The sequence below is a fragment of the Hippopotamus amphibius genome, chromosome 15 (genome assembly GCF_030028045.1).
Source record: "Hippopotamus amphibius kiboko isolate mHipAmp2 chromosome 15, mHipAmp2.hap2, whole genome shotgun sequence".
Taxonomy (NCBI): domain Eukaryota; kingdom Metazoa; phylum Chordata; class Mammalia; order Artiodactyla; family Hippopotamidae; genus Hippopotamus; species Hippopotamus amphibius.
Window position 1 is genome coordinate 13,044,677 of NC_080200.1, and position 54,133 is coordinate 13,098,809.

General features: G+C 51.3%; 3 protein-coding genes across 7 annotated transcripts in view; 2 read left to right on the plus strand and 1 right to left on the minus strand.

Moving 5' to 3' along the window:
- The first annotated feature begins 1,767 nt into the window (after window positions 1-1,767).
- TECR (trans-2,3-enoyl-CoA reductase) lies at window positions 1,768-26,753 on the plus strand. Of its 5 annotated transcripts, XM_057709327.1 has the most exons (14): window positions 1,773-1,976; window positions 8,504-8,707; window positions 23,650-23,700; window positions 24,376-24,427; window positions 24,765-24,809; window positions 24,905-25,008; window positions 25,085-25,200; window positions 25,288-25,393; window positions 25,513-25,585; window positions 25,684-25,727; window positions 25,801-25,858; window positions 25,944-26,032; window positions 26,366-26,411; window positions 26,500-26,753. In XM_057709327.1, exons 1-14 carry the CDS (start codon window positions 1,962-1,964, stop codon window positions 26,625-26,627), a joined length of 1,131 nt encoding a protein of 376 aa, XP_057565310.1. In that variant the 5' UTR covers window positions 1,773-1,961; the 3' UTR covers window positions 26,628-26,753. The 5 variants fall into 5 exon arrangements, 3 of the variants coding, with proteins under 3 accessions (XP_057565311.1, XP_057565310.1, XP_057565312.1); XM_057709328.1 differs by lacking the exon at window positions 26,366-26,411 and having other exon boundaries at window positions 1,770-1,976; XM_057709329.1 differs by lacking the exon at window positions 8,504-8,707 and having other exon boundaries at window positions 1,779-1,976.
- A 68-nt stretch (window positions 26,754-26,821) lies between these two features.
- NDUFB7 (NADH:ubiquinone oxidoreductase subunit B7) lies at window positions 26,822-31,318 on the minus strand. The gene is made up of 3 exons (XM_057708029.1): window positions 31,144-31,318; window positions 27,388-27,556; window positions 26,822-27,017 (listed from the first exon to the last, which is right to left on the minus strand). The coding sequence occupies exons 1-3, from the start codon at window positions 31,253-31,255 to the stop codon at window positions 26,885-26,887; spliced, it is 414 nt and encodes a 137-aa protein (XP_057564012.1). The 5' UTR covers window positions 31,256-31,318; the 3' UTR covers window positions 26,822-26,884.
- Window positions 31,319-45,310: 13,992 nt separating this feature from the next.
- Window positions 45,311-54,133, plus strand: part of CLEC17A (C-type lectin domain containing 17A) — a 14,075-nt gene continuing 5,252 nt past the window's right edge. The window contains exons 1-10 of the mRNA XM_057709360.1: window positions 45,311-45,395; window positions 45,533-45,607; window positions 47,605-47,637; window positions 47,720-47,770; window positions 47,854-47,895; window positions 48,070-48,111; window positions 48,711-48,848; window positions 48,934-48,996; window positions 52,308-52,403; window positions 52,623-52,774. Of these exons, the coding sequence (XP_057565343.1) occupies window positions 45,356-45,395; window positions 45,533-45,607; window positions 47,605-47,637; window positions 47,720-47,770; window positions 47,854-47,895; window positions 48,070-48,111; window positions 48,711-48,848; window positions 48,934-48,996; window positions 52,308-52,403; window positions 52,623-52,774 (732 nt within the window). The 5' untranslated portion in view covers window positions 45,311-45,355. The remainder of the gene's footprint in view (window positions 45,396-45,532; window positions 45,608-47,604; window positions 47,638-47,719; window positions 47,771-47,853; window positions 47,896-48,069; window positions 48,112-48,710; window positions 48,849-48,933; window positions 48,997-52,307; window positions 52,404-52,622; window positions 52,775-54,133) is intronic.

A 54,133-nucleotide genomic window follows, 5' to 3' on the forward strand; every position in this document is an offset into this window, starting at 1 on the left:
ACTCAACTTGGTAGGATTTAAACTTGTGGCCTCTGAGTGAGGAGTCCCCCATCCTCCTCCATGAGGCCAGGGAATGAGGCCTGTCAGTACACAAAGGATCTCAAGATACTGTGAGCCCAACAGCCAACAGGAAAAGATCTGTGCTTTGGAAAGTACAAATATAAAGCAGTTTACGTTTTCACCTGTTTTTCCCGGATAGGCCTGATGAAAAAGGTAATGAATTTCTGAAGACCACAGCCTTAGCTTCCTTTACTCGGAGACAGGGGTCCCCCAAAGCTGTAGCTTTAGAAGTTTCTAGAGCCTAACCTGGATGACTAAGTGTTGAGCACTGACTCACCTTCTCCCCGCCCTGCTCTCCTGTAAATCAGCCATGTATCTTTGAGGACTTCTCACCATGTCTCTGATGCCAGGCCCCTGAGTTCCGGAGGGTTCAGCAGCTGGTGAAGGCTCAGGGGCAGGGTATGGAACCAGGAGAAAGGGGATAAGGTGAGGGAATGTGCCAGGTCCTAAGTGTGTGCATGAGTGTGTGTGTGTGTGTGGTGGCAACCAACCTCCCTATGAGGTTGACAATCAATGGAGCAAAAGCATTGCAGGACCCCAAACCAGCACTGTCCAGCAGAGCTAGTGTGAGAGGCACAAATGCCAGCCTCATGCAAACTGTGTCTAATTTTAAATGTTCCAATAGGCACATTAAAAAAGTAAAAAAAAGGGGGAATTTAATTTTAATATATTTTAATTGAGTATATCCAAAATATTATTTCAACATGTAATCACATAAAAGGTTAAGACCTTGTTTTTCTTTTTTTAAATTTTATTTATTTTTTTTTGGGGGTACACCAAGTTCAATCATCTGTTTTTATACACATATCTCCATATTCCCTCCCTCCCTCGACTCTCCCCCCACCCTCTCTTGAGTCCCCCCCACCCTCCCCACCCCAGTCCTCTAAGGCTTCTTCCATCCTCGAGTTGAACTCCCTTTGTTATACAACAACTTCCCACTGGCTATCTGTTTTACAGTTGGTAGTATATATATGTCTGTGCTACTCAAGACCTTGTTTTTTTTTTTACATTTTCCTTTTCGTACTCTTTGAAATCGGTGTGTGTTTTATGTTTACAGCACCTCTCAATTTTGACCAGCCACATTTCAAGGGCTCACGAGGCACATGTAGCCCTGGACAGTGCAGGTAGAGACAAATGTGGGCTCCCTACCCATCTGGTCGAGCAAGGTGGGGCGGGGCTTGCATTGAATGGGAAGTGAAGACACCCCCAGAATGGTGTGAGAGCTCAGGTTACAGGTTGGGGTGGGGGTTCCGGAGGGCTTTTCACCACCCATTTCCCCTTTCCATTCCTCCCATTCATGACTGATAGGGGTCCCCTCGCCGGAGAGGCCTCTCCATCCAGGTATCCCAGTCCATGCCTCCAACCCCTACCCCTCTCCCGTTGCTCCCCGGTAACCCCGCGGCCGCCCACCTCGGAAATCACCCAGTCAAGCTGCCAGCCATGTGGATGCTGCCTTCCCTGTCACTCAACAGCTAGCTCCCTCCCCCCGCCCCGCAGTAACAACCATCGTTTCCCTTGGTTTCCACAGCGACGCCACCAAAGGGCGGGGCCAGGGGGCTCGCGTCGCGGAGTCCCCTTTTGATTGGTGCGTAGCCAAGCTCCTTCTTTTCCCCCGTCCCCCTCGCTCTTGCCCGCGCTCCGCCCCCTCGGTGGGTCTCGCAAGCTGATTGGCTAGCCTTGTGGCGAAAGCGGCTAGTTCTCCCTCAGAGCGGCCCTGCGGGGCGGGGGCGAAGGTGGGCGCCCCACGCGTTGATTGGCTGGCGGGGCACGCGCGGCAGGGAGGGGCAGGGCGGACGCGGAGCCGCGGTTAGTCTCGCGTGGCGGTCGTGAGCGCGTGAGGTATCCTGTGCGGTGTTGCGCGCAGGTAGCAGCAGCAGCAGTAGCCGCCGTGTGAGGGAGCCATGAAGCACTGCGAGGTAAGAAACGAGGAAAGGGGGACCGAGCAACCGCCGCAGACCCATTTCTTTTCTTTGTGAGACGACGTGACCCCCGCTTTTCACCCTGTGCCCCGAAGGGAGAGCCGGACGGCGCAGGCGCAATAGGCGCGCGTTGTGTCCCGGGGGGCCACTCGTAAATCGCAGTGCGCATGTGCGGGCGAGGTATTTATAATTCTGCAACCCAGGCTGTTTTGGGGTTGCCTTTTCTTGGGGTCCCTGCAAGACCTGGGAAGCTTGCAGGTTCCTTGCTCCCCCTGCGGAATGAGTTGCAGACGTTGACTGGGGAGGAACTTGCAGAATCCTTGCACCATGCCTCCGCCTCGGGCTTAGGGGCTTTGCAATCAGCTCTCTCTGGCATGACCTTTGGACCCCTTCCCTCGCACGGGACGTCTCCCTGAGCAGCTTAGGCGGTGAAGGAGGTGTAGCTCCAGTGCTGGCTCCCGTCGAGCAGCAAAGCTGATCTTTGCTTTCTGTTAATCTAAGAGATCATCTTAGTCAACCCCTGCGTGTCACCGAGGAAAAATCTCACACCCACAGCCACTCTTGAAGTCTGGATCTTCTGATTCCTAACTTGAGCCTCTTTTTCCCTTAAAACGAAGTGTTCTGATGCACTTGTCGACCTAGCTGATAATATAATGTTAATAATTTAATTATTATTGCTGACTTGTAAGTAACATTAAATAATAAACTAATGTATTATTAAAGTTCATAATAAGAATAATTTAGAGAGTGCTTATTTTTGTGCTAGTGAGATTATTACCTTGTTTTCTTACCCTCACAGCCCTGCGGGGTAGGGGACTGTTAGTTATTATTCTCATTTTCTAGACGAAGGAACAGCCTCAGAGATGTCAAATGACTTGCTCAAAGGTCCCCAGCTAGTAAATGCAGAACAGAGAGAGAAACTCAGGGCTCCAGAGTCTCAGTTGCCAACCACTGTGCCATGCTGGTCCCCAAATGGAAATTAGCAGATTGAGGGATTTCTTGTTTTTTTTTGCTTCCCCAATTTAAAAAATTATGATGAAGTATACATAAAACTTACTGTCTTTGACATTTTTCTTTTTTTTTTTTCTTGGTGCACAGGCTTAGTTGCTCCGCAGCATGTGGGATCTCCCTGGAGCAGGGCTTGAACCCGTGTCCCCTGCATTGGCAGGCGGATTCTTAACCACTGCACCACCTAGGAAGCCTACTGTCTTTAACATTTTTAAGAGTACAATTCTCGGGCATGAAGTGCATTCACATTTTTGTGCAGCCATAACTACCTTCCATCTCCAGAACTCTAATCTTTTTATCTTGTGTAACTGAAACTCTGTACCCATTAAACACTAACCTCCCTTCCCTCCTCTGCCCAGCCCCTGGCAACTGTCATCCTACTTTCTGACTCTATGAATTTGATCATGTTAGGTGGCTTATGTAAGTGTCAGGAGAGATTTCTTGTTTTTATTCATGAGTGGAATACCACTGCTTCTGCCCACCCCCTTTAACTACTACTACTGTTATTACTTTTGGCAGTCATTGACTCAGAATCTCTTGAAACCTTTAACCTGGAAGTCCTTAATCATTTTTGACATGGCACAAAAATGAGGCAGTAGGATTTAATAATCTCCTATGCCTCATTAAACTTTATGATTGTAGAATGAAGTTTTCCTAATAAAGTTCTTCTAATATAGTTTTCCCTCTCAAAGCCTCTGTGTAACCCTGGAGAAAAAGCCACATTCAGTTTGAAAGATGCAGGATGGAAGATATACGTGGCCTTTTACAAAATGGAATTAGTTTTGCTAGTTGGCAGGCAGATAAGGTAGGCCCCCGAGGACCCTTTGGTGGGCACTTTTGTTCCAGGAAGCTGGGCACAGCCAGAGGCCCATGGCTTAGACTGGAGAACATGCTCTACCTTACTCAAACCCTTTCCCTCCCGGAAGGAGGGAGAAGCTTCAAACCCAGTATTCAAAATGACCTTGGAGAAGAGAAAAATAAAATTGTCAATTTGCTGTGTTCTCTGTTATCATTCTCTACTAACAATTGCCAAGTAAGCACTGAGATGATAGCTACAGAGTTTCTGTACAGGAGGAGCAGTTGTCTCCCAGCCCAGTTTGCACAGCAGGCTGATCAGCTTTATCCCAGGTGTTTGTTACAGGTCAATAAAAATAGCAGAGATTCTTTCCCTCACATTTAACAGTTTGAGAAGCAGTTGCAGTTATCCATAGCAAAGAATGTATTTCGATTTGGGACCAAGTCCATCCTTCCACCCCCAAGTGACCCCTGATCCACTGAGTGATTAACACTCACCAAAAAAACCTTTTGGACTGCAAGAGAGACCTTGGAGATTATGAAGTGTAATTTACAAGCAATAGAGATGATGCTCAGAAAGGTGCAGGACTGGCTCAGTGACATAATGAGTTAATGAGGGTTGATATCTGATGTTTTAGGCAGGTAGGATTCCAGCTGGAGGGGAGATTTGCTGCTATTTCTATAACAGTTTGCTGACACTGCCATTCTCCCTTGTATAGTCTGAGAGGACAATGTATCCCTTCAGTGGCCTAATTGAGAAGAAGCAGGTAGAACAGGGTCTTGGCCGAAGCAGCTCCATGGAAGGCAGAGCAGGCCTTGGGATTGTCTTGGTCAGAGCAAGGTTGATAAAGGAACTGCTTATCTGAAGCTATAGGAATTTTTATTTTTTTATTTTGTTTTGCCATTGCAGATGAGAGGTCAAAGTAATGATCCCAGTAGTAGCTCAAAAATAGCGACTGTATCTTGTAAGTGAGTCTGTTAATTTCTGGGAGGATCGGTCCCTCTCAGCTTCCTTGAGTCCAGGTCACTGCCCATTTCCTACAGCCTGGTACCTGGAGGCAAGGCCGCCTCATCCTCATGGGGTCCCCACTGCCCCATTTAGGATCTTCATGTAGGATCTTCCAAGACCCGCCCCCCCCCCCCCCCCCCCCCACACACACACAAAGGGCTTCTTGTGAATAATCCTGGACCAGTACAGTTCTTGCTTCAGCTTCCTCCACGGCAGTAAGTATGTGACAGTTCTGGAAGTAGAGGTCTGGTCAAGAGGCAATTGTTTCGATCCCGAAAACTGGATAGGACAGTGAAAGTTAAGGAGAACATAGACTTATGTGTAATGGTATCATAGGTGCGTGGGCTTTGGACGGGTCTGCCTCTGCCACTGTGACCCAGGGCAGGTTACTTAGTCTCTCTGAGCTCCTTGGAGCAAAATCTATTTAATTGTGACAGTAAAGGCCAGCAGTAAAAAACATATGAAATTGCTGGAAATACATCATCAAGCGGTTTGTGTAAAAGGGGAGGTGCTACATGTAGCTCTGATTCATTCATTTTAACTGTTGTGCACAATTCCATTATATGAAAAACAATCTAGTTTGATTTACCTGGTCCTTTAATAAATTTTCAAACATCCTGTTAAGTGGAAAAAAGCAAATAGAAGATTTTATAAATTTAAAAAACATACCAAATGGGACTCATATGTGTTGTTTATGGATATATACCTAATTAAAGGATAAATTGTAATATGAGATGAGAAATGTATGGGAATTACACAGTTAGAGGAACCATTGCTTGGGGAGAGATGGAGGGGGAGGAGAAGGTGTAGGCAAGGCTTTGGCTGTGTCTTTTTTTTTCTTTTAGAGGAATCTGATGTAAATAGAGTAAAATATAAATATCTGTTTAATCTGGGAGTTGGCATCCTAAGTGTGTGCTGTTTCCTATAGTTTTTTCTTCTGAATTCTTGTGTCCTTAAGTAGAAGGTGAGGGATAATTTGGGTTTCTTTTGACCATCAAGTGCTGTTTTAACATGCCGGTCTCTGACTCTTGCACGTTAAATTTGGTGCCTGTTTGCAGGAGGGTGTTGTACTCTGAGATGGGGCTTGCCTTCACTCACACCCTCCTGCATGCTGTATCTAGCAGGCCTTCAGAAAACACTGTGGGGATCGATTTTGCATTTGCAGACAGGATTGGAGCCCGGTTATGATCCCCCTCTTTCTGGGTTCCTTTTTGTTGCCAGATAATAATACCGGTGACAGGTCACATTTCTTGTGTCCTTCCAAAAGTCCCGAGAGGTGGGTACTCCTTGTCCCTCTGTTTTGTGGATAAATAACCGGAGGCTCAGAAAGGTGAAGGAACTTGTCCAAGGTCACATCGTAGTGGAGACAGGATCCAGACCCAGGCCTGTATGATTCCTCACCCGTGGAAGGGCCAGAGCCACGGTAGTGCTGTGATGCTGGCAGTGCTGGTGATAACCGCGGTCAGTGTGCATGGAGCCCTGTGAGCACCTGATCAGCTGTTGGAGCCCACTGGTGGGGGACAGGGGTGGGGGTGGGTAGCCCTGAGCCCAGCTGAGCCTCTTGAGTAAGCTCCTGAGGAGTGAGAAAGAGAGTTGATAGCCCTGAGCGGGGGCTGTGTTTCCAGATGACTTGCCACCTCCCTTGTTAACGCAATTGACTTTGGTTGGGAAACCCTGTACTTTGACAAGCTTGGCTGGATGAGAAGGGCCAGAGGCCTTGGCCTGGTTGGTCAAGTTCAGGCTAGATCTTAACACCCTCTTGCTGATATTGACAGTGGCAGCTGGAATGCTTTAATACCTGGGCAGAGCCAGAGCATCGTAAGGAAAGCCAGTACTGATACAGCGGTCACTCTCAGTGCTTGTTATCTATTAACTCATTTACCCCTCACAGTAAACCTGTGAAGTTCGTGCTATTCTTATCTCTGTTTGACAGATGGGGAAACTAGGGCCCAGGGGAGCAAAGCGATGTACCCAAGGTCACACAGCTAGTGAGTGGCAGAGCCCGGATTCTGCTAGGCCCAAAGTGAGCTTCACTGTGGGTGGGCCCAGGCAATCATGCACTGAGGAAGGAATGAAGTGTGGCCGAGTGGCCGTGGCCTTTGGAAGCCACTGGGTCTGCTCTCGGGACAGCTACTTAACTGTCTCGGGACAGTTCAGTTTTCTTATCCATGCAGCCAGGATAAAGACCCCTGTCTCGGAGGGCCGCTGGGGAGTGTGAAGTGCCCAGCACACTTCCTGGCCTGTAGTCAAGGTACAAGGACAAGTGGTTTTGTGGATAAAGACAGATCTGCGTCAGTGATGCCATCTGCAATGCTTTCTGCATGTGGCCTCTTTTGAACACATCAAAACTTGTCAGTGAACAAGGCCTGTGGAAGTGGATTCAAGATAAACAATATGCCCAGAAGTTGGAGGAAGAAGCCCAGACGCCAAAGATCATTTCTGATATAACGTCACATACATTGAAGTCAAATTTTGGGATGATCTGCTCTGTCCTTCTCTATGGAATGGTCCTCAGTGAAGTCAAAGCACAGTCAGAACCCACTTTTTTTTTTGTATTTTGCTGTGCTGTGCAGCGTGTGAGATAGTTCCCCGACCAGGGCTCGAACCTGGGCCTCCACAGCCAAAGCGCTGAATCCTAATCACTAGGCCACCAGGGAACTTCCCAGAACCCAGTTTTTAACTTACTGCGACAAAGAACTCTTCTGGGAAGCAGGTCCGCAACGGGGGCCTGGTCGTTCTGCTGCCTGTCACAACTGCCTTACTCACAAGTGCACCGCTTCTGTTCTTGCCTGGCTCGGCTGTGTTCCCCACCCAGCAGCAGCCAGAGGGTCTCTTCCCATGTAGAGAGGAGGATCTTGTCAGGTGGACTCCACACCTGAAAACACTCCCCTCAGAGGCTTCTGGTCTTCTCTCCCCTGCTCTCCTCACTCATTGCTGCGCTGCTTTCGTCTCAAACATCCACAGCCGCGTTCCTGCCCTGTGTGTAGGCTGTTCCCTCTGCCAGAAATGCTCTTCCGTCTGTTTTTCCCATGCCTGCTCCCTTCTTGTTGAGAGCTCAGCTTCAGCGTCATCCAGAGAGGCTTTCCTTGACCATCCTGTCTGGGAGTGTGACCCCTGCACCCTGTTCCTCTTCTCTGGCTCTCCTTGGGCTGTGGTTGCGTTTTCCTTTGGGAACTTTGATGGTCTTTCTACCTGGACAGATTGTGAGCTCCGTGAGGGCAGGGGTTCTTGCTGTCTTGTTCCTGCAGCTTCCCCAGTATCTGGGCAGTGCCTCCTCGTTGAGTGAGATTCACGAACGGGGAGATGAATGCATCTTCTCTCTGTGGTCAAGCTCATGGGGAGTGGGGACCTGCTGCAGGGACCCCAGTGAGTCCAGTATCACATGTGTTGGACTGAGGTGGCCCTGTGCGACCCATCCTTAGTGGTCCCGACCTAGGGAAGTTGGTTTTATGGGGTGGTCCTAAGCCCTGGGTCCACCCTGGCCACCAGTGGCCTGTTCCCTGTCATCCCTCTCCTCCTGGGCACGCTGAGATGGGAGCCGCCAGGACCACCCGTGGGCCTGCCTGTCGTCCTCGCACAGGTTGCTGGCAGGTTCTGCTGGTCTGGGTGCTCTCCCATGGTTGGCTTCGCTAACCTGTTTTCCAGTCTGTCGCCTGTTAGTTTATTCGTTCCAACATATATATATTTTTTCTCTTTACCTGTCTTACGCTAGGAATACTGGGCTGAACAAACCACAGCCTCTGCCCTCAGGGTCTCTTCATCCAAGCCGAGGCCTGAAAGAGGAGGTCTTCCAGGAAGGGAGGAGAGCAGCTTGTGCAGAGGCCTGGAGGCCAGACTCCACAGTTGTCCTATGGCAAGAGATGAGGCCAGGCAAGGCTTTGTAGCCACCCAGACACCTGTGGACTTCATCCCAAGGGTGATGGAAGTGTCTTTTTTCCTGTTGATTTTACCTAAAAGTTTAACTTTTAGGGAGCAGTTTATTGTTAAGTCCTTGGAGGGGGGCCCTCCCCGCTGTGGTGTGTGTTATGTAAACATGAGGGAGTACTTGTTCTTATTACTGACAAGTGTGCTGTGGGTGGTGTTTGGGGCTCCCCCGCTCCCAGTCCCGTGGTTAGTTAGAGATGGGCCACGAGCCTCTGCCAGCCCTCTAGGGGATAAAGGGCCTCTCAGTAGCTTGTGGTGACTGGCAGGCTGGCACAGCCCTGTCCCTGTCCCTGCTCGAACCAGGCTCTTATGTAAGCAGAGCTCATGGGCCGTTCAGGCAGCCCGGGAGAGAGGGCTTGTACCATCTCCTGGGGCCTTCTGAATTCTATTTTCTCCTCTTTAAAAGGACCAGAGGGCACTGGCTGGGGACCATGCCAGTTGTGTGTAGGGCCGAGGGAACCTGTCCTCGGAGCAGGAGTGGGTCTCTCGAGTTGGGGGGGGCTGGGCAGTTTAACCCTAGCATTTGGGGCTTCATAGAGCAACAGGAAGCAGGCTGAACTTGAGGGGGTCCAAGAGCTGCAGCTTCTAGTCTTGTGAGGAGACCCTGTCTCCCAGGACACCTCAAGAAGCTAACTCAGAAGGAGAAAGGTGGGTCGGGGGAGTTGCCAAATTGATGCTTTTCAGGAGGTGGGGTAGGGATGTCTCTTCGTGTGTGAGGGTAATAGCAGAATTCTTGGGGAGATGTGTGTAGTCTGAAATGGTGTATTGTTGAATCCTCTCCACTCCAGAGAATCAAGTCTCACGGCATCTCCTGGCTGGGGGTGGGATCCACAGAGGGTGGGCTGGGGTTGAGCTGGGGAAACCCCAGTGCTGGGACGGTTTCTCGAGAGGTAGCTCTGCTCACCGCGTCTGTGAATCCTGTCATTCCATCTCAGCTTGAATGTCACCTCCTCCGAAAGGCTCCTTCTGACACCCCCAGGCCACACTTGTCACCCTGTCACCTCTCCTGTTTTGGTTCTCCACATAGCACTTAGCACCTTTTGATAGCTGTTTGTGTGAGGTTCTCCTCTGTCACCCTGATGTGGATCGGGTGGTTGTGTGCTCGCCTGGTAGAGACCTGCACACACAGGCAGGGCGGGCTGAGGCAGTTCCAGCCGCATTGTCCACGCCCCAACAAAAGGCACTGCAGCCCAGTGAGTGGGAGGGTCTCTCGTGCTTGTGGGGTTCCTGGCCGTTTCCTGGAGCTGGTGGATTTGGCTGTGAACACATGTAGCTCTGGTGCATTAGTGCATTAGTGTGGGCTCCTGCTTATCTTTTTTTTTTTTTAGAGATTTACTTATTTATTTATTTTATTTTTGGCTGCGTTAGGTCTTCGTTGCTGCGCATGGGCTTTCTGTAGTTGTGGCGAGCGGGGGCTGTTCTTTGTTGCGGTGTGTGGGTTTCTCATTGCAGTGGCTTCTCTTGTTGCGGAGTACAGCCTCTAGGCATGCAGGCTACAGTAGTTGCAGTGCGTGTGTTCAGTAGTTGTGGCTCGTGGGCTCTAGAGCACAGGCTCAGTAGTTGTGGTGCACGGGCTTAGTTGCTCCATGGCGTGTGGGATCTTCCTGGTCCAGGGCTTGAACCTATGTCCCCTGCATTGGCTGGCGGATTCTTAACCACTGTGCCACCAGGGGAAGCCCTGCTGCTCATCTTTTTTTTTTTTTTAATTTAATTTTATTTATTGATTGATTGGCTGCATTGGGTCTTCATTGCTGCACACGGGCTTTCTTTAGTTGTGGCGAGCAGGGGCTGCTCTTCATTGTGGTGCACGGTCTCATTGCCGTGGCTTCTCTTGTTGCGGAGCTCGGGCTCTAGGCGCGTGGGCTTCAGTAGTTGCAGCACATGGGCTCAATAGTTGTGGCTCACAGGCTTAGTTGCTCCACGGCATGTGGGATCTTCCTGGAGCAGAGCTTGAACCTGTGTCCCCTGCATTGGCAGGTGGATTCTTAACCACTGCACCACCTAGGAAGCCCTGCTTATCTTTTGATACTTTGGAATTTGTCCATTTTGCCCCTGTTTTTGACCTAAAGTTACTTGAACTCTGAGTTTTCACGTAAGGATGAGATGGGGATCTGGTAGGAAGTGCTGACCATGACCGACAGGCCCCAGTGATATTTCCTGTCAGGCTCATCCAGGCGCCATCTGAGAAGCGGGCCAAGAACTGTGCACATTCTGAACACCTCATCCTGGCTCACCTGGGGCCTCAGTGGATGGCACCATTTCCAGTCTCTCCAGCTGTGCCTGGGAACCTGCACCATCCGGGAGAAAGCACGGGGAAGGGTGTCTTTGTGAAGACTCTGGGGCTCATTTCGTCTTACTTAATTTCACTGTCTGCCAGAGCCAGCAGAGCCGAGCCAGCTGAGACCTGTGGGGTGGGAGGGGTTCCGAGGGCCTGGAGAGCTGCTCGCAGGTAACACTGCAGCGGGGAGAACACCAAGGGTAGCTTCCCGTACCCCTGTCTCAACACCTGCAGCTGAGTATTTTCTCTTAAACTACCTTTCCCTTTATAGATGTGTCTAGGCCTGTTGAATATTCCAGAAACCCTGCACTCCTGCCCAAATCCTCTTTGACTTGTTACTACTCTCCTCTTTTTGTCCTAAGATGTGCATTTTTTTCCCTTTGGCATTTTCAGGTTCCTTAAGTTGGGATGCATCTTACTATTTATCTTATGTTGATATGTGTGTCCCCGCCCTCTGAATGGCAGAGACGTGCATGGGGGAGAGCAAATGAGCAATGCCAGGCCCTGGGGACCGGGTCCTGTTGCCAGGCCCTGGGCCCAGTTCACAAGTCACTGCTTTCAGAAAAACAGTAGAGTGGTGCCTGATAGGTTAGTCAGCTGGAAGATCCTTACGGATATTTTTGATAGTAGATCATTGTGAGACTTTGGGCCAGTAACTCAGAAGGAGTTCACAGAATTGGGATTTTTTTTTTTTTTTGCTTTAACAAAACTCTGTCCATTTTCATCTGCTTGTTTATGTGAACACAGATTCTTAGTGTTTATTTTAAAAAAGAGAAGAATAAAGAAATGTCGGAATAAAAGCTCTGTCTCATTCTAGCAATAAGAGATATTCACCTTGGCTACATGAACTAATTGGGAAGAAAGGTGCATTCATCCCATTGAGAGAGGCAGTGTCAGTAACCTACTGTTTATGGTTAGTGGTTAGTAACAGTTGTTTATAATTTATGATTTATGTTTATGATGCATGTTCAGCTGATGTTGTGATGATAACTCATCCTGAAGGATGTTCTCTTTACACTTAGGGTCTTAGGTCATGAAAATGTTTTGAGGAAATTCAGTTTCAATTTGAGCAGTAGGTAGGATGCTCAGTAATAACCTTCAGTCACAAGTGTGTATTTGGGTAAAATTCCATGGGGGAGGGGAACAGAAAGAAAATTCAGCTTCAAGGTGAAAAAGGAGCAAATATTAAAGAGCTTGTTTGTAGCTTTTTCTTTTTGAAGGAATGATGGTAGGTATGATATTACTCAAGTATTTAGACTCGTGAGATTTAACAGAGCCCCGTAAATGTTTTTGTAAAATATCTACAGTAGGCCAGAAATGACATCTTTTGCAACTATTGAAGCTCAGGCTAAAAATATTAGCTGTCAACTTAAAAATGTTTGGTGGGGGGCGGTACATGCAATTTGCGGCATTGTTTTAGGGATACATGACTAAAACGTTCGAAGAGCACTGAGTTTGCGCGCTTGTAGATGTTTTGATGTGTTTCCAGGGAGGAGGAGTGGGGTTTCTTAGTGAGCTGGATCCCTTTGGGGATGTTCAGTGGGCATTTCAGACCTAACATGTCCAAAACTGAGCCTGGACTTACTCTTCCACCCCTGCCAGTTAACGGCAGTTCCAGTCTTCTCATCACCAGGCCCCAAGCTGTTTGACTCAGCTCTTTCCCTCACATCTCATGTCCAAAAGTCAGCACATCCTGTATCTCTGCCTTCAGAATACATGTGGAGTATGACCACTTGTCACCATTCCTGCTGCCATCACCAGGCCTAGGCCAGGGATTGGCAGGCTTTCCCTGTGAAGGGCCAGATGATAAATATCTTAGGCTTTGCAGGCCATACAGTCTCTGTGATAGCTTCTCAACTCTGCCACTGTCGCAAAAGCAGCCCTAGATAATACGTCAACTGGTGAGCATGGCCGTGTTCCAATGCAACTTTGTGGATGTTGAAGTTTGAGTTCCATATAATTCCCATGTGCCATGAAATAGGCTTCTGATTTTTTTCCAACTGTTTAAAAATGTAAAAAGCATCTTAGCTTGTACAGAAACAGGTGGTGGGCCAGAAATGGCCTGTGGGTCATAGTTTACAGACCCCTTGGTCTAAGCCATCCTTTATCTAGATAACCTCTTATTGGTGTTCCCTCCTTATAGTCCAGAGGGATCCTTTAAGAACCCAAGTCAGGTCACGTCCCTCCTCTGCCCAGAGCCCTCTGTGGCTCCCACCTCACTCAAAGTAGAACAGTCCTCACTTGGCCCAAGAGACCCTGCATGACTTGTCACCTCCCTGTGCTCACCTCCTTCTCTCTTCCTACCCAGCCTGCCCCCAACCTCGGCTCTGTTGCGTGAGCACACCAAGCGTGGTGCACCTCAGGGCCTTTGCACAGGCCATTCCTCTGCCTGGTTGCTCTCAGATCTCTCAACTGCCTTTTCCTTAACCGCCTTCAGGGCTTGGCTCAACATCCACTCAAGGGGAGGCCTGCCTTGACCACTTTGTGTGAAACTGCCAGCTCCCTTCACCTGCCACTTCCTGTCCCCTTTTCCTGATTTATTTTTCCCATGGCACATTTCTTGTGTAACTGTTTACTTTGTTGTCTTTGTTCCCTGCTAAAACGTCAGTTCAATACGGGCAAGGATTTCTTTCTCTCCTTCCAGGGTTGAACCCCCAGAGCCCTTCACAGTGCCTGGCATGTAGTAGGTATTCAGTCACTATTTATGTAGTGAATGAGTGAGCCTCAGGGTCCCCACCTGCAAAAAGGGATTAATAGTAAAGGCGGTAATTTGTGTCCAGGACTTGCCTCCCTGCCTGCACGTTGTGAGCACGCAGGAGGCGTTAGCTGCTGCTGCGGGTATAAGGCCGGCCACATGGGTCCCAGCCTGGGCTGTCGTTCAGGTGGCAGTCCCAGGGGTACACTGACCTGCCTGCTGCACCTGGGCTGGGTGTGCTGGGTGCAGGTTGGGGGGGTCGGCCTGGATGAGTGGGCTTCTGCTGCTCCGGTCAGCCTGTGGCAGCCTGTGTCTGCAGAGCTCAGCCTCTCCACCTCTTCCAGCTACCTGGCCCGACCGCGCCTTTCTGCCCAGAGATGCAGAGAGACCAGATGTGGTCACCCACCTTGACTTGGCCAGGGGGTGCGGGGGTGCAGATCTAGGCCATCCTCTGAGGGTCTGGGGCCCGGGACACCTCTGGGGGAAGAGCATTCAGTTCCAAGGAGCGAAAGCAGGTAGGGCCCTGGAGCTGCCCCAGGAGCTTATGACTCCTGTATCCTTGGGGCTCCAGAACCTTGGCTGCCTCACCTGGAAAGTGGGGTCACGATGCCAGTCTAACAGGCCACCATGAGCTGGCGGAGGCTGGGTAATGGCAGGGAGGGTGTAGGGAGCGATGGAGAGGGGTTGGCTGAGGCTTCGCTAGGAAGGTCTGGCAGGGCCACGTCAGTCAGTCAGTCTGGTAAGGGCTTTGGGCATCATCCAAAGGGCAGGAGCCTGTTGGAGGAGGGCAGCTCAGGTTGAGCTGGCTGCCTCCATCTGTCCCTGGGGGCATCTGAGGCTGTGCGTGCCTGACCCTTCATCAGAGACCCTCCATCAGAGATCCCTATTTCCTCGTCTGAGTTGTCCAGGCCAGGGCTCTTTAGGTGGGTTTCGTAGGCAGGCAGGGTTCAGGACCACTGGGCGGGGGCCGTCTGGCACATCTGCCACGGGAGTCATCTCTGTCAGGTCCTGTTACGAACATTCCCATTTACCAGATGGAGCTCAGGCAGGGAGGTTGGTCTGACGTCGGCCTCTGCAGTACTGCCTCTCGCCCCCACACCGCTCCCCCTTCCCCCCCGCCCCCCCGGCATTGGTTTTCCAGGCTGATTAGTGGCTTTAGCCTGTGGCAGGGAATTGTGCAGGAAGTGTCGACACAACTGCTGACCCTGCCCGAGCACCTCTGGGTGGTATCGGGATGGCAGGCCCTTTGCCCTTTATGGCCTGACTTTGCTGGGGCCAAGGGAGGCTGGGGCTGGGGGAGGAGCGGGCTCAGCCTCCCAAGGGTACTTGTTGTGGTGGTGACATGTTCTGCAGAGCCCGGACCTCCGGAGACTAGGTGTGCTGGGGTTGGAATGTCAGCATGGAGGGGGTGCCTTCCAGATGATTGGGTCCAGGGTTTGTTCCCCCTTTGTTTCTGTTAGCATTTAGCCCTGTTCTCTAGAGTGGAGGAGGTATTGCTTTGTGATGGTGAACAGGGGGATTCTTTGGGCCCAAGTAGGCTGGGTCAGCACTGGCTCTGGCACTTCCTTGGGCTGTGTGCCTTGGGCGAGGGCCCCCTCATTTCCGAGCCCTAGTTTTCTGAGCTGCGTAACTGGGGTCACGGTCCTTAGCTTACAGGCCCAGGTGAGGCTAGGTGAGTTGTACAGGTAAAGGTCTTAGCACAGTCCTTGGCACAAGGTAAGCATCTGATAGATGATGCTAGTGGCAGCACTTCCAATGGAATCTGCCCTCGCAGCGCCGCTCTGTTCAGAACAGCACCCCCTGGTGGCCTGGGAGGCATGGCCGGTAACTGCCCAGGGAGGTGCGTGGGCTGTGGGCACCAGTGAGCCGCTTGTCAAAGAGCGTGGCCCTCTCTGGCCCGAGACCCAGAGTCCCGCTGTGTTGGTCCAGTATCTCCTTCATCTTGGGCCTTCTGTGGTCACAGCAACCAGCCGGGGCACCCGAGCACCTGAAGAATGTCCTCCAAGGCTGGATGCTACAGGCTGTGTGGGGCTCTGCCTGCTTCTCCTCGTCCTGGATCCCAGAGCCTAGGGACGTTGGCATTCAGACCCTGGCACTTCTCTGGCCAGCAGGGGCGGGTGGCAGGATCTGGCTGGTTGAGAGCCTGGGAGTGGCTGGCCAGTCTCTCTGCCCTTCCTACCCTGGGTAGCATTCCCCGCCACTGCGGCATCTCAGGGAGGCTGTGCAATCCCCCCAGGCACCTTGGAGACATGGGGTCATGGGCTGAGGCCACTGGGGAAGGAGGTATTTCTGGCTGAGCAGGTGTGGCCTGTGCTGGCTTCCTGGCAGCTGAACCCAAGGTCTTCTCAGTTGCCCTGGCATGAGCAGTGTAACTTCGATATTTCTGGAAAGTAGAAGGGAGAGGGAGCCGAAAGTGCTGAGCTGCCGAGTCCAGGTGAACACGCTCAAGCCTCTGCATCTGTGACATGGGTGCGCCAGTTCGACACCCCCTGCTCAGGGCCAGGCCGCCATCCTCTGGGTGTGGCAGCCCTATTATGCCCCTTGTGGGGGCTGTCGGGGCTGAGAGTGCCCCAGCCAGCTGGCTGAAGGACCTGTCGGGTCCTCTGCATCTTCGTCCTAGTTGCACCGAGCAGGGCTTGCGCCCACAGCAGGCCTCTTGTGCCCCAGCCACGGGAGATGTCACCCACCAGGGCCTGCACTCCCCTGCAGGTGCTGTACAGGCACTGGCTGGGCTGTGCCAGGCTGTCCAGCACAAGGCAGGCTGGTCGAAGGGCACTTTTCTGGCAGGCAGACCCCTGTGAGGTCCCAGAGAGCCTGCTGTAAACAGGGTGTGCTGTACTGCACCATCGCTGAGTGGGGGCCTCTGCAGAGTGTGTGCTGGCTGGGGGTGCAGCCCCAGAGGCCTGTGCGTGGTGGGGACTCTGGGCTCAGGAGTTTCCTGCTGCATGAACTGGGTGCACTTCTTACCCCTTGGAACTTGGCTTCTTCATCTGTGAAATGGAGTTAATGGCTCCTGCTCCCTCGGTTGCCATGGGGATTGAAAGGACAGGATGCAGAGAGGTGTTTGGGAAGCCGATGTAGTTCTCACCCTTACCTATTGGGCAGGTTCCATCTTAGGATGCATGGAAGTGGGAGGTGATGAGGGTGACCAGGAGTCCAAGCTGACTCTCAGGCCTGTGCCTGCCCCTTGTCACAGGCCCTGGGATGTAGACTCTGCCATGAGGCCACTGCGTCTTGTTTACAGATGGGAGGGGCCTGAGGAACACTGGGCCCGGCTGTGTTTATGAAAATGGGGAAACTGAGGCTCGAGGGGGACCTGGGCTCCTAGCTCAGGAGGTCTGGGCACTGGTACCTGGGCCTTGTCTGCCCCATCTGTGCAGCAGCTCCCACAGGATAGAGCAGCAGTTGCAAACTCTTCTAGCCTGGGCTCAGGTGGTGCCTACCCTTCCTGCTGCCCTCCTACTTGGCGCTTCTCCCTTCTGAGGCTCAGCTCACAACCATAGCCCCACCCCCCCCATCCAAACCATCAGCGCATCTAGTCACTTCCATCTTCGTAGTCGGTCGACTTTTGACTCCCTCCACGGCCATCTCCCTGCACCTGCCCCCGTCACTGCCTCTGCCCTGGTCTGACACTTCCCACGGGGGTGCCTATGAACAACTGAGTCAGGTCACATCCTTCCTCTGCTCAAGAACCCTCCATGGCTCCCACCTCACTCAGCGTAAAATCCAGAATCCTCCCTGTGGCCCACAAGGCCCTGCATGATCTGCCCCATCACTTTCCTGTTCATGTCTTCCCTCTCTCCCCCTCCACACTGTGCTCCTGCCACACTGGTCTGCTGCTTAAACATGCCAGGCACAGTCCAGCCTCAGGGCCTTTGCACTTGCTGTTCCCTCTGCCTGGAACACTTTTGCTTCAGATGTGTGCATGATTTGTTCCCTTACTTCCACTGACCTTTGTTTAGATGCCCCTTCCTCAGGGAGGACTTCCTTGACCATTCTGTCTAAAATGGCCATCCTCCCCACTCCTGACTCCCCCACCCCACCACCTTTCTCTGTTTTTCTCCATAGCTCTTGGTGCAGAACATGCCACTATTTATTGTCCATCCCTGCCCGCCCCGCCCTCCCGAGCCCATTCCCCAGTACACAGCTGGAATGCAGCTTTTGTGAAGACTTGGGTTTGTTCACTGCAGTCCCCGGGGGAGGAGGGGAGGAAGGAAATGATGCATGAATGAAGGAATGAGTGTGAAGCAGTGGCTCCCCGAGGCCTCCTGGCTGGTGAGTGGTAGAGCCAAAGTTAGTGTTCACTCTCCTGATCCCATCCTGCACCGGATGTGCCCCGGTCATTCACCTGGGGCTCCGGCGGCTGCGCCCACCCTTCCAGCTGGTGGGAGCAGAGGCCGCGGCCACAAGAGGGCAGTGGAGAGCTGGGCAGTCTCCGCGGCTGCCGCCTTCGGTGTGGTGGTGATGAACTATCTTGCTGTGGCCCTGCCGCTGCCACCCACACGTGTCTTGCTATTGTTAGGGTTCAGGCTCCCTGTCACCAGCTCCTGGCACCACCTCTCTGACCTTGGTGTGGTTGGGCCCCTTCATGATCATGGTCAGGATTTGGGGAGAAGGGACTGGCTCCCCGTGCGTCTGCCACTTCTATTTTGTTAGTATTGGTCTGATAACGTTTATCCTTTGTAAGAATTATTCTAGGCTGGACATGTTTGTATACTTTCTCAGCGAGGCCTTCCACGACCACTCTGTCTAAAATGGCCATCCTCCCCACTCCTGACTCCGAATTCTCTGTTTTTCCCCACAATTCTTGGTGCAAAACATGCCACTGTTTTCTGCTTCTGCTCCCCCCCCCCCAGTGCACTCCTCCCACCCCCACCAGGCACAGTCCAGAGCGGTGGTGGTGAGCTGTAAATCTTACAGTAACTCTGAGAGAGAGCAGGTGGGAGCAGCCCACTTTGTAGATGAGGAAATGGAGGCTCAGAGAGGTTGCATAACTTGTCTAGGCCGACACAGCCAGGAACTAGGTGAGTTTGGCCTCAGAGCCTCCTTGTGAGGGGCTGCTGTGCCTGTGGTGCTGCCTCCAAGGGCCCAGGCTGTGTGGGTCCTGTCAGCGTGGAGCCCCTTCTGTGTCAGGGATGCTGCTGAAGATAGACAGGCTTCCCTTGTCACTGACCCTTTCCTGTGCTGAGCGGTGCCCCCGAACCCTGGAGGAGGGCCCGGCACCCAGAATGCGGGGCCCCACAGGGTCACTGGAGCCGGGCGGGTGCGTCTGCAGGCCTCACAGAGGCTTCCCTGGAGCGAGGCCCCCGGCCCAGGGTAGGGAAAGCCCGCAGCAGCAGCTCCTGCACTGGGGCGCACACCCTCTGCTCTGGGGTCACCCCCCCAGGTGTGGTGAAGGAGGAGTGAGGGAGAGGCCTTGGCTCGGAGCGGCGTGGGAGGGGGCTCTGAGGCGAGGTGACCTTGGGCAGGGTGCCTCGCGCACGTGTGTATGGAACATAGCTCCTCGCCAGGCTCTGTTCTGGGTGCTGGGAGATGACGGAGGTCAGGACAGTCCCCTCCCTCCGGAGCGGACCATCCAGGGGGAGGCGGACGGTAAACGTCTGGGTTGCTATTTTAAGTTGACGGTCAGGAAGGGCCTGGTGAGGAGGTGAGGGAGGAGCCCTGTGGGGTCTGGGGGAGAGCGGTTCAGGCAGTGAGAACGGCGTGTACAAAGGCCCCCAGCCTCTCCTGCTCTAGAGCCCTGGTTTTCTCATCTGCCACGGGGGGACCATCCCCAGGGCCTTGCCTCCCTGAGGCCTGGGCACCCGTGCTAGCCTGAAACAGGTGCTCAGAAGGTGGGCGCCCGTCTTTCTACTACGACTGTCTTCATCCGCGGCATCCTTATTCCCAGGAAGGCAGTGAAGGCTGTGGGCCCCGCTGTCCCGCAGTGGCTCCGGGAGCTCCCTTCTGGGTGGGGTAGGGCCTCAGCCTGCCCGTCCCCCACCCCTCCTGCAGGGTGGGCTGTGCCCTGCCCCTTGTCCTCCCCTCTCCCCCCAGCCCTGACCTCGTGCTGCCACGAGCTGCCCTTGGCTGGGCCCCAGAATCCGGGGCCTCTGGGTGAGAATCCTTCCCAGGCTGGGAAACTGTCACCGCAGAGCGAACCTCCTGTGCCCCAGGCCAGGGCTCCTGCCCTGTCCTTGTCCTCTGTCTGGCTATTGTGCCTGAGGCTGTGGGGCCACACCCCTGTCTGTGGCCAGCGCCCGGACTTCAGGTCAGTGACCCCCTCACAGCCTTTGCTTCATTCATCCTTCGAGCTTATCGACCCCCCCGCCCCCCACCCAGTCGCCCCAGCCCTTCCCTCAGTGGGCACAGGAGGAGCTGCCGCGGCTCCTTCTTCGGGAAGGCCCACCCCTCACTCCTGCCCGGCCCTTGTCTGCCTCCCCGTCTGTGCTCAGGACCCCTGCCTGGGGCTCTGCTTCGCAGCCTCCTGTGTCCCCTCACCCCAGTCCTGGGCCCCCACCCCACACTGGTCTCAGGCCTGGGCAGGCACAGGGGTGTGTGTGTGTGACAGGCACGGGGCTGGGAGTGTGCTGGGCACAGAGCAGGGGGTGGGGAGGGGCGCAGTAGGGGGTAGGCTCAGGGACTGAAGATTGGGGCGTGCGTGATGGGGTCGCCCATACGTAGGCCCTCAGTGTGGGCGGGGCGGGGGGAGGAGCCTCTGCTGCTCCCTGGCCCTCAGTGTGGGCGGGGCGGGGGGAGGAGCCTCTGCTGCTCCCTGGCCCTGGACTTTTTGTTCTTATGGGTGATTGGGAGACCGGCTTGTGAGCACCTCCCTTTAAAAAATAATTTCCTGACATAGAAGTCACATAATATACAATTAAGGATTGAAGAGCGAGTGGTTCAGTGGTATTTAGTACATTCACACTGTTGTGCAGCCACGGCCTCTGTCTCGTTCCACAACCTTCTCATCACCGTTAGGAGACCAGGTCCCCATCAGCCGATACGCCCATTTCCCCTCCCCCACCCCTGGCAACCACCAGTCTGCTGCGTCTCCTTCCACTTACCTGCTCTGGACATTTCACAAAAACACGTGACGCCTTTGTATCTGGCTTCTTTCACCATACATATATATGTATATATGTATGTATATATATATTTTTTGCCCCCCACCTGGCTTTTAAAATTTAACTTTTTTAAAGTAATTATAGAGCCACAGGCAGTTGCAAAATAGAGAGGTCCTGGGTGCCCCCCCCGCCCCCCCCATACCCTGCCCAGAACCTTTCAGACCTCTCTAGCGGTGATTTGGCGACAAGAAATGGGAAATGAGGACCAAACCTGCCACAGTGGCCTTGAGCTGGGGCATCCCCCTCCCCAGCGGCCCTGGGGCCTCGGGTGCTGCCTCGCAGGCCAGGCTCAGGGCCGGGCTTACCTTGGTGAGGGCGCCGCTGCTCCTCTCCGGCCCGGGGCTGGCCTGGGTGCGGCGGTGGCTGTGGTGGTGGTGGTGGTGGTGGTGGCGGTGGCGGTGGCGGTGGCGGTGGCGGCGGCAGCAGCTGCAGCGGCGGCTGCTGGGAGGGTGGCCTCTGTCCCAGCCGCCCCCTCCTGCCGCCCAGCTTCCTTTCCCAGCAGCCAGTCGGGGCCCCGACGGCCCATCCTCTCCTCCTGGGTCCTGGTCTGGTGCCCGGGTTGGGGGAGAGGGTAGGATTTCAGCCCTCCCCCAGCAGCTGGCCGGCAGGGAGAGGGGCTGGTTGTATTTTAAGCTGTTGAGTGGTTCAGCAGGAACGCAGAGGCCCGCTCTCCCAGTAGACGCCGTGCGGCCTTCCTGCGGACCACCCGGGCTCTGAAGATGTGGGCCCTCCCCCGCCTGGGACCCAGGACTATTAACATACCTGCAGCCACAGGGCAGCAGGCCCTCTGCCTGCCTGGGGAGCTGCTATCCTTGCCCTTCCTGGCACATTCCGCCTGTACCCCTTGCCTCTCTCGAGTCCCCTTGGGGCCAGAAACTTGGGGCAGTATAACTAGCGCTCTCTCTCTGGCCTTTCTCTCTGTCCTTGTTACCCCTGTGACTCAGAGGGGTTCACTAACCTGCCCCCAAGGCCACGTGGCCATGCAGAGCCCCCAGCTGACAGCAGGTGCCCTCTCTAGCGCGGTAACAGTAGCATCAGCCAGGACTTCTTGGGCTCCGGGCTCTCTCTTGCCCTCGTCCATGATGGAGGGCGGGCGGAGCATAGGCAAACAAGCCTGCACGCTGCAGCGACCCCCCTGGCTGGTAGGGGAGCCAGGATCTGAACCCAGGCCCATCCTCTTCCCTTCGTTGCAGGCCCTCAGGGTCTCACGCCTGTCCTCACAGCCGGAGGTTTTGGGGCACTTCCCATCTGTCAGGCACCATGCCAGCCCCTCAAGGTACACACCTTCCTATCTGCCTCTGGGCTGAGTCTCAGAGAGCGTGACAGCCCTGGAGTCACCCAGGGACAGTGTGGCAGGGCCGGATTCAGTCCCGTGTGCTGCCCACCACGCCCCCTGCCTCTCCCACTGGTGGTGGGCTGTGTGTGAAGGGAGCCCTTTCCTTGGGGGGGTGCCCTAGGTGGGTGGCCCTGTCCTGGGGTTCTGAGATCTCCTTTTCTCCGTGCTGCCTCTGACTGAGGGCCTACCAGGTGGGAAGGGTCCTCAGCACCTGCTGCCTGGTGGCTGACTCGGGGTCAGACCCAGCCCTGCCTGCCACATCCCCAAGTCTAATGAGCTCTGCATCAAGCCCTGCAGTGGGGCCCTCAGGCCTGCGTGATGGGCTCGGGCTCCGCTGGGCCTCACCCCAGCTCCCCCAGCAGTTCGCGCCATTCACGGCTGGCCCGGGTACCTTCTCGGACCCGCTTAGGTTGGGTGGGTCACATCCCCCAGGGCCTTCCTCCCTCCCAGCACTGCCCCTTTGCACCACCACTGTCCTGCCACTGCCTCGGGTTCAGGGAGAGTGGAGTGTCGGGGGTGCCCAGGCTGCCTGCCCTGGGCTTTTGGGGGCTTAGAGGCCTAGATGAGGGAGCTGTGTTGGGCTGACATGGTGGGAAGACTGCCCTGGAAGTGGCCTTGAACAGGGTGTGGGTGGACCTAGTGAGAACTGGATGGAGGCCAGGGAGGTGGGAGCCAAGGTCTCAGCCCAGGCTGGTGGTGCTTGCTGGAAACTTCCCGGTTTCCTGACTGTTTCCACACTTAGAGAGAGGCTCTCTGCACCAGTAACCCTGGAATCTGTCACCTCCCTGGGAACACAAATGCACAAGGAAAATAATCCAGAGTGTCTCTTACAGCTCAGAGGGGAAATGGATGATCTATCTCGCGGATTCTCAAAATAGCTGGGGTTTCTCCAAGCCCAGTGAACTCGGCGGGCCTGAGCCGGGGCCTGGGCTGTCCGCTGGCCTCACCCTCCTGCTGGTGACTGGCCCTTGCTCTGCGCTGGGCAGGGAGGCCGGGAGGCGCCTCCCCCCCTGTTCTAGGGATCTCCCTTCCCCCGTGCTGTTGGGGGTGGGTGGGTCCGTGTCCACTCGAAAGCCTTACAGTCAGGGCAACCCAGCCCTTGAGGGGCTGCCCCCAGGTTCCCCCTCCCCAGGAGGTCTGTGACATGGCTCCTGGGGGGCTCAGTGTGGGGCAGTTTTATATTTAGCTGGGCCATGGCTGTTGGGCCACTCGGGTTACATCTGCACAGAAGCCGGCGGTGCCAGGGCAGGCGCGGGCTCCCTTCCAGCACCGCGGCAGAATTTGATCGCGCTGGCCCGGCCCAGAGCGCTTCGCGTGGGGAGGTCTGTGGTGGGGACTGACGGCCGGCAGCTGGGGCCTCTGGCTGCGACGGGCAGAACGGGGTGGCATGGACCTGAGCGTGAGCGTGGTGTCCCGGGAGACCAGCCAGGGCCTTGGCCCTGGCTTTGGCCTCAATGGCCTCCCCCGGCCCGTGCCCCCCAAGACGACCAAGAAACCTAAAAAGGCCGTTCTCTTCTTCGAGGTGGAGATTCTGGACGCGAAGACCCGGGAGAAGCTGTGCTTCCTGGACAAGGTAGGACCGTGGTGCAGGCTCTGCTGGCCCGAGGGTGCTGGCCTGCGACCCAACCCTTCCTGGGCTTCTGGCCCCCAGGGAGATGGGAGTGCCCCTCCACCTGTGTCCTGACACCCACCCCTTGCCCTTCAGGGTGTGCAGGAGAGGTACTGACCCTGGGCCTGCCCCAGCCAGCTGGCCCCTCAGGGTAGAGTGCCCTGGAGCCTGGGTGTGGTCGGGAGCTGGCTTCCCAGTGTGAGAGGAGGCAACGCAGCCTGAGGGGACCCTGCATGGCTCTGGGGCCTGGGAAGGAGGTGGAGTCCTGAGAGCTGTCCCCGCTGAGGCCAGGCCAGGGGAAGGGGCTTGTCCCATCCCAGGGAGGTCTGGAACAGACGGAGGGCCTTTACTCCGGTGGGAGTTGCGGGTGCTGGTGGAGAGGAGAGGTGAAGTAGGCCTGGCTTCCCTTGCTCACACCATTTCCCGGCCAGTCTGGAGGGGTGTCCTGGCTGCCTGGTTAAAACGGCCCTCAGGCCCATGGCTGTCTTATTGGCTATGTGGGTTGGGAGCCCTGGTCCCTAACCCTCCCCTCTACCATAGCAGTTGCCTGGGACCCCAGTCCATCCCATCTCGCCAAGAGGGATCCTGGGTCCTGGGCTTCCCCCAGGCTGACTTGCCCCCGGCCTGTGCTTCCCCCAGGTGGAGCCCCAAGCCACCATTGCCGAGATCAAGAACCTTTTCACCAAGACCCGTAAGTCCAGGGCCCAGCCACACTGCCCCCGTGACCCCTTTGAGCATGGGCCTCTAGGTGGGACCCTGTCCTGCATGCCTCTCCCTCAAGGGCCTGCAAAGATGCCCCCAGTGTGGCCCAGGCTTCTCTGGGCTTGCCTGGGGCAGCCGCCCCCATGTGGCCATCAGCAGGAACGCCCTTGCTGAGCTTTGGGAAGGACAACATCCCACTTTGCCTGCTCTTCCGGTCTGTGTCCTGCAGCCACACAGGCTTCAGAGGTCTTTCCCGGGGGCTGGAGGAGCTGTAGGCTCCCTGGGGCCCACCAGGCTGTGCGCTGTGACACCCGCCTTCCCTACAGATCCACAGTGGTACCCTGCCCGCCAGTCCCTCCGCCTGGACCCCAGTGAGTACTGCTGTCTGCTTGACTGCCCCCGGGCTCCTGGGTGGCCGTGGGCGAAGGCCCAGGCAGGCCCTGAGCCCTGGCCCGACTCTCCGCAGAGGGCAAGTCCCTGAAGGATGAGGATGTTCTGCAGAAGCTGCCCGTGGGCACCACAGCCACACTTTACTTCCGGGACCTGGGGGCCCAGATCAGCTGGGTAACGGTGAGTGCAGACCCCTCTCCCAGAAGCCTTGTCTCCCATCTGCCACGTTGGGGTGACTCAGCCCTCCCCTCCGCAGGTCTTCCTGACAGAGTACGCTGGGCCGCTTTTCATCTATTTGCTCTTCTACTTCCGGGTGCCCTTCATCTATGGCCACAAATACGACTTCACGTCCAGTCGGCACACCGTGGTGCAGTGAGTGGGGCCAGGTGGGAGGGGGCGGCAGGGGGAGGGGAAGGCCTGCTGGACCTGCCCCCGCTGAACTGGCTCCCCCACCCCCAGCCTCGCCTGCATCTGCCACTCATTCCACTACATCAAGCGCCTGCTGGAGACGCTCTTCGTGCACCGCTTCTCCCACGGCACCATGCCCTTGCGCAACATCTTCAAGGTGAGCCCCCAGCTGCCCGTCCAGGCCTGTTCACCCCCGGCCCCACCCTCCCTGGTCCCCCTCACCTGGGTCCTGCCTTCCACCGGGCCAGGCTCCATCCCGGCCCTGCTCTCTTTCAGAACTGCACCTACTACTGGGGCTTTGCGGCGTGGATGGCCTATTACATCAACCACCCTCTCTACACACCCCCCAGTAAGTGGCCTCGGAGCCCGCTCCCCTGTGAACACCTCCCCCTGTCCCCCAGCCCGGGCTGTCCCCTCACGGGCCTCCCCTCTCTGCGTCCTCTTTAGCCTATGGAGCTCAGCAGGTTAAACTGGCCCTCGCTATCTTTGTGGTAAGCACGCTGGGATGGGTGAGGGGGTGAGGGGAGTCTGAGGGGTTCTGAGCTGACTCTGCTTCTCTGACAGATCTGCCAGCTTGGCAACTTCTCCATCCACATGGCCCTGCGGGACCTGCGGCCAGCTGGTGAGTGGCCTGCTCCGGGCAGGGGGGATGGCCATCTGGGGAGCCTGGGCCAGGGGGTCTCACTCCTCCTGTCCTGTCCTCCCAGGGTCTAAGGCCAGGAAGATCCCATACCCCACCAAGAACCCCTTCACCTGGCTCTTCCTGCTGGTGTCCTGCCCCAATTACACCTACGAGGTGAGGGTCTGCCCTGCTCTCCTCCCCCCTCCCTCCTGGCACTTGGAGTCCCCCGTCGACAGCTGGCTTCTAGGAGGGGACGATGCCTGGCTCCGTAGCTGCTTCTGCAGTTTGAACTTGGAACACTTGGAGATGGAGAGACTGTGACCTCTCTGGGGCCTGGGAGGTGTCTGGCTGGGCTTGCGACTGTTGGGGGCCGAGGGGCAGCTTCATCGTGTAGTCCCCCCTTTACTCCAGGCCCCTCCAACACTGGAGTGTGGTTCCCATCCTGTTACTGTGACAGCTGGGGCCGCCCAGCCCTGCCCACCCTCACCCTGCCCGCCCCGCCCACAGGTGGGGTCCTGGATTGGCTTTGCCATCATGACACAGTGTCTCCCAGGTGAGCCCACCACCGCTTCCCCGGGGGGCCCTGCCCGTCCCTGCTGTGAGCAGCCCTCCCTCCCTGACTCCCCTGCTCCACCCCACAGTGGCCCTCTTCTCCCTGGTGGGCTTCACCCAGATGACCATCTGGGCCAAGGGCAAGCACCGCAGCTACCTGAAGGAGTTCCGCGACTACCCGCCCCTGCGGATGCCCATCATCCCCTTCCTGCTCTGAACGGCTTCCCCCGACCCCGGCTCAGCCAAGCTGGGCTCACATCCCCCTGCCCCAGTGTCGTTCTGGGGGAGGAGTGGGCACCACTGCTCTCCAGCATCTGGAATAAAACCTGCCTGCGCAGCTGGACTCAGACTCAGTGGTGTTTCTTTTGGGGGTTGGTTCAGGGACCAGCACACCAAAGAAAGAGGCGGAGCTTGGGCCGAGGGGCCTGGAGGCTTTTATTTCTTGACTGGTCCACAGGGTGGTAGGCGGGCCCACTATAGGGCCACTTCAGGGCCCACCTCACCGGACCCCTGGCCTCTGGCCATGTCCGCCTCCCTCTGCTCCCGTCTCTTCTTCCGCTGCAGCAGCCGCCGCTCCCGCTCAAACTCCTTCATGCGCTTCACGTAGCTGCAGGCAGAACACAAGGAGGGGTGTCAGGACACGGCTGTCTTGTAGTCTGGGGAGCTGATGGCACTCTGGGGGGGTCCCGAGTAGTAAGACCTGTGTGCCTGTGGCGTAAATCTGGGGTCCGCCCCCTCCCCTGGGGTGGACACTAGTGAGCCCAGAGCAAGGGCTGGGGCTCCCACCTGAACTGGGCGTGGCTACTTCTCCAGGCACCTCAAAGCAGCCCGCCCCACCCCACAGTCCCTTTGGGATTCCTCTTTCTACTAAGGTGGGGCCTGGCTAGAGACTCAGTGTCAGTTCGGTGTCCTCTGCCTCTGGAGCCGCGGGCCCAGGGCCTGCCCAGGTGAGGATCTGGGGCGGGCGCGGGGCTCACTCGAGGTGCTCGCAGTAGTCCCAGTCGTGCTGCTCGTGCTTGCAGGCCAGGAAGTTGGGGAAGCTGTCACGCTTGCACTTGAGGAACCGCATGAGGTAGTGGGCGCAGTAGTCCCGCTGCTGGAGCACCAGCTGCGCGTCGTTCATCTCCTGCTGAGTGGCCACCATCTCTGCGGGGCATGGGTGGGGCTCAGCCAGGGCCGCGAGTATCTTTCTAGTTTACACAAAAGCAACCTCCAACACTGAGGCCCAGACAGGTTGGGTCCCTCTCCCATCACCCTGGGAACCTCAACATCCACGCTAGTCTTGCCTCCCCCCCCAGGGCCACTTTCCAGACAGCCCCACCCTGCAGAGCCTGCGCTCCTCTCTGCCCAGCACAACCCGTGTGTGTGTGTGTCTGTGTGTGTGTGTGTGTGTGTCTGTCTGTCTGTCTCTGTCTGTGGTGGGGTGTGTGTGTGGGCAGGCTGCCTGGGGGACCTGGATCCCAGCTCTGTTCTCTCAGCGAAAGTGTAGCTTCTTAGAGCCTCAGCTTCCCCCGCAAGGCGTGGACTAACAATCTCCAGCTCCATAGTTAACTGAGCTCCTATATGTGAAGTGCTTAGGTGCCCACCTCATAGATAGCTTAACTGATAACGCTTGGTCCTGCTGCCCCACCCACCTGGTAAAACAACCGGGATGAAATCAACCTTCACTTCAACTAGGGCCCATTTGGGGCCGTCAGAAATCGTGGGCACACACCCCAGCCTGCACCCGCTGTGCCCGTGATCCTGAGCTCTGTTCCCACCCAGCACGGGGCGCTCAGGACCCAGCTTTCCTGCGTCCTCAAGAGAACTACCCCTGCAACTTAGCCCATCTCTCTTGGTCCTAGATGCTCCTCACAATCAGCATCAAAAAGTGTCCACTGCTCACCTGCAGTCCTGCCCCGCTGGCTCCTCTCCCCTCTGCTTCCCAGCCGTGTTTCTGTCTCATTCTGGCCCAGGTCCTCACTCCTGATCCCGCATCCCACCAACTTCCACACTCCACCCCAGCACTGCCCACACGCTGGCTCTTTCCAGAGCCACTTGGGACCCAGGACACTGTGCTTCCTCAGCCTCTCACTTGCTTCTTTCTGAAACGTTCTCATGGCTCCCTTCTCCGCCACACCCTCCCTAGGTTTCCTTCCATTTCTATGGCTGTCCAAACATTAAGCATTGGCTTCTGGTGGTTCTTGCTAAGAGCCCTCTGCTTGTTCTAATCCATGACTTCAGTCTCCACCCCATAGATCGCTGAGCCCCAACGTGGTCCCTCCACCCTCCTTTCAGCTGAGCCCCAGGCCTTGTGTCCACCTGCCTGGGGCAGGTTTCCATGTCAGGGTGGTGCCACTCACACTTGATGCTCTGGCATAATGAGCCAGCAGCCAGGATTTCTGGAGCACCTACTATGTGCTAGGTGCTGGGGATACACAAGGAACATGCAGGCAAGGATCCCTGCTCATGGAAGGAGACACAGAACAAACAGGTAGAGCCAGGTGTTGTAGGATGCCTGGCAATGCTTAGTACTAGGGAGGAAGATAAAACAAGGGGGAGAGAGAGGCAGTGTGGGGAAGCGGGTCACAGCTTTAGATGGAGGGGTCCCTCAAAAGCTGGCATCTGAAGGTGAGGGAGCGAGTCACGCAAACACCTGGGTAAGGCTATACCCAACAGGGGAACAGCAGGTGCAAAGGCCTTGAGATGGGATGACAGGCGGAATGCCCCAGGGGTTTCGGCATGAGCACATGGTGGTCAGCGCTGGAGGGAGGCACAAGGTCAGTGGGGGAGGTCAGGAGTTGTTCTGGGCCTGCTGAGCACAAGATGCCCATTAATGTGGAGTGGAGATGCCAAGTAGGCAGTGAGGTCCATGAGTCTGGTGTTCAGGGTCAAGGCCCAGCTGGAGATAAAAACACCAGCACTGGCACACAGAAGTCATTTGAAACCAGAAGCCAGGAGACTAGCAGAGACCCCCAGGGAGTGGTGGGAGTGACTGGAGACAGAAGACCTAGGCAATGGGGCACCTTGGAGTTTACAAGGCAAGGAGGTGGGTGGAAGTTGTGGGGTCTTGGAACCACGTGAAGAGGGGCTTCCAGGAAGTGGCTGTGCCTGCTCCTGTTGTAGTGGAGTTAGAACTGAGAATTTGACAATGGGGTTTTGCAACACAGACGTAGTGGGGGTGGGGAGGAAGCTTGACCAGAGCCCAGACAGCGAAGGGGTGGGGAGCTAGCTGGAGGGGGAGGTGGGGTCAGGAGAGGATTTTAAAACAGCAGAAATAACAGTGTATTTTGTATGTCGATGGGAAAACCAATGTTGCCAGAGAGGGAGAGTGGTTGGGGCAGTCCTTGGGTAGGTGAGCGGATGGGCTGGAGGGCATTGGAGGGTTCCTCTGGAGCAGAGGCTGAGCTAAAGCTGGGGCAGATCATCTAGGGTAACAGGGGAGAAGGTGGAGCCCAGGGTGCATAGTAAGCAAGGATGAAGGGAGCCCACGGGAGTTCTTTTGGCTGCTTCTATCTTCTTAAGAGAACGCAAAGTGACTAGCTGAAAGGAGATGCTGGAATCTGAGAGAGAGAAGGTGTGAGACTGTGGTCTAGGAGGAAGCAAGACAGACCGAAGGGCCAGGGAATGTGACAGGAAAACCAGCACCATGAAGGGTCAACTGGGGGCGCAACTGGGACACCAGTCAGGGAAGTTGAGTGTTTTTCTCCCATGATGTTCAGCTGCACAGGGACAGAGCTGGCTTTAACCAGGGTTCTGTTATGCAAGAGAGAGGAGGGGTGGGGTGGGGCAGCTCTGGGTGTTTGCAAAACATTATGGGAAAGCAGGGTGTGAGGGGCAGTGGGAAGGATTGACATGCCGAGCAGGCTGGCCAGTACTGATGGACTGCAGCTTCCGGTGGCGCTTAAGAGACTACCAGGACTGTAGACACTGGAGGAGTGCACCTCTCAACATTCTCCTAAATCCAAACCTCTCTGCACCATCCCCATTCCCTTAGGGGTCTCCCTGTCTCCAACTCGTCGCCCACCTGGCAGACAGCGCGACTTTTTGACAGAGCAAATCTGATCATGTCCCTCCTCTGCTTAGAAGCACTAGCTCTCCCCTCCCTTGGTCTCGGTGTGGTCAACTCCTCCGCATCCCCCTCAGGTCTTGCTTCCAATCACAGCCTCCTGGAAGCCCGCCTTGATTGGCAGGCGCCACCAAGATCCGCCAGGTTCCACTGTCTGCCTTACAGGGCTGTGAGTTCCCTTTAGTCAGTGCCTCTTGTATCCTCGGTGCCCAACTTGGGACTTGGTCCAGGACTGGCGCTCGCTATGCTTGTGATATTAATGCACAAAAAAAGCAACGTGCAGGACAGTATGTGCGGCGTGAGACCCCCTTGCGTTTTCTCGAGCATACCTAAACATAGCAGTGACATCTGGACAGAGGCACAGTGAGCACATCCCTTCCGTGATAGACTCTCCCATGCCTCCCCACTCACTCCGGGACTAAGCCCGGCTTCGATCGCCCCATCAGCCCCGCATCGCCACTCTCTTCTGCCCCCGGCTTTTTCGTTCAAACCGTGCCCTCTTGCCTGGAACACCGCCACACTCAGGCGGGGTCACGCGCGTCTGCTGGACTCCTCAGGGCCGAGGGCAGGGCCGAACCCAGACACAGCGCACGACGCTCGAGCCCAGCGGTGGGGACCCCGGGGTTCAGGGGTTCCGGCGCCCAAGCCCCGCTCCCGCCGGCCGCTCCTGCGCACTGGGCCTCACCGCGTTCCTTGCGTCCGGGGAAGCCATAGTCGGGCGGGAAGGTGGGCATCCGCAGGGGGTCCGGCTCCACCGATGCATCGCCCAGGTAGCGCCGGGCCAGGTGAGCCCCCATGGTTGCTGTCGCCGCAGGTTCCTGCGGCAGCCGGGGTCACCTAGCTCCTACCCGGAAGCACTCCCCTTTGGCCATCCACGGCTTCCGGGTTGCTCGGGCCGCTGTGGGGATCATAGAGATGAACGACTCCGGAAGATTTCAGATACCTCTGGCGCCACCTCGCGGTCGGGCTGAGACAGCAAGGTGCGCGCCTCCTGACTCTGGTGATCGCCAGAGGGGGCCTTCCTGCTTCTGGAAATCCATCTGGGCCGGGGAGGGTGGACGATTCGAGTCTGGGGCCTCCACCCACCCTCCCTGGGCGCCCCTGGTCTGCCGAAGCTAGAGTACAAATGAATGCTATTTTTTATATCATATTTCAAAAAAAGTGTTTATTCTAAAACATTCGAATTTGTCGTAAAAACCCTACACAGTGCTGATATAATTAGCAAATACCAAAAGTTTACATAAAATTATTGAAAATAAGTACTTTAATTAAGTTTAATTTAAATAAGCAAATAAAAGTTATTTATAAATAAGCTATTTATAAGCTGAGATTTTAGATAAATCCAATTGAATACTTTGTAAAAATAAAACGAGTTGTGATTCTAGTGTCCCTCTAGTTGCCACTGTAAAGAGCTGGTATTACATTTCACACCTGTTACTTTAGAGCTCCTATGTATATTTAAAAGTATAATACATTGTTTAATACTGCCAAATACATCTTGGCCTCAGTGTGCAGCGGTAACAAACGCTGTGGTAATTTGTTACTCTCTCTGGAATCCTACACATTGGAACACAAAAGAGAAGCCTTTCAATGGGTGCCTGGCAGTGGTGGGAAATGATGGTTGGCTGCTGCAAGGTTAGATTTCATTTGACAAGGTGTTGTGGGTTGAATTGGGTCCCTCCTCACCACCTCCCCCCACCCCTGCCCCAAAATAGGTTGAAGTCCTAACTGCTGGAAACCTGTGAATGTGATCTTATTTGAAAACAGGGTCTTTGCAGATGTAATCAAGTTAAGATGATTGGGTCAGATCATGATGGGCTTGGGTGGGTCCTAATCCAATGACCGATGTCCTTATAAGAGGGAAATTTGGACACAGACATGCACACAGAACATCGTGTGATGCTAGAGGCAGAGACTGGAGTGATGCATCTACAAGCCTACAAACACCAAGGATCCCAGGCCGGGAAGGCTCCTCCCCCAAAGCCTTGGGAGTGACCATGGGCCTGCTCCTTCCCTTATTTTGGACTTTTGGTCTCCAGAACTCTAAGACTATACATTTTTCTTGTTTTAAGCCACCTAGTTTGTGGTACCTTGTTATGGCAGCCCTAGGAAATGAATACACAGGATAATTTGTCTTTTCTCCTTCCTAAACTTGTCTGGGGCTCAAATCCTCCTCACAATCCAAAGCAGCATCTGTTTCCATAATCTCATTCAGACATAGGAGGGCATCAGCTGGAGAGGTGGGGAATCGCTCCCTGGAGGCCTGAGGGGCATGCATACCAAGAGATGCGATGTTTAAAATTACACTTGTTCTGGGAATTCTCTGGCAGTCTGGTGATTAGGACTCTGCACTCTCACAGCCGAGGGCTTGGTTCGATCCTTGCTTGCAGAACTAAGATCCCAACAGCTGTGTGGTGTGGCCAGAAAGAAAGAAAGAAAATTGGGACTTTCTTGGCGGTCCAGTGGTTGGGATTCTGCGCTTCCTCTGCTGGGGGCACAGGTTCGATCCCTAGTCAGGGAACTAAGATCTCACAAGCCACAAGGCCATTAAGAAAAAAAAACCAAAACATATATATGTATATACACACATATATAGTTGTTCTATGCCAGCTCCTATAGCAGGATCTTAGGACACAACAGCATCCTGCGTTCTTCAGTAAATTAATTTCGTGTTTGTCATACGCAAGGTTTCTCTAAAGCAAGCCAGATCCTGCTACTTGGGCCAAGGGGGTTTCCTGCTATTTGAGAGAACAGGTGTCCTGGATTAGAACCCTAGTCATGTGGCCTGGGTGAGTGCCTTTAGCCCTTTGTAAAGTGGAGATGTCAATTTTAATGTTCTAAGCATTAATGTGTTAATTATATGAAGTACTTATAACTGTGCTTAGCACATAGTGTTAGATAAGTGTTATTATTACTACTACATCCTTCTTTTATGAATGGCTGTGTCAGACTTTGAGAACACAGAGGTGAGCAAGAAGATAAGAGTGGGGGTGGAGGGCATCTCTCTCCACTCACACTGAGTCCCACGTGGGGCTTTAAATACAGTCTGTAGAGGGTTGAATAGTGGCTCCCCCCAAAAGGTATGTCCATACCCTAACCCTGGGAATCTGTGAATGTGACCTTATTTGGAAAAAGTGCCTTTGCAAATGTAACTAAGGATCTTGAGATGAGATTGTTTTGGATTAACCAAGTAGACTCCCAATCCAATGACAAGTGTTCTTTCTTTTCCTTTCTTTTTGGCTGTGTCGGGTCTTAGTTGTAGCATGCAGGATCTTTCATTGCACCACGTGGGCTTCTCTCTAGTTGTGGCACGCGGACTTAGTTGTCCCGCAGCATGTGGGATCTTAGTTCCCAGACCAGGGATCAAATCCCCATTGTAAAGATGGATTCCTAACTACTGGACCACCAAGGAAGTCCCAACAAGTGTTCTTATAAGAGAAAGATGGAGGGAGATTTGACATCAACAGAAGAGGAGACACAGAGAAAGAGGATAAGCTCCCCTGAAGATGGAGGCAGAAATTGGAGTGATGCGGCCACAAGCTAAGGAACACCTGGAGCCACCAGATGCTGAAGGAGGCAAGGAGCGCAATCTCCCCTAGAGCCTTTGGAGGGAGCACAGCTCTGCTGACCTAGAGCCTTTGGAGGGAGCACAGCTCTGCTGACAACATGATTTCAGACTTCTGACCTCTAGAACTGTGAGAGGATAAATTTCTGTTGTGTTAAGCCAACTAGTTTGTGGTCATTTGTTGAGCAGCCATAGGAAATGAATACACCACCTTATAGGGGGATAACCCCCAAGTTTGTCTGTAGATGTGCCTTCTCCCCTGACCTGCAGATGCGTGAATATATCTAACCACCATCTGGGGACCTTCACATGCTTGTTCCATTTGAGCTGTTATAACGAAGGCTTATAAACAATAGAAATTTATTTCTCACGGTTCTGGAGGCTGGAAGTCCAAGATCAGGGTGCCAGCATGGTTGAGGTCTGGCAAGGGCTCTCTTCTGAGTTGCAGACTGCCAACTTCTCATTGTGTCCTCACATGGCAGAAAGGGTGAGCTCGCTCCCATGTGTCTTCTTATGAGGGCACCAATCCCATTTGTGAGGGCTCCACCCCCATGACTTAATCACCTCCCAGAGACCCCATCTCCTGATAATATCACATTAGGGATTAGATTTCAACATTTTTTTTTGGGGGGGGGTTAGGGGGAGACACACTCATTCTATAACACACACTGAAAACACACTCCTGATTTCTCTTTGCTCTCTCCTAAATCTGCTCTTCCCTCTGTTTTCCAATAGTTGTTCCATTTTTCCAGGCGATCAGGCCCCAAACCTTTCTGTCATAGTCAACTCTAGTTCTCTCATTCCAGGCATCCAGATCACTGGCAAATTCCTTTGGCTCCACTGTTGAAACCTATCAAGAACACAGCTCATTCCTAAAAGAAAAAAATAAAAGAACACAGCTCATTCCTACCCCCTCCGCAGCTACCAGCCCTATCCCAGGCATGGCCACCTTGCCTGTATGACTGCAGTAGCCTTCTCCTGGTCCCCACCTTCCCAAATCTCTCACCCTCAGGGTGCACTTGTCAAAACAGAAATCACATCATGTCCTTCCTCTGCTGAAACCCTCCAATGGCTCCCCATCTATGTGGAGCAAAAGACACACCCAGCCTGAAAACATCTGACTCAGGAGGTCTGGGGCCCCAGAATCTGCATTTCTAACAAGTTCCCAGGTGATGGAGAGATTGCTGGTCTGGGTACCAACCTTGGGAGAAATACCGAATTAGATTTTCATGTGCTGACACAGGGAAGTCATCATGATATATTGTTAAGTGAGAAAGGCAAGTGAAACCAAGGAAAGTTATCAGTTAAATCCATTAAACTGTAATTTGCTTAATAAATAACGAACAGTTACCTACCTTCATGGATCAAGCTCACTTTAATTGTTTTTTATAAAAACTTGCATGTCCTCCAAGTGTCACATGGCGTAAACAATAAGATGTTTACCTGAGTTGTTTTCTAGGAACTTGGAGTCAGCTCTGTCCAGTTTGAGCTCAAGTCAGTTAAGACTGGTTGGATGGAAAAACGATGGAAATTTGAATAAACTTTGGGCTTAAAAAAAAAAGACCATTGACACTCCAACTGGGCCTGTGCAGGTGTCCAATTGATGACCTTTTGACATTAGAGGACCCAAAACTTCACCCTCAGAGGATGCTAACGCTGCAATTTCCAGAACATGCGTCCCATGGAGAAACATGTAGCTTAGATGGACCTGAGTAGAATGATGAGTACCTCACTAAAAAAAAAACAAAAACAAACTCTAATCACCTTTTCCCTGCTCTCCAAGCCTCAGCTTCACCCCATAAATATCCTGAGCCCCTCACCTTCAGGGAGGTGGATTTGAGATTCGTTCTCCCATCATCTTGCTTGACTGCCTTGTGAGTAAACCCTTTCTCTGTTGCAAATCTTGGTGTCTCAGGCTTGGCTTGCTGGGCATTCGGCAAACAAACCTGGTTCAGTAATGCAGTCCATAAAGGACAGACCAAGAGTGACTGAGACTTCCTTTCTAGGGCTACCTGCAACCTGTCCCCAGAACATGGTTTCGAGTTGTGATTCTTGTGCACTTACTGACTCCAGGGTGCAGCATTCACAGCCTTGTCTTTGTGAATGGTATTCCTGGAGTTGTGTAGTGCACAACCTGCACAGCTGTACCAGGCAGCCCTACCCTATTCTGTGTCTCTGCTCTGCCTCCCCTTCTCTGTGTGTCAGCTACTCACCTAGAGGCCAGAGCTGGGAGGAGACCCAGAGAGGCAAATCACGGTCCCAGCTCACTCTTCCTTTGTGACCTTGGGAAGTGACTTCCCTTTCAGAGATGCAATTTACTCAGTTGTAAAATGGGTCCCTACTAAACAGCTCACACCCCTCCCCCCCTTTATGGTTTTATTTTCATTATTAGCACTTGGCACCTTCTAACCTGACATTTATGTATCTGACTTCGATTTATCTTGTTTACTGTTGGTCTCTCCTCTTGAATGTCAGCTCTGCAGAGCAGGGAATTTTATCTGTCTTGTTCACTGCCATATTCCTGCATCTAGAATGGAACGGGCACACAGTAGGTGCTTAGTAAATACTTGTGAAAAATCAACAAATGAATAAATGAACAGGGTGGTTTGGAAGAGTCAGTCTGATGGTTGTGTGAAAAGGGCTTCCTGCTTGGCACCTAGGAGGCACCCAATACACGTTCTCTATTATTACTTTCATCTGGGTCACACTCTGTAACTAGAAGACCAACCAGAGGGGGCTCCCACGAGTTGTTTCACTACAGGATGAAGAGGTCCAAGCCAGGGATGACTCTGGGTGGGGGGGAGGGTAGGAGGGGATGTGGACCATTCTGTCCTGAGGTCCCTGGACTCAGATGCTTCAGCTTTGTCTGTCCATACTGTTGACTTAAAAAAATATATGTATGTGCAACATGACAGTTGTGAGGTTTTTTTTTTTTTTTTTTTTGGGTGTACAACATTTAATTTATTCATTTATCCATTGATAGGCATTTGGGTTGTTTCCACGTTGTGGCTATTATGAATACTGCAGTAGTGAACATTCACGTACAAGTTTTTATGCGGACGTATATTTTCATTTCTCTTGGGCGCTATACTGCAGTGGAATTTCTGGGTCATAAGGGAACTTCATGTTAACAATTTGAGGAACTGCCAAACTGTTTTCTAAAGTGACTGCACCATTTTACTTTCCCTCCAGCTGTATGTGAGGGTTCCACAGCCTTGCTAACCCTCGTTTATCCATCTTTTTACTATACCCTTCCTAGTGGGTAATACCAGTGAGCTAAGTTTTATTTGGGGCAAAATGAGGACAGCAGCCCGGGAGACAGCATTTCAGTCAAGTCTGAGAAACTGCTCCAAGGAGGCGAGGGGAGAAGCCAGGATATATAGAAGTTTTGCAACAAAGGACAGGTCGTCGGAATGTCAAAAGATTATTGTTAATTAAAGAACATCGGATATCTCAAGTTAAGGAATTTAGTGCTTTTCTCTGTATGGGAAGATGCAAGCTCTGGGCTCACTGAAATCTTTCTTTGATGTGTGCCTTAGTTATCTGGGGCCACTGTTTCACATTCGGAGTTTGCTCAGGGCTCACCACAGGGAATGGCTGCAGTCTGATGGCTGCTAGATGGCAGGTATTCTTCTCAGCCCTGAGTTTTCTCAGCTCACCAGCTCACATTGGAGGGCTGCAATCACTGATGACTATGACATCCTTTGCTTGTTGATATGGCAGGAAATATTCCATTTATAGATATTCCATTTATCAACACTCAGAGTTGGAAACCTTGGGGGGGATAGTATTAGAGTGGTGTTAGGGTGGTATTAAGGGGTGAGGGAGGGCCCAGGCCTCAGTCACCCGTGCCCCGCAGCCTTCCTGTTTTTTTTCTCTGCCAGCCATCTGACGAGCCCTTACTATGTTCCGCACATCCCCAGGTGCTCTGCATCACTGCCCACAGCTTCCTCACCCCTCCTTCCTCCCTCTCTTGCCACCGCCCTTTGCCCTGCCCCCCCCCCCACCCCACTCTGCCCCAGGCAGGGGCTGCATTAGCATTTTGTGGGTGGAACAGCCTCAGAGGCCCCAGATGGGGCCAGGGGTGGAGAAGCACATTCTGGGTGGGGTTTGCACCTTGCCACGGTCCACTGGATGAGAGATCAGAAGCTCTGGGTAATTCATTTCCGGAGGAAGAGGGGGAATAAGTCAGCGTGGCCTAGACAGTCTCTGGGGAGGACCTCACCTTGGTCTGTGATACTGGCCAGATGCATGCCTGTAATGGTAGCCAGGAGTTACCCTGGGATTCTGCTGCCTGTACGGAGGGCTGCTGGCTGGTGGCGGAGGGACCAGCAAGGCTGGAGGGGCCTGGCCTTAGTCTGGGCTTGGTGGGCAGGACCGTCACGCATTCATTCAACAAACATCCTATTGGACTCTTAATATGTGACAAGATGCTGATAACTGTTAAGGAGAAACGCAATGAATGGAGTGTATGGAGAAGGGTGGGCTTGGAAATTGAGTTTGAGAAGGTTTCACTAAGAAAGGGACATTGGATCTCAGACTTCCTGTTTCTCAAAGACACTAGGAGCTTGCTGTCCTCAGGGCCTTTGCGTAGACTGAAATGCTTTTCCTACAGATATTTACAGGGTCTTCGTCCCACCTCTTATCATTTCAACTGTCAGGTCTTTCCTGATCACCTTCTCCTCCTCCTCCCTCTTCTCTTCCTTCTCCACCTTCTTTTTAAATTGAGATGTAATTGACATATTATATTAGTTTTAGGTGTACAACATAATGATATGATATTTGTATATATTGTGAAATGGTCACTGCATTGCCTCTTAATGTCCATCTATCACAGAACATAGTTATGCTTTTTTTTTTTTTTCTCTTGTAATGAGAACTTTTAAGAGCTACTTACTCTCTGAAAGCAGTATTATTTCAGGGCATGGATTGGATATATGTTCTGTAATGCATGTAAGGAGGTGTTTATAAACACACAAGGTGGTTCCAAGTGTGCTCATTGCTCAGCAAGATTAGAAGAGTCTTACAACAGTAAATGATGTGCTGACCATTTTTTATTGCATGTAGAGGTGTATTTAAAAGTTCATGTATATGCAGATGGCTAGCAAACACATGAAAATATGCTCAACATCACTAATCATTAGAGAAATGGAAGTCAAAACCACAATGAGGTATCACCTCACACCAGTCAGAATGGCCATCATCAAAATATCTAGAAACAGTAAATGCTGGAGACGGTGCAGAGAAAAGGGAACCCTTCTGCGCTGTTGGTGGGAATGTAAATTGGTAGAGCCACTATGGAAAACAGTATGGAGGTTCCTTAAAAATCTAGAAATAGAACTATCGTATGACTCAGCAATCCCACTACTGGGCATATACCCTGAGAAAACCATAATCCAAAAAGAAACACTTACCACAATGTTCATTACAGCACTATTTACAATAGCCAGGACGAGGAAGCAACCTGAATGCCCATCAACAGGTGAATGGATAAAGAAGATGTAGCATATATACACAATGGAATATTACTCAGCCGTAAAAAGGAATGAAATTGAGCTATATGTAATGAGGTGGATGGGCCTAGAGTCTGTCATACAGAGCGAAGTAAGCCAGAAAGAGAAAAACAAATACCGTGTGCTAACTCATATATATGGAATCTAAAAAAATGGTACCAATGAACCCAGTGACAGGGCAAGAATAAAGATGCAGATGTAGAGAACGGACTTGAGGACACGGGGTGGAGGGGTGGGGTGGGGCGAAGGGAAAGCTGGGACGAATTGAGAGAGTAGCGCTGACATATATACACTACCAAATGTAAAATAGATAGCTAGTGGAAAGTTGCTGGATAACACAGGGAGATCAACTCGATGCTTGATGATGACTTAGAGAGGTGGGGTAGGGAGGGTGAGAGGCAGTTGCAGGAGGGAGGGCATATGGAGATATATGTATAAATACAGCTGATTCACTTTGTTGTACTGCAGAAACTGGCACAACAGTGTAAAGCAATTATACTCTAATAAAGATCTGGGGAAAAAAAAAGCTCATGTATAAAAACATGTTTTTTGAGTGTTCCTTTCTTGTCCAGTTGTGAACAGTATTACTTCAGTGAATGGATGTGCAGATAGTTCTGTAATGCATGTAGAGAAAATGTCTAGAAACAGGTAAAAAAGATGTTCCTAAGAGTATTATTTGAAAAAAAAAAAGGAAGGAAAAAATCTTCTCTATTTGCAATTTTCAAATATACCCAATCACCTTCTCATTTATTTATTTATTTATTTTTGGCCGTAACTAGCGCCTTGCGGTTTGTGGGATCTTTGTTTTGGACCAGGGCCACCGCAGTGAGAGTGCCGAGTCCTAACCGCTGGACCACCAGGGAACTCCCCCCATCACCTTCTTTTTTTTTTTTTTTTAAGCTTTTTATTGGAATATAATTGCTTTACACTCTTGTACCAGCTTATGAGGTACACCAAAGTCAATCAGCTGTACCCATCACCTTCTTAAACATAAGTGTTTAATGCCCTACCTTTCCCTCTTAGCACTGCTTTAGCTGCAACGCACCTGTTTTGATATGGTATGTTTTCACTTTCATTCAATTAAAAATATTTTTAGTTTTGACTTCCTGTTTGACCTGTGACTTAATTTCCCAATACTTGTAGATTTTCCAGATATCATTCTGTGATTTCTAGTATAATTTGGTTCTGGCCCAAGACCACGCTTTGAGTGATTTCTATTCTGTGATCTTCCTTACTGTTGCAACATCTTCCCCCTGCCCCACCTCTGAACCACGCACACCTGAGATGCCTCTTGCCTGCTTTATTTTTTTCCTTTTTCTGCTTATGCCTAACAACATATATATATACCTGTATATATATATCTGTTTTTAAAATAAATTATTTGTTTATTGGCTGAGTTGGGTCTTTGTGGCTGCACGCGGGGGCTAGTCTACATTGTGGTGCTCTGTCTTCTCATTGCAGTAGCTTCTCTTGTTGCGGAGCATGGGCTTTAGGTGCAAGGGCTTCAGTAGTTGTGGCACGCGGGCTCAATCGTTGTGGCTCGGTGGCTCTAGAGCACCGGTTCAGTAGTTATGGCGCATGGGCTTAGTTGCTCCTCGGCATGTGGGATCTTCCCGGACCAGTGACTGAACCTGTGTTCCCTGCCTTGGCAGGCGGATTCTTAACCACTGAGCCACCAGGGAAGTCCCAATATATTTTTTTATTGAAGTATAGTTGATTTACAATATTATATTTGCTTCAAGTGTACAACATAGTGATTCAATATTTTTATAGATTTTACTCCATTTAAAGTTATTACAAAACAATTGCTGTATTTCCCTGTGCTGTACAATACATCCTTGTTGCTTTTTTATTTTATTCATAGTAGTTGTATCTCTTAATCCTCTACCCCTGTTTTGCCCCTCCCCCCTTTCCCTCTCCCCACTGGTAACCACTAGTTTGTTCTCTATATAAGATACTTATTTCTTTTACTCACTATGTCTCTCCCTGTTTCTATTCCCAAGGGTAGGGATTTTTGTTGCTGTTGTTCACCAATGTCTCCCTAGTACCTAGAACAGAGCCTAATACACAGTAGGTGGTCAATACGTATCTATTGAATAGATGAATGAACAACTGAATCCCCAATCCCCGTTGGATATATAAGGAGACCTTTCAGTGATGTTCTACTCCCCTGGAGGTCACATAGCAAGAATGAGGAAGAGCTGGGTCAGCCGGGGCTCATGGCTTTATGTTATTATACCCAGTCGATGGGACTGGATTTCACTACAAGTTCCTGCATGCCTACGCTGTGCCAAGTCTTGAGGCATGGCCTTGGCCATGTGGCCATCACTCTCACATGATGAGACCATCCAACCTTCATCACACATACCTTTCCCCAGGCCCACCCACCTTACAGGATGCCCTTGATGGCCAGAGATCCTATCAGTCCTCTTGGCTGGTGTATTCCCCCATCCCTTCCCTCTCCCTCCACACTGACCCCCCCCCCCCCATATCCATCTGGAATCTGATACTTGTTGTGTATGCTCAGTGTGTATTTGCTGGACAGATAGGCTCTGCCTTCTCAGATGAGTCTCCATTTCCCCATCTGTAGAATGGGAACAGCACACCTACACCTCATGCAGGTTGGAGAGGTTCTGCATGTTACATCATGGGAACAGGGGAAAGCCCAGTCCCTGGGGTGAGCTTTCTCTGGAGAGGGAGGCTGGTCTGCTGCTGCCCTCCTACCTCAGGTAGGGCTGGGGCCATCCCCCTCCACACGTGCTGGGGGAAAGTTTCCACTAGTAGACTGTGGATTGCTTATATTGAGACTGTGAGGTGAGAAGTAAATTCCAACTCATTTAAGCCACTCTTGTTCTGAATCTGTTACAGCGACCCAGCCCAATACTCTAGCTTGTACACGGATGGGCCTGACAGGATTTCCTTGTTGTTTAAGCCAATCTGAGTTGCCTTTCCTTTTCCTTTTAGTGGAAAGCACCTCAAAAGAGGAATTGGAGGCTTGCCCTTTTGGGTATGTAATATGCTATATTTACTGTAACAAATTACCACAAATTTAGTGATTTAAAACAACGGAAATGAATTCTTTTATAGTTCTGGAGGTAAGAAGTTCAAAATTGTTTCACGTGGCTGAAACAAAGGTGTCAGCAGGACCACTCTCCCTCAGAGGCTTCAGTGGGAGCATCTGTTTTCTTGCCTTTTCCAGCTTCTAGAGCTGCCTTCCTTCGCTCATGGCCCCTTCCTGCGTCTTCAAAACCATCAGCATAGCATCTAGAGTTGAGACACAGAGATTTACAGAGAAAAAGGCATGTGAAGACTGAGGCAGAGATTGGAGTGATCTGGCCACAAGCCTAAGAGTGCCAGGAGTCCCCAGAAGCTGGAGAGGCAAGAAGGATCGTCCCCTAGTCCCTTTGGGGGGAGCATGGCCCTGCCCACACCTTGATTTCAGACTCCTTTTTTTCCCCCCAGGATAAATTATATATTAATGCAATATTAAAAAAATAAAAGTGAAAGAAAATTCTGGTAAAGAAATTATCAAAAGTTTAAATAGGGACTTCCCTGGTGGCGCAGTGGTTAAGAATCCACCTGCCAATGGAGGGGACATGGGTTCAATCCCTGGTCCAGGAAGATCCCCCATGCTGCAAAGCAACTAAGCCTGTGTGCCACAACTACTGAGCCTGTGCTCTAGAACCCTTGAGCCACGTGCTGCAACTACTGAAGCCCGCGCGCCTAGAGTCCATTCTCCACAACAAGAGAAGCCACTGCAATGAGAAACCCGTGCACTGCAAAGAAGAGTAGCCCCGGATCGCCTCAACTAGAGAAAGCCTGTGAGCAGCAACAAAGACTCAACGCAGCCAAAAATAAAACAAACAAACAAATAAATAAATAAATAAAAATAAAGGCTCTACTTCTTGATGGGATTGGCATGGTCACATTGCATAAGAGCATGTAGGACATGAGATATTGTTGCAGCCAACTTTTGAAAACTTAACTTGTTATACCCATGGAATGAGAGAGAAGGGGGGAATCGTGGATGATTCTAGGACCATTTGCCCCAAAGGCTGATGGTGGTCCTTTTGAGAAACATAGTCAGGCTGCTTTCTAGGGCCTCAGTCTGGTTATTCCACTGCCTTCACGAGGCTCACAGGAAACTCCCACATCCCTGATGTAGCAAAAGATGCAGCCACTCCTATTGCAGCCCTTTCCGCCATGTCCATTCTTTCACTTCATGCTGTTTTGGGTATGAGACAAAACCTCATCCCTTGATTTTCCCATAGGGTAGACAGACCTCTCCCTCTCTCTTTAACTTTCACTTTTTTAAAAAAATAAATTTATTTATTTATTTATTTTATTGGCTGTGTTGGGTCTTTCTTGCTGTACACGGGCTTTCTTTTTTTTAGTTGCGGTGAGTGGGGGCTGCGCTTTGTTGTGGTGCGCAGGCTCCTCATTGCCGTGGCTTCTCTTGTTGCAGAGCATGGGCTCTAGGTGCATGGGCTTCAGTAGTTGCAGCACATGGGCTCAATAGTTGTGGCTCACAGGCTCTAAAGCGCAGGCTCAATAGTTGTGGCACATGGGCTTAGTTGGTCCGCGGCATGTGGGATCTTCCTGGAGCAGGGATCGAACCGTTTCCCCTGCATTGGCAGGTGGATTCTCAACCACTGGGCCACCTAGGAAGCCCTAACATTCACTTTTTAAATACCCTCCAGTTGATGTCAAGTTCAGGGTGAAAAACCTTCCTTTGCAAGTTCTGTATATATGACTGTGGGAGGCAGCCTTCAAGATGACTTCCAAACGATCCCTACATATTGGTATTTATGTCCTCGTGTCGTTTCCTCCCACAGGGACTCAAAGCTGGTCCATGTGATAAATATGGTGGAGATCATAGTTTGTGACTTGTGAGGCTAGCTCATAAAGGGCTCTGGGGCTTCCACCTTGGCCTCCACCATGTTGTGGGGAAACTCAATCAGCCCTTTGGAGAGGCTCACATGACAAGGAACTGTGGCCTCCCACCAACAGCCATGGGAGTGTGTACCATCATGGAGCAGACCTTCCAGCCCCAGTGCAGCTTTCTGATGACTGCAGCCCCGGGCAACATCTTGACTGAAACTGTATGAGAGATCCTGAGTCAGAACCACCCAGCTAAGCTGCTCTTGAATTCCTGAAGCTCAGAGACTGTGAGATAATATGAGCCTACTGCTTTTTTTAGGTGATGAAGTTTTGGGGTAATTTGTTATGCAGCCTTAGTGAGCCTAGAACGTCACTGTGGAATGTGAGATTACTTAGCACTGATCACTTTAACATCTTGTTGAAAATGTCACCACCTCCAGGAGGACTTCCCTGATCACCTCTGTACATGAGCCCCCATCCGATCACTTTACCCTGTTTTGTTTTATTTTAAAAATAATACTTAATTATTGGAAGTAAAATTTAAAAACCAAACCATATTGCTTATTTCTATATTTCTTTACCGGTTTATTGTCTCTCTTGTCTCGATTGAAGTTTCCGTGAAGGAAGTAGCTTATCCATCTTTTTTACCCAGGGCTTAGTACTCCGTAGGAACTCAAATGCAAGGGCTGTGGTCATTGTTCCTTCTATGCATGAATCCAAACTGGGGAGAAAAGTAAGTGTGTGTGTGTGTGTGTGTGTGTGTGTGTGTGTGTGTGTCTGTGGTCTGGGGTGTTCCCCTCAAGATAGATTTGCATGTTCTTAACTCTTAAAGAAAACAGGAACTGAGAAAAGCCCCAGATACTTGAATTGGGGACACAAGGAGAAGAAGCTATCAAGCTCTGCCTGCTCCTTCTCAGGCTCCTGTGTTAGCTGCATCCATGTGCGCCCTGTATAACTCTGGGTGCAGGGACCTGCCAGGTATGGCTCTGGCCAGGCATAGGGGCCAGGGGTGGTCAGGACCCAGGTTACAGTATTCCCACCTTGGGGTCAGAGACCAGGGTGTAAGGGACAGAGGAGGGAATGGGCTGGGCTCTCACTTGCCTTTCCTCTGGAAGGATCTGGAGAGGAGGATGAAGATGATGACTATGAGAACACCACACCACCCTACAAGGACCTTCCTCCCAAGCCAGGTAAGAGGAGCTCTCAGAAGCCAGGTCAAGAGATGTGTGACCTGAGGAATGAAGTGGGGGAACAGACTCCCCAGAGGCGATTAGCTGGGCATTGCAGACACATGGTCAGCCGGCCTACACTAGGCACCATGATGGTGGGAGTACCCATGCCTCCACCTTGAGGGTCTCTCAGCCTGATGGGGGAGGCAGTTCTGGGCACAGTCTTGGGTGAGCCAGTCTGAGAGGGGAGGGACTATGAAATTTGGGAAATCCTGTGGGTAACTGAGGGCTCTGCCTACAGTAGTAGGAGGGTTAGGGGTCAGACAAGGGGACACTGGAGTGACATCTGAGGGGTGAATAGGAGTTTGTTAAGAAAAGAAGGCCCCCAAAGAACTGGCAGATGCAAAGGCCCTGAGGCATGAAAGCCAGGGTGTCAGAAGCTGTGAGTGGACCATTGTCTCTCCAACCTCTTCTCATTCACACCCAGGACCCAAATTAGACTTGGATGGTCCACGTCTGGCTGGGGACTCAACAAGAGTCTGATAAGTGTATATAAAAGTGGAGGCTTTGGGAAGTCCCCGGCAGTCCAGTGGTTAGGACTCAGCTCTTTCACTGCCGGTTTCAATCACTGGTTGGGGAACAAAGATCCCACAAACTGCCAGGTGCTGCCAAAAAAAAAAAAAAAAAGAAAAAAAAATAATGGCGGCTTTGAGGCTTCCCTGAGCCAGCTCCCACCAGGGCCCCTGAATATCCTTGGATGAGGCCATTCCATGTGGATCCACGTCCCCCACTTATGAGTCCAGAGTGATGTCCCAGCACCATGGAGCTCAGTATGAGTTAGGAGAGGCACTGGGCTCTGCTGTTTGACTGTCTGTCTCCAACTTCAACCTGGTCCTAACATGATTCCCAAACCTGACTCCAAGACCCACCCCATCCCTGTCTTCAAGTCCACCCTCTCCCCAAATTTAGGTCCCATCCCCATCTCCACATGCAGCCCCATCTCCATCCCATCTCCATGTCCAAATCCAAAGCCATTACCAAGCCCCAACACAACCACAACCCAGCCTCAACTTCTTCCCCATTCCCAAATGCAGCTACAACACCATTCTTCATCCCAACCACACCCTGAATCCCAACCTTACTCCCATGTCCATCATTATGCCTAACCCTTCTCCAACCCCATCCTCATTTCAATCCAAACCCTCATCCCAACCCTAACCTTGACTCTATTCCCATACCCAAACTCACTTATGTCTTTAACTTATGGTAATCACATGTCCCAGTTTGTCCAGGGATGAAAGATTTCCTGGAATGTGGGACTTCCAGTCTTAAAATTAGGAAGGTCCTGGGTAATTCAGGATGGTTGGTCACTGTATCTTAACCCTGTCCCCATTCCTAAGCCCAATTCCATTCTCATGTACAACCACCATTGCAATCTCACTCCTGTTTCTCTTTTCTTTTTTTTTTTGGCCGCACTCTGTGGCATGTGGGATCTTAGTTCCCTGACCAGGGATTGAACCCTTGCCCCCTGCAGTAGAAGTGTCAAGTCCTAACTGCCAGGGAAGTCCCTCTTTTTTTTTTTAAAAACTAATTAATTAATTAATTTTACAGTAGGTTCTTGTTGGTCATCTATTTTCTTAAACATTTATTTATTTTTAAAAATATTTATTTATTTATTTATTTGGCTGCATCAGGTCTTAGTGCGGCATGCGGGATCTTTCTTTGCAGTGCACGGGCTTCTCTCTAGTTGTGGCACATGGGCTCTAGAGCCGCAGGCTTGGTAGTTGCGGCGCACAGGCTTAGTTGTCCTGTGGTATGTGGGATCTTAGTTCCCTGACCAGGGATTGAATCCACGTCCCCTGCATTAGAAGGTAGATTCTAAACCCCTGGACCACCAGGGGAGTCCCGGTCATCTATTTTAAATATAGCAGTGTGTACATGTCAATCCTTTTTCCATCACTGCCTTCACCCCATTCCCATCCTTGGACCAGCTCTAACTCTGAGCTTCTCTTCTCCAGGTTGGATGGGTCCACCAAGGCCTCCAAGGGCAGGTGAGCTGGGGCTGGGGGTACAGGAGACCCAGTGCTGGCTTTGCCCTGCTCTGGGCCTGAGCAACCATTCCACCCTCCTCAGGAAAGAAAATGGAGAATCCACCACCTCCCTGCAAGCTCCCCAAGAACACAGGTGAGGCTCTAGGGCTGGGACCTTCTTGTTCCCTTGGCTGAAGCCCTGCTCTGCATGACTGTTGTCTTTTTGACCCCTTCCAGGCCCGAACATCACCCCTGTCACCTGCACAACTCCTCAACAGGGTGAGCAGTGGGAATACCCATTAAGAAGGCTGAGAGGGGACACTTGGAAGTCCTTCCTCCAGTCCCCCAATTATGACCAGAGAACAAATCAGCAGGCTTGGGGGGAGGTTGTTGATCTTGGAAGACAAAGTCTTTCAGTGACTTCTGAATAAACCTCTCTTGCCCTTCTCCCAGGCACTGATCTTACACATCCTCCATCTGGGCTGCCTATAGCTGGTAAGTCCTTTAGGTGTACCTCTATCTCCCCTCTCACAGTGGCCAGTATATTTGAGACCTATAGCTCTGGAGTGAGACCCTGGGAAACAAACATTTCCTTTCAGAAGTTCCTCCTTTCTGAGTCTAGACCAGATTCCCAGGGACCCAGGATATCTGCCAGTTACTCTTGCATATAAGTTATGGGAAGTGTTCCCTGCCCCAGATGCAAGGGTCCACAGCTTGGGCGCCCAGGGAGCAACTTGGGCAGTGGCTGCTGGAGCATAGAAGATAATGCATCCTAAATGTTAAGAGAAGAGCTGGGTCCAAGTTATGCATGACCTTTCCAAGCCCTCAGTTTACTTGTTTGCAAAATGGGAATAATATTTAAATATACATCATAAGGGTGAGGAACCGATAAGATAATAAGGGTGTGACAGAATGTGAGGCACATGGTATGTATTCCATAAACGCGCTAGGCTTCTTCAGGGTTTGTTCTCCCTGATATTCGCTTGTTGACCATAGCCCTTTGCCTCCCTGCTCTTGGAGGAAGGCTCAAGTGTCCCTTCCTCACTATCTGAAGCACCAGCGTCAGTCTCTCTGTCCCCATCTCTGCCCCCCAGCAACTTCAGTGCCCAGCATCAGTCAGAAGCTCGGAATTCCTAGGTGTTACCAGGAGAGACTGATGGTGTACCTGTGTCTGCTGGTGGTGGTGTCGCTGCTCATGGGCTGCACTGGTCTGGTTGTGACCCTGATTAAATGTGAGTAAGGCAAGGATGGGGCATGCAGAGACATTGGGGAAGGGGCGTGGGAGGACTTGGGCTCAAGCTGGACTCCTTCTCATAGACCAGGAGGTGGTAGAAGAGCTGAGGATGTTAACCTTTCAGCAGATGGCATTGCGAGCAAATGGTGAGTGTTTTCAATCATTCCTTCAAGCCATGTGTATTGAGAACCAACATAATTTTCCAACCCAACTGCATGACCAATCCCAGCCCCGTCTTTGCTAGGTACTGTGCTAGGTAGCAGGGTGGCGGATGGGTGGGTAGGATGGTGAACACATCAGACATAGTCCCTGTCCCTGTGGATGTGTGTGTGTGTGTGTGTGTGTGTGTTCATCTAGACCTCCATATCCAATATGGCAACCAGGAGTCACTGTGGTTGTTGAGCACTTGAAATGGGGTCATTTTATTTTTTAATTAAAAAAAATTTTTTAAAAGCTCTTTATTGGAATATAATTGCTTTACAGTGCTGTGCCAATTTTTGAGGTATGCCAAAATGAATCAGCTGTATTTATACACATATCCCCACCCTGCCATGACTCCCTCCCACCCTTCCTATCCTGGCCCTCTAAGTCATCACCTATCAACGAGTTTGTCTCCTTGTGTTATGCAGCAACTTCCCACTAGCTATCTATTTTACATTTGGTAGTGTATATATGTCAAAGCTACTCTCTCACTTCGTCCCGGCTTCCCCTTTGCGCACCGCCCCCCCCCCACCCTGCGTCCTCAAGTCCGTTCTTTACATCTGCATCTTTATTCTTGCCCTGTCACTGGGTTCATAGGTACCTTTTTTTTTTTTAGATTCCATATATGTGAGTTAGCATATGGTATTTGTTTCTTTCTGATTTACTTCGCTCTGTATGACCAACTCTAGGTCTATCCACCTCATTGCAGATAACTCAATTCCATTCTTTTTTATGGCTGAGTAATATTTCATTGTATATATTTGCCACATCTTCTTTATCCATTTATCTGTTGATGGGCATTTAGGTTGCTTCCACGTGCTGGCTATTGTAAACAGTGCTGCAATGAGAAATGTGGTCATTTTAAATAAAATTAATTAATTAATTAATTAATTAATTAATTAATTAATTTTTGGCTGTGTTGGGTCCTTGTTGCTGCTCATGGGCTTTCTCTGGTTGTGGTGAGTGGGAGCTATTCTTTGTTGCAGTGCACAGGCTTCTCATTTCTGTGGCTTCTCTCCTTGCAGAGCTCCGGCTCTAGGCACGTGGGCTTCAGTAGTTGTGGCATGTGGGCTCAATAGTTGTGGCTCACGGACTCTAGAGCACAGGCTCAGTAGTTGTGGCACATGGGCTTAGTTGCTCCGGAGCATGTGGGATCTTCCCGGACCAGGGCGCGAACCATGTCCCCTGCATTGGCGGGTGGGTTCTTAACCACTGTGCCACCGTGGAAGCCCGAAACTTGGTCATTTTGGATTGAGATATACTGTGAGTCTAAAATACATACAAGAGACTTCCCCGGTGGTCCAGTGGTTAAGACTTCACCTTCCAATGCAGGGGGTGCTGGTTCTATCCGTGGTCAGGAAGCTAAGATCTCACATGCCTCCTAGCCAAAAAACCGAAAATGTAAAACAGAAGTAATACAGTAACAAATTCAATAGAGACTTTAAAAATGGTCCACATCAAAAACATCTTAAAAAAACAACAATATGCAGATTTCATGGGAATTCCCTGGTGGTCCAGGGGTTAGGACTTGGCACTTTCACTGCCTTAGGCCCAGGTTTGATCCTGTTTGGGGAACTAAGATCCTGCAAGCTCCATGGCATGGCCAAAATGAAAAAACAAACAAACAAACAAAACAAACCAAAAAAAAACCACAACCAGAAATACATATTTTACAGATTTGCTACACAAATAATGTAAAATATATCAATAACATTAATAATGATTATCTTTAATATTGATTACACACTGAAATGATAATATTTTGGATATATTGAGGTAAATAAAAATGGCATTCAAATTAATTTTACTTTCTTTTGACTTTTAAAACATGTGGCTACTAGAAAATTTAAAATTACCTGTGTGCTTCACATCTTATTTCTGTTGGACAGTGCAAGCATAAACAGTCATTTACTAAATTATCATCTAAATGAGGATAAAATTCCAAGTTTAGATGAATAATCCAGAGGAAGAGGAAGGCAATTCTATGAAAAAAATCTAACAAGGGGTCTTGACTTTACCATTGGGAGGGTCATACAGAGTTTCCCTAGGGAAATGGTACTATGGCTGAGTAAAGGAAGAGAAGGAATTAACTTGGTAAGGAGTTGAGGGTCTCAGGCATGTGCAAAGGCCCTGTGGTAGGGGGCAACATCATAAGTTCAAGGGATGGTGAAATTGGGTAATTGGGAGATGATGGTTGCTTGGATGAGGGTTGTGGCTGTGGGGATGAAGAGTGGTAGGTGGAATAGAAAAGTTTCAGGAGGTAAAATTGAGCAGACCTGGGGTTGGGTGAGTGGGAATGGTGGTAAGTGACAGGGAAGAGTGTCAAGGATAATATATAGACTATCTAATCTATCTATTATCTATCTATCTATCTATCTATCTATCTATCTATCTATCTATCTATCTATCTACCTATCATCTATCTATCTATCTATCATCTACTATCTATCTATCTATCATCTATCTATCTATCTATCTATCTATCTATCTATCTATCTATCTATCTATCATCTATCTATCATCTATCTATCATCATCTATCATCTATCTATCTATCTATCTTTCTATCCATCCATCTAATATTTCTGTCCTGTCCAACTGAAGGGCCATCTAATGATGACCCTGGGGAGTATTGGAAGAGGGCAAATTTGTGTGAGAGTAGTGGGAACACATATGTTAGTTGTAGAAGAAGCCTTCACTATGATTGTTGAAGTCTGAAAATTACCCCATTCCTCGCTCCCTCGCCCAACACTTCAGACCAAGCCACTCTTTCACTCAAAACCCATCAATGGCTTCTCACTGTCCAGAGTCCAACACAAAACCTTTGGCTTGGCATTCAAGGACCCAGACACCAGATCTCTTCCCACTTTGAGCTCAAGCTCCTGTGAGGTTCCCCTTGACCTCTATTGCACCAGAATTTCCCAACGTTCTTGCATCTGGACCTTTGCTTCTAAGGTGGCTCCTGCCTACTGAGCCTCCCCATCTCCTTAGAGATATGGAATCACCATTTTCCTTTAAAACCCACCTTCTCCAGGAAGCCCACCCAAGTCTCAGGGATTAATCTCTCCTTGGAGCCACACTAGGGCTCTTCTTGGGCACTGAGCATATTGTTTTTGAGTTTTAGCATCACCCACTAGAACATGAGTGCAGTCGGGAGTACAGCTCTTGTTTCTCTCTGGTGTGTCTGCAGTCAGTGATGGGTAGGTGGGTAGATGGAGGTTTGGGTCTCAAACCTTCCAACCCATCCCTGTTGACAGTGACTGGCATGGCAGGGCTAGCTGGCCTGAAGAAGGACATTGAACGTGTAAGAGCTGACACCAACCAGTCCCTGCTGGAACTTCGGGGCTTATTAGGTGAGTGGGAGTTGGGGAACTTCCCTGAGATGGGGGGGGGGGGCCACATGGCAGAGCTGCTACACTGCATAAATCCATGGGAGTGATTCTCAGTGTAATCTATGTGAGTGGTGCCCACCTGGAGTTGAGCAGTGCGTAGCCTGCACAACTGTACATGGCATAACATGTACATTACTCTGGTTCTGGGGCCACTCTGACAGAATCCTATTCTGTCCCCAGACTGTACGAGGGTCACCTGCCCTGAGGGCTGGCTCCCTTTTCAGGGTAAGTGTTACTACTTCTCTCCAAGCACCAAGTCATGGGAGGAAGCCCGGAAGTTCTGCCAGGAGAATTACTCTCACTTGGTCATCATCAGTAACTTTGCTGAGCAGGTGAGCTGTGCTTTCCAAGCCTTTGAGAACCAGCAGGGCCAGCTTGCCTCTTTTCTAGGATTTACGCATCCTCCCCTGGCCTGAATGTAGAGAAATTGGAATTGCTTTTGAGTCACTAAAACTTTTAATATCAAGGTTAAGGGGGTATCCTTTGCTTGAGTTCAAATCCTGATTTTGTTTACTTACCTTCTCTGAGTCTCAGTTTTCTCTCTAACATGGAGATATATATAATAACGGCTGTCTCTTAGGTAGCACTTCCTATTCTCTAGGCTGTATTCTAAACTTCTTACATGCATTAACATAATTCTAACAACAGTCCTATAAATTAGTGTGTGAGTCAGGAGAGGTTATATTATGCTGAAGTAACAGTCCCTATAGCTCAATGGTGAAAGTGTGTGAGGCAAGTTATATGCTGACTTTTAAAACTTCTGCCTATGTGCATTCACAAAGGAAATCACGTGGGCTCTCCTATCTTTTAAGGTGGGGGAAAAAACAGTTTCATGTGTGTCTATGTATAAGGAGAATTGGAATAAGTGTAAATAACTTTAATGACTTTATACTACCAAAGCTAGGTGGTAAGGCCATTTGCACACAGTACATATCATTACATGTCAGTACTTCACAGATGAGGAAACTGAGGCATATTTCACTTAAGCAACTTGCTTGTTACAGCTAGTAAGTGTCAGAGCTGAGATCTGAGCTCAGGAAGCTGGTTTCAAAGTCCATGTTCTTGACCATAAGCCTCATAGCACTATTTGATTAGTGTTTGCATGGTTTATCTTTTCCCATCCTCTTACTTTTAACATGTCTATGTCATTATTTTAAAAGTAGATTTCTTGTAGATAGCATATAGTGGGGTCTTATTTTTACTTTTTAAATTCAGTCTGATAATCTCTGACTTTTAATTGGTGTTTTAAGACCATTTACATTTAATGTAATTATTGATTTGGTTAGATTTAGGCCTACCATCTTATTTTTTCCATATGTGTCCCCTCCGTTTTTTTTTTTTTTAAATCTGTTTCATAGCATCATTTATACAAGTAGCTAATACAGAGGTTTTTTTTTGGAGATTAAATTAGATGATGTAATTTAATTAGATGTAATTAGATGATGGGGCATGTATAAGTCATACTCCCTAAACTCAGGTTCATAAGAAATATAATTTTGTTTACTTTAAATAACTTATTTCCTTCTTCTTTTGAGCTCCCATTATACCAGGATGGTGGAGATTTCATCTCAATCTTCTACTTTTCTTCTGAATAGCGACAACTTATATGGGGTCACGGTGAAGGGGAGCACATGTCTGGTCCTCAATGTATTTACTCTAAGCTGGTATCCACTGGGACATCCACTGAATGA

Excerpts from the sequence above, each read along its gene's own strand:
- TECR (XM_057709327.1), top strand. Across the intron at positions 25,394-25,512 it reads CCTTGCGCAACATCTTCAAG|AACTGCACCTACTACTGGGG; the intron begins GTGAGCCCCCAG and ends GCTCTCTTTCAG. Across the intron at positions 25,728-25,800 it reads TGGCCCTCGCTATCTTTGTG|ATCTGCCAGCTTGGCAACTT; the intron begins GTAAGCACGCTG and ends CTTCTCTGACAG.
- NDUFB7 (XM_057708029.1), bottom strand. The coding sequence starts at position 31,255 with ATGGGGGCTCACCTGGCCCGGCGCTACCTGGGCGATGCATCGGTGGAG. Across the intron at positions 27,557-31,143 it reads CCCCGGACGCAAGGAACGCG|AGATGGTGGCCACTCAGCAG; the intron begins GTGAGGCCCAGT and ends CATGCCCCGCAG. Across the intron at positions 27,018-27,387 it reads GACTACTGCGAGCACCTCGA|CTACGTGAAGCGCATGAAGG; the intron begins GTGAGCCCCGCG and ends TTCTGCCTGCAG.